Below are 72,089 nucleotides of genomic sequence, written 5' to 3'. Positions count from 1 at the left end.
CAAACAAATTTCACGCCTAACTCAAATCGGTTTATTCATATATAATCTCTTTACTTATTTGTCTCGGGTGTGGCAAGCACCTTCCCTCAGAAACAGGCAGAAAGGAATATAGATCTTCTGATATAATCGTTATTTAAAATTGTGTAGTAATTGAAAAACCGATTCAACTTTTACTACCAACAAAGTAATTTCACTAAACTAAGCAATGGAGAAAAACAACGAGAACCTTTAAGTGATAAAGCTACTGTTGTATATATTATATATAAATGAAAAACAGAAAAGAATTTACCTTCTTGTCAAGATAAGCACCCAAAGCTTGACAAAGTCCTACAGTAGTGGTAGACTTGCCCTCTCCAAGGGGTGTTGGAGTAATTCCCCCAACCACAACATAATACCCATCTTTAGACCCTTGAAGCTCATCAAGCGCAGAAAGCAAAACCTATAATGATCAAACAAAAAAATTATATGTAAATCAAGTCTCCACAGAGTACAAGAAAATATCAGCAGTTCACATTGTCTTATAGCCCCCCAAAAAAACACAATGGAAATGGGAAACACTAATTAAACATTCATAAGAAGGAAAAACTACACTAAAATGATCCTAAGTTCCTTCTATTTTCTCAGCAACCAAACAAAGCTCAAATCAAAGCCACTACCCATTGAAAATATACATATATAAACAAGACAAGACAAGACAAGATCAAATCAAAATGAATAACCTTGGCCTTGTATTTTCCATAAAGATCATAATGATCAGGACTGAGATTGAGCTCGTTGGCAATCTCAGAGATGTGAAAAGGGTCAACCGCGTTGGCAATGTCGATGTCAGCTGGGACCGGAGATGCCACCTCCAACTTCCTCAAAGTCTTGGAAGAACCCATTACGAATCTTTTTCTGGGTTATTCAAATCTCGGCCTGAAATTGATGGGCTCTGTAGATATGAAGCTCTTTTGGCTCGATCAATCAAGCTTTCATGGAGAGAAAAAGGAGTGAGCTTTTTTCTACAGAGTTGAATTTTGGAGAGCTTTGATTTGTGTGTGGTGTGATTTATTATTATAATTATTTTTCTTCTTATCCAGGTCCACGTGGCAACTGGGGTCAGAACCACGTGCGCTTTTGCAAATTTTTATATTAATTAAATACCACTAAATTAGGGTCATGATAATAGAGTGTTAAGACAACAAATATAAAGTATAATTGATAATTATTGTTGAAAATATTTTTAATAAAAGTTTTCACGTGAAAATTAATATATTTCATTTTTAAAAATAAATACATTTGCTTTTAAGGATCTACACCTTGGTTCTGTATTTTAGTTTAATTTTATAATGGACCATTTGTTTTTTAAAAAAATATATTTATAGGCTATGCGTTTGGTCAAATAATTAAATATGGTTCCTCAAACTCAAATTCAGTCAATATAATTTCAAGAATAAATAAAAAAAATTTCCTGAAATATACATGTTAGTGAAATATGTGGCTTATATTAAATTTTTTTTTAGGGACTAATAAATTGATGATGTGTCATTTTGTCTATTAGCACTATTATGTGTAGAATAATTAATAATTTTGCCTCATGAACTTTAACTTATACTAAATTGTACCATTTTTATTAAAATTAATTTAATTTTTTTTTAAGAAAATCTAATTTTTTTTCTTAAAAATAATAAGTAAATTTTTAAAAAAATTAAAAAAAATCATTTTTAAAGATTAAGAAGATAAACAATACTAAAAATTTCAAATTAATTAAATAAATTTTAAAATATTTAAAAATTAAAAATCTAATTAATAACAAATACTTTTTTTTCTTTTACTATATAAAATAAATATATCTTAAAATAAAAATTAAAATAAAGTCTAAAACAAAAAATATTCCCTTTGTCCTCCTCCTTTCAAATTATATTTTTCTAATTGTTTAAGCCCTTCGTTCTTCGCCTCTTCTTTAATTAAAAGTTTTTTCTTTGTTTAAATATTTATTTTAAATTTTCATTCTAAAATAGATTTATTTTATATAATAAAAAAATGAAAAAGTAAAAAATAGTTATTTGTTATTAATTAGACTTTTAATTTTTTTAAGGATTTAATTAATATTTTTAAGAAAAAAAATTAGTTTTTTTAATAAATAAAAATGGCACAATTTGGTAGTGTTGACGCCGTTTTTCGTCAACAGATAAAAGAAGAGAGCACGTAAACAATTAAAGACAATGGCCAAAAGAAACAAACGAATCAAACACACGATTTTTTACGTGGTTCAGCAGTTAAATCTGCCTAGTCCACGAGTCTCTGTTATTAATCTCAAGATTATCTCTGAATAATTCTTTAGCATGAATTCTACAGAGTTTTCTCTCGAAGATCAGAATTTCGGTCCTTTACAATAGTGTATGGCTTCTCTATTTATAGAGAAGGTTGCCGAATACTATCCCACATATTTTGGGTAGTTACTCTTTTGTGAATAAAACTAAATGACTTTAAATGCCTTTAATCAGATAAAAAAGGAAACGTCCCTGAAGATCAGGGAACGCATAACTGACTAAATAATATCCCACGATTCTTGGGGATTTATATCAATAAATGAGGATTACATCTCATGTTTACAATACTTGTAGATGTTCAAGGTGGTTATAGCGTATCTCCAAGGCTTTAGCATCTCAGGTTTCATGTCATTGTGCGAGCCACTGACATCTCCCGAGCTAACGTTGCTTTCGAGATGGGATATCGAGCTCAAGACCCATGCTCCGAAGTTCCTGAAGATGAGGGTGTTCTCGGAGCTACCTTTCGAGATCGAGACCGTTTCGAGATCACCGCATTCGAGATCATATATCATACTTTGCAGGCTCGACTTACAATCCTAGAGCACCCCCTAACCCTTACGAGACCATTTAATGCGAACTCAGCTTTCGAGGTCATATTTACTATGGCTCGAAACCTGGGTATAACATCTTGCCCCCTCAAAAGTATTTGTTCGAATCCTAAGAGAAGGAAACTTTTGAACTACTTTTTCTGGGAACCGTACCGTCACACTCTTGAAAATGGACACGCGTCAGCCGGGTATTGCTCACTTTAGGCACTTGAGTACCTTGGGAACACGCCCACGATCGTCCGTCTGACAACTTTTCGGCGCCTTCTTGTCATTAATCCCCATCCGTTCGATCTAGTGAGCATTTCACTCGACGCTCCCGATTAACTCCATTTTTCCACCTATATATACAAGACCTCCCCCTTCGTCTTCTTCTTCACGTTTGCTCATCATAAACAAGAAAAGAAAAAACAACCAGAAAACCAGACTCTCTTAAGAAGCTTCTGTCCTGCGCATGTTTTCTCGACCCAAGAAACAAAGAAATCCTGGTTTGTTCGAGTCAGTGAGTTCTTTCTTGCAACCTCTTCTTCAATCGACGATTTCGCTGCAATCACCATCACTGTGTAAGTACGCCATTTTTGTTGTTCTTTTTATACTGTATTTGCTGTGTATGCTAGTTTACGTTCTTAGCATGATGCGATAGGAGGTTTTGAACCGATAGGTTTTTATGCTTTCTGGATTTTCACTCTGGACGTTCGTCTCTGGTTTATACCCAGTTTTGACGTTTGAATGTGGTTTCTATTTTCTGGGTTTTGAAGTTCTTAGGCAACGTTTCTTGTACATTAAGCTTTTGGATAAAAACATGGGTTTTGACAAATGCACAAAACCCAAAAACGCTTTTCTTGGCTAACCGCCACTCTCCTTTCCCTTGAATTTCGGGATTTTCAAAAAATTACCCACACTCCTTTTCTTTTTTCGTGGAATACACGCCCCTGACACTTCAATAAAGGGTCTTAGTATTTAGTCTCGTTCCTAAATCTCCGAGCTCATTCCATCAAGCTCGTGACTCTTGCATGCATGGCCCTCACCATTTTTTCTTTCTCATTAGATGTCACAGAATCTGGAAAGACGGTGGGGGTCATTGTGAGCCATCCCTTACGAGCCTAAATTTCCGAGCCCAGAAACGCTGTTCGCCCGGAATCAGCGTCGGATAAAAGAATACGAGCTTGCTCGCGAGCAAGAAGACATTCGAGCCCACTATCGCCGTCAGATAGACGAGGTCATCGAAAAGAAGAGAAGAGTTCTTCGGGAGGCCATCTATCCGGAGCCCAACCCAGGACCTAGGCCGATCCCCCTCGACCCCGCGTTAAGAGTCACGGTTGCGTATCATCCGGGGGAACTCCAATTTTCGTTAATGGCGGAGCCTTCGTCTTCGCAGCCTAGGAGGGAGATGTTCGAAGCTGAGTTCTACCAGAGCTCGGTTACCACCACCGACCAAATAACTGACATCTTGGCCCTTCATGGCCTCAGTTCGTTAGACACCCTGAAGTGTCGAGCTCCGGCTAATCACGAACGGAGCTGCTTCGCCCCTGGTGGCCGCGATGCCAGTGTGAAATACGCGGCCTGGAGCCAGGAACATATAAGGGCGGGAGCTCTGCTGCCTTTGAAGTCCTTTTTCAGAGACTTCACTGATTTCATTGGGTTGGCTCCATTCCAACTCAACACCAATTCGTACAGGGTGCTGTCTGCCCTGAGATCCTTGTTCCACGAGCTGCAGTGGGAAGGACCCTCGCCTCAAGAGATTTTATATCTCTTTTGCTTGAAAAGTAACCCCTCCCGAGCTCGGGGAGGGGATGGGTTTTACTATCTCTCGAGCTACCCTAAGGAGACAAAGATTTTTGAAGATCTTCCAAACCACCCTCCTGACTCCAAGAAGGCTTTTTTCTGGACAGACGTTCTGTTCCCGTCTCGACATCGTTCTTTCAGGCGGATTCGTAAGTACTCTTGTTACTACTATTCTTTTGTGCTCGGAGTTTTAGCCCTTAAGACCATACTTAGCTTAAATGTGCTTCGCCTTTCAGCTAATTTTCAGCGTCCCTCCCCCTCCAAGACAATGAGGGAACACAGAGAGGCCTTGCTCGGACTTCCTTACGGCAGGAGGTCTCTCTCATATCTTCTTCATGAGGTCCAGCTCCGAGCCTGTGGGTTGTTGGGAGAAGGTCAGTCAACCTCTGACTGGTCTAATAAAAAATACGAACGTTGGGAGGAGGTGCCACAGCCCACAAACACCCTTCTTCCGAGGAGAGAAAAGAGGGCACCTCTCCCAGTTCGCTTGAGGAGTCCGCGATCTGGGAACAAAGCCAACGACGAAGCCTCGAGCTCGAACTCAGATGAAGGTAAAACCCTTCCTACTTCGAGAATGTGGTCCCCCACTTTGCTAAAACACAGGCCCAATAGACTAGTCTCGTGCCCACAGGATAGATACCACTTCTACATATGGAGTTGGGTAGATGACTGTGTCCATAGGTTTGATAGTGGGCTCGGGAAATATGATACCATGTACACCACGGACGAGGTGTGGAATGGGATAGCGGTGTAGTACGGGATCAATGACTATAGGGACCTCTCGAGGTTATCACCAACTTATAGGGAAGGCACCCCCCCCCCCCCCGCCTCTTCTGAAGACGGGGGAATTTCATGGTCCCCAAGCTCAAGCTCGGGGAAAAGTTCCATTTAGGTTTTTTCTACCACCACTCTATACGTGATACTGAAGTAACTTGTACACCTCTTTTACTGACTCACTGTGTTGACTTGTGCAGGCGATATGGACTCCGACCTCGACGCCCTTATCGACAATGCGGGAGCCAGGAGGAGAAAACGCCCCAGGGCAGGGGGACTGAAAACCAGCCAGCCTAGGAAAGGCTCCAAGAGATTTAGGAAAACGCCTCCTCCTCCCCCGCCGGCTTCGAGCTCTGCTACTGCGTCGACTGGCCAGACTAACGCCCCCATGACGATGCCATCCTCGCAGGCCGTCGTTTCTGCGGTGGCACCGGCCTCGCAGGCTGGTATCCCTGCCGTGGTCGAATCCCAACCAACTGTGGCGGGTCAAACATCTTCTGCTCAGATCGCCAAGAGACCTTCTGTTTCTCGAGCTCAGAAGCTAACCATTTCCACCCATATGGACTCGTATGTGGTGGATAACGCTGCCGGACCCCATGGAACTACGCTGATTTCGGACGTCATGTCCCGGATCGGCCAGAGCTACGACAGTTTCGAGGCTCCTCAGTGGCAGTGTCTAACTGGCACCCGAGATCGCACTGTCCTGTACGAGAAGAGTATCGAGCACACTGTCGCGGTAAGTATCCTTCTATATTCCTTTTGCTTACATTCATACTGTCTCGAGGCTAATGGTGGTTTCTTCCTTTTTCAGGCTCTTGCTTTCACTGCCCAGCTCAATTACGAGCTGAACAACGAGATCCATTCGAGCAGGACTCACGCCCAAGAGGAGAGGGACCTCCACCTTAAAGCGAATGATGATCTGAAGGCGGCGAATACTAAGCTCGAGGCAGTGGTTAAGGAGCGTGAGGAAATGGCCAAGGAGCTTGGAAAGCTGAAAAATGAGCTCGAGGAGCAAAAGAAAGATAACATCCAGCTTCGGGAGACCAATAAGAAGCTCGAGGAAGACAAGACCGCCACCTTCCACCTTATAGAGGATGTCAAAACTCGCCTTACTGTCGAATACAAAGAAAAGAAGGAAACGGTGGTCGACTCAGCCATGTACCGGATGTGGGCTTATAACGAAGAGCTGGACACCAACTTTGTGGGTCCCCACGAGGCGTCGTTCCTTGAACGATGGAATGCTCGGCTCGAGAAGGAAGAGGCTGAACGGCTTGAGAAAGAGAAGGCTAAGCAGCTCGAGAAGGGAAAGGCTGCTCCGGGTACCGTTTCGGAGGAAGCTCAGGGGGACAGTCATGCTATTCGTCCTGAGGGATCCGGTGCCACTGATGCTGAGAAGGCCAAGGAGACTCCTCTTTACTGAGTCTAACCTCGGGAAGATCAGTTATCGGGGCTGCGTCCCCTTATGTAATTATTGTAATTTATGCCCATGGGGCTGATACAATTTCTTTAACTAATTCTTTTACATGCTTTACATTTCTTGGCTCGAAATATTTTGCACATTTTTATAATTGATGAACCGGTTATGTTTATTTATGCATACAAACATAGTTTGGATTTAGGCTCGAAATTCGATGCATTCATGCATAGTTTATTCGAATTATCCGTTTCCGACCTTGTTACTTATCAAGGTCGGATATTACTTTAACCATGAACTCGAAAGTACTTATATGGTATGTAATATGAATGATTTGGTTATCTTTTTAGTCACTTTTCCTCTTCCTCAGTATTTTGGCTCCGAGGTTATGAGTTCGAAACTATTTTTCTTTAAGATATTCCAGCCTCGACCTCGACATATTTCGCAATAGGTTTAGGTTCCCATTTATCATCGATCGATAATTTGGCTGGTTTGTTCCAAACCTGTTAAGCTTGCACATCTGGTTAACCCAAACGTTTTAGGTTTTTGGTAGTTCGGTTATGTCCGAACTATCTAAGCCCGCGTATTTGGTTATATCCAAACACTTTGTATGTTTTTGATAACTCGGTTAAGTCTGAACTATCTAAGCTTGCTCGGTTAAGTCCGAACTATTTAAGCTCGCGTATTTGGTTATATCTAAATACTTTATGTTTTATTTATTATTTTTTATTTTTTAAGCTGGTGGTATGTATACCAATGATGCCCCCTTAATATCCTATGAGTGTGACCATAGGTTATTAAATTAAGAGAGATTGCAAAAATAAAAAATAAATTACATGCGAAACAAAGTAGACATGTTATTCAAAAACAAACTAACAGATAAAAAATCATGGTTACAGGCAACACTTTTCCTATACTATTGATAATAAGGTCTAAGGTGTTCGCCATTCCATGCTCGTGGTATGAGGCTCCCATCTAATCTCGCAAGTTTGTATACGCCAGGGCGGATGACTGATTCTATCTGGTATGGTCCTTCCCAGTTTGGCCCGAGTACTCCTGCTGCTGGATCTCGGGGTGCTAAGAATACGCGTCTCAATACCAGATCTCCTACTCCGAACTTTCGATCTCGAACCCTTTTATTGAAATATCTTGTGGTTCGTTGCTGGTAAGCAGCATTTCTCAGCTGAGCCTCCTCCCTTTTTTCTTCGATCAAGTCTAGGGTTTCTTCGAGCTGAGTATGATTGGAACTTTGGTCGTAAATCTGAGTTCGAATCGTTGGAATTTCGACCTCAATGGGCAACATTGCCTCGCAGCCGTATGCTAGAGAAAATGGGGTATGTCCAGTTGATGTCCGAGCTGTAGTTCTATATCCCCAAAGGACTTGAGGTAATTCCTCAGGCCATCGTCCCTTTGCTTCTTCCAACTTTTTCTTCAAAGAACTTTTGAGAGTTTTATTAACGGCTTCGACCTGACCATTCGCCTGAGGGTGGGCCACTGACGAAAAGCTCTTTATTATGCCGTTCTTGTTACAAAAGTTCGTAAATAAGTCGCAATCAAACTGGGTTCCATTGTCAGACACAATCTTTCTTGGCACTCCATATCGGCATATGATGTTCTTTACCACGAAATCTAGGATTTTCTTCGAAGTTATGGTCGCCAATGGTTCAGCCTCCGTCCATTTTGTGAAGTAATCAACCGCGACCACAGCATACTTTACTCCTCCTTTGCCGGTTGGGAGTGAGCCTATGAGGTCGATGCCCCATACTACAAAAGGCCATGGGGATGTCAACATGGTCAGTTCGGAAGGTGGAGCTCGGGGTATCGTGGCGAATCTCTGGCATTTGTCGCACTTTTTCACGTACTCGAAAGAGTCCGTTTTAATGGTTGGCCAGAAATATCCTTGGCGTATAATCTTCTTGGATAGGCTATGCCCCCCGGTATGGTCTCCGCAGAACCCTTCATGAATTTCTTCAATAATCTTCTTTGCCTCGGGAGGAGTCACACATCTGAGCAATGGCATGGAATACCCTCTTCTGTATAGCCTTCCGTCCAGAGTGGTGTAACGAGGAAGTTGATACATTAGTTTCCGAGCCTGATTTTGATCTTTTGGAAGAATTCCATTTTCGAGATACTCAACGATCGGGCTCATCCAGGTCGGCTCTGTCTCGATCATACACACATCTTCCTCGTCAGGCTCAGTAATACTGGGTGCTGACAGGTGTTCTACGGGTACAACATTCAGCTCCTCATTTTCGGCGGAGGTGGCGAGCCGAGCTAAGGCATCTGCATTTGAGTTTTGTTCTCGGGGAACCTGTTCGATTGCATAAAACTCAAAAAACTCTATTGCGGACTTTGCCTTCTCCAGATAAGCTGCCATTTTTGTGCCACGAGCCTGGTATTCTCCCAAGATTTGATTAACCACGAGCTGGGAGTCGCTGTAGCAATGTATAGCTTTGGCCTTGAGCTCTTTTGCTATTCGTAGTCCCGCAAGTAAAGCCTCGTACTCAGCTTCATTATTAGATGCTTTAAAGCCGAACCTTAACGCAGAGTGAAATTTGCTCCCTGCAGGAGTGATCAGAATAACTCCTGCCCCTGCTCCATTTTCATTTGACGAGCCATCGACGTAGAGTTTCCACAGCTCGTGGGCCGTGGTTATTACCTCGTCGTCGGCTATACCAGTGCACTCCACTATAAAGTCTGCCAAGGCTTGTGCCTTAATGGTCGTTCTCGGATGGTAGGTGATCTCGAACTGTCCGAGCTCAACAGCCCATTTAAGGAGTCGACCAGACGCCTCTGGTTTAGACAAGACTTGCCTTAGTGGTTGATCTGTTAGTACATGGATAGGATGTGCCTGAAAGTAAGGGCGGAGCTTGCGAGATGAGTGGATTAGACTGAGGGCGAGCTTCTCCATCAGTGGATATCTTGACTCTGCCCCCAGTAATCTTTTACTGATATAGTAGACGGGTTTCTGTACTTTCTCTTCTTCTCGAACGAGCACCGCGCTTATCGCGTGTTCGGTAGTTGAGAGGTATAGGAATAGTACTTCTCCTGTCTCAGGCTTCGATAGGATGGGCGGCTCGGCTAAGTGCTTTTTGAGCTCCTGAAAGGCTAGCTCGCACTCATCTGTCCATTCGAACTTCTTACTTCCTTTTAATAAGTTGAAGAATGGGAGACCGCGGTCCGTCGACTTCGAGATGAACCTGCTCAGAGCTGCCATCCTGCCAGTCAAGCTTTGAACATCTTTATGCTTCCGAGGTGAAGGCATATCGATCAGGGCCTTTATTTTGTCCGGATTAGCCTCGATCCCACGAGAATTGACAATGAAACCCAGAAATTTTCCTGAAGACACCCCAAAAGTGCACTTCTGAGGATTCAACTTCATGTTGTACTTTCTGAGCACGCCAAAGCACTCTTCGAGGTCTTCAACATGGTTCTTGTTAAGTTGAGACTTTACAAGCATGTCATCAACATAAACTTCCATGTTGTTTCCTATTTGCTCTGAGAACATCATGTTTACGAGCCGCTGGTACGTGGCTCCGGCATTCTTGAGTTCGAACGGCATGACATTGTAGTAGTAGAGCCCTTTATCTGTGATGAAGCTCGTATGCTCTTGGTCGGGGGCGTGCATGGGAATCTGGTTATATCCAGAATAGGCGTCCATGAATGACATCAGACCATGTCCCGCCGTGGCGTCTACGAGCTGGTCAATTCTCGGCAGGGGAAAACAGTCTTTTGGGCAGGCCTTGTTGAGGTCCGAGTAGTCAATGCACGTTCTCCACGTCCCATTGGGCTTTGGAACCAACACTGGATTGGCCACCCAGTCAGGGTAAAAAGCGTCCCTTATGAAATTATTTGCTTTCAGCCTGTCCACTTCCTCCTTTAGTGCTTTCTTTCTGTCTTCATCCAGCTGCCTTCGCCTTTGCTGTTTCGGGGGAAAGCTTTTGTCTATATTCAATGCGTGGCTCGCTACATTAGGGCTTATTCCCACCATGTCAGAGTGTGACCACGCGAAGACATCCTGGTTTTCTTTCAGAAAGCAAATTAATTGCCATTTTGATTCGTCTTGGAGGTGTTTCCCGACCTTCACCTTCTTTGAGGGATCAGCTTCCTCGAGCTGAACCTCTTCGAGTTCTTCCAAAGGTTGGAGGTCAACCTTTTCCTCAATCCTCGGATCGATCTCCTCATCAATTTCTAAAACTGTCCCATCTTTATTTTGTATGACAACGAGTGCTTGAGCGCTCGTTTGTTTCTTTCCCCTCAAGGAAATGCTGTAGCACTCCCTTCCTGCCAATTGATCTCCTTTCAATGTTTCGACCCCGCTCGGAGTTGGGAACTTAAGGGCTAGATGCCTTACAGATGAAACTGCCCCCAGCCCGACCAGGGCGAGTCTCCCGAGCAATACATTGTAGGCAGATGGTAACTCTACTACCACGAACTTCATCATCTTGGTCACCGAGACTGGATAGTCTCCCAAGGTTACAGGGAGTTCGATGGACCCCATACAGGCGGTTCCTTCTCCAGAAAAGCCGTACAACGTGGTTGCACAAGCCTTCAGGTCGCGAAGGGAGAGTCCCATTTTTTCTAGTGTTGCTTTATAAAGAATGTTAACTGAGCTCCCATTGTCTATGAGAACTCGGCACACTCTTTTGTTGGCAAGCTGCAGGGTGATGACAAGTGGATCATGATGAGGGAACTGGACATGGGAGGCGTCCTCCTCGGTGAAGGTTATAGGTTGAGTTTCAACCCTTTGGCTTTTCGGTGCCCTTGGTTCGGGTTCATAAGGAGACCCGTCCCCTGTCTTCAGCTCATTCACATATCGCTTTTGAGCATTTCTACCCCCTCCTGCGAGATGAGGACCTCCCGAGATGGTTATTACATCCTCTCCATCTATCGGCGGAGGCCTGTCTTCTTCCCGAGATCGGGAGTTATTATTCTGTGCTGCTGGAAGCGCGGCTACTCTCTGGCTGGCAGTAGTCTGTCCAGTATTCTGGTTTTTTACATACTGCCGGAAATAACCTCTCGAGATCAACCCTTCGATCTCGTCCTTCAGCTGTCGGCACTCATCAGTTGTGTGTCCGGTGTCCCTATGAAACCGGCAATACTTGCTGGAATCCCTCTTGGACTTTTGATTCCTCATAGGGTCCGGACGCCTGAAGGGGACCTGGTTTTCATTAGCCAGGTATATGTTTTCCCGAGACTCGTTGAGCTCGGTGTGCACTTTATATACGGAGAAATACCTTTCTCCTTTCTTCTTCTTTCCTCCATCAGCCTCGGGGTTATTTCCCTCGCTCTTTTTCCTCTTGGAGGGATTCTCCGAGGTAGGCTGTGGAGCTGCTGGGTCAGCCGAGGTTGAGACGGAGTTAATGTTTATCGTTGTAGTTTCGGTCTGCGAGGTCGCCTTGAGCGTTGACCTCGCCTCCTCTACATTGACAAATCTCTGCGCCCGTCTGTTAAACTCGGTTATCGACCTCACCGGTTTCCCTTGCATGTCATCCCAAAGGGCACTCCCGGGTAAAACACCAGCTTGGATAGCCATTAGGTGCCCACTGTCATCCACATCTCGAGCTCGGGCGACCTCAAGATTAAATCTTGTTAGATAGCTTTTCAGTGTTTCGCCTGGCTGTTGTCGGACGTTGGTCAAAGTGGATGCCTCTGGTCTGACTCCCATCATAGCCCGGAACTGCTTCTTGAAGTCCCTAGACAACTGATCCCATGAGGTTATCGAGTGTCTCTTGTACTTCTCGAACCAACTCTTGGCAGGTCCGGCCAATGATGTTGGAAACAACATGCATCTGAGCTCGTAACCCACGTTACTAGCTCTCATAATAGTGTTGAATGTACTCAGGTGGCTACATGGGTCAGTTTTTCCCTCAAACGCTGGGACGTGAGGAATCCGGAACCCTTGGGGAAACTGAGTGTTAGAAATATTGGGAGCAAACGGCTCGAGCTCCTCATCAGAGTCCTCATATCAACCGTTCCCTCGTTCATTCTTCAAAAGCCTAAAGGCTTTTTCGAGCTGATCAATCATTTCTTGGACTGAGTCCTTAGGCGGTGTCTGGAATTGCCAGTCATTGATTATGATCCCAGGCTCGCGTCTCCGTGAGGGATCTCTACACCCATTTAGGTGATTCCTTAGGTCCGGATTCGTCTGATCTCCCTTCCCCCTGCTCTGATTCAGATGATTCCGCAGGTCGGGACGGGTCTTGCGGCTTCCAGTATTTTTACGACCTCGGTCGCGTTTACTGACGGACCTGGTTTCTCCGGACTCGTCACTGGTGAAACTTATTGATCGGTCGTTTCGAGATGGGTCCTTCCCGTGTCGCCTTGTCTCTGCAGTGCGAGACCGGGACGTCTGACTTCTCTCAGATTGTGCGCCTATCCGCTCCTGGAAAGTCTCCCTGTGTCCTTGCCTATCCCCCGTACGCCCTTGATCCTGATTCTGAACAGGTTGAGCGTTTCTGCGGGGAGGTGAAGGATATCTTACGGGAGATGGAGGGAACCGTATAGGTGACGGTGGGTGCCTCCCTTGCTTCGGCCTAGAGGGTCTAGAATTTGCCCGAGATGGGCCAGTTGCGTTCGGTGCACTACCAGGAACCTGAGTCCGAGCCTCGGTAGGAGCTCGGTTATTCTCAGTTCCTGCAGGTGCTTCCGCAGGTGGATTAGGCGGGACCCGAGCTCGGGTACTCCTCTGAGGCCTAGAAGGAGCAGATGGCTCTGCTGGTGCTGGAGGTTGTGTCGGCCTCCTTGTGGCAGCATTTTTTCGTGGACGTCCACGGGGCCTCCGGGGAAGAACGTGCACGTCCCTTGGAGGAGGGACTTGGTCTTCGCGCGGAGGCGGGGGCTGAGCCACCTGCGCCTCTGCGGCTATCCTAGTCAACTCCTCGTTACGTTTGTTGGCTTCTGCCAACAACTGTTTCAACTGCCGATTCTCCAATTCTACAATAGGGACATAACGTTCAGGGTTATAGTACATGTCCTCATCCCTTGGTTGTGGAGGTGGTCCCCGGGAATCAGAGGACCCACTCCTTTCATCAGCGTCTGGGCTCTCCATTGGCTGTTTTCCAGGACGCCTTGGGTAATTTTCTTCAGGAGTGTTCTGATTGTTTGCAGCCATGAATCTCTCAGGGATGAATGCTTAAGGCTCTCAATGAAAGCACCAAACTGTTGACGCCGTTTTTCGTCAACAGATAAAAGAAGAGAGCACGTAAACAATTAAAGACAATGGCCAAAAGAAACAAACGAATCAAACACACGATTTTTTACGTGGTTCAGCAGTTAAATCTGCCTAGTCCACGAGTCTCTGTTATTAATCTCAAGATTATCTCTGAACAATTCTTTAGCATGAATTCTACAGAGTTTTCTCTCAAGGATCAGAATTTCGGTCCTTTACAATGGTGTATGGCTTCTCTATTTATAGAGAAGGTTGCCGAATACTATCCCACATATTTTGGGTAGTTACTCTTTTGTGAATAAAACTAAATGGCTTTAAATGCCTTTAATCAGATAAAAAAGGAAACGTCCCTGAAGACCAGGGAACGCATAATTGACTAAATAATATCCCACGATTCTTGGGGATTTATATCAATAAATGAGGATTACATCTCATGTTTACAATACTTGTAGATGTTCAAGGTGGTTATAGCGTATCTCCAAGGCTTTAGCATCTCAGGTTTCATGTCATTGTGCGAGCCACTGACATCTCCCGAGCTAACGTTGCTTTCGAGATGGGATATCGAGCTCAAGACCCATGCTCCGAAGTTCCTGAAGATGAGGGTGTTCTCGGAGCTACCTTTCGAGATCGAGACCGTTTCGAGATCACCGCATTCGAGATCATATATCATACTTTGCAGGCTCGACTTACAATCCTAGAGCACCCCCTAACCCTTACGAGACCATTTAATGCGAACTCAGCTTTCGAGGTCATATTTACTATGGCTCGAAACCTGGGTATAACAGGTAGTAGTCAAAGTTCGGGGACAAAATTACTAATTATTCTACACATGACACGACCACATCAATAAAAAAAATGTCACATTGTCAATCTGTTAACCACCTAGGATGAAATCTAACAAAAGTCTCATATTTTAGCAACGTGTATAGTTCGATGGGAATTTTTAATATCGGGAATCATTCGGGGGGCACGATCATATAGTGGTCATAGTTCGAGAGGGGGGGGGGGGGGGTAAATGTTATTTTTCATATATAACTCCATGAAGATATCCACGCATTTCCTACATCAATAACCTAGTAAGCAAAGCATGAAGACAAACAAATTTGTTCGAAATGAAATTCAAGGAACTATTTTCAACCATTTGACATCTAAAAAATATGTTTTAAAAGTAATGGTATGTGCTTCTAAAATATGCATCAAAACATTGCACACAATGGTAATTTTTTTTTCTAAATTTTCTCATAGCATATTTTTCTATTTACATTTTTATGGTAGTTTTTTCCCATATATTTGTAATATTGTATTTTTTATGCAGTTTTAGTAGCTAGTTGTAATATGTTTTGAGATTATTTTTATAATTTTAATCTATTTGTATTATTTTTTTATCATTCGTATTTTATAAAATGTTTTTTTACATTATTCTTTGTAAAAAATACTGAGAACTTCATCACTATATTTTTTATTCTCATTTCTTCTTCTTTTATTTTATTTTTTATCTTCTTCAATCAACATTTTGTCCGCAGTAAACAATTACTACTGTCAAAACAATTTTGATTTTTTTTTTGATAGTGATTGTATGCCATTGTCAATCTTTTTTTAGTGATGTGTGGTAATTGATTATAACTATAAAAATCAACTTTATTTTTTAAGTGGTGTTGTAGTAACTGGTAACAACTATAAAAATAGTTTTGATTTTTTTTAGTAATATACCATTATTAAAATACCAGCTGAATTGTAATTGGTTACTTAGTGAGATTTGGAAAAAAAATAAACTGATATGAAAAAATAAATTAAATTGGTCGTTAAGGTAACTGGTTACAACTAGGTCTGAAAAAAATACATATGAAAAATAAGAATCAGTTGCAATGGTAACCGATTACTTAGCCAACCTAGAAAAAATTAGGATCCAAAAAATATATATAAATTGATCATAATCGTAACTAGTTACTGCTAGGTTTGAAAAAGAAAATTCAGATCTAAAAAAAAAAGAACTAGAGGGTGTTTGACACCTTAACTAAAAAACTATTTTTTGTTTTTAAAAGCTAAAAATTGTTTTTTTTTAAAACAAGTTGGGGTGTTTGGCATTGTTTTCAGAAAAATAATTTTTAAAAACAAAGTTACAAAAACACAGAAAATTTTGAGAACAACAAAAAGTTGTTTTCTGTTGTTCTCAAATTTTCTTTCCTTACTTTCTCACTTCTTATTTTTCATCATTTTTTCTTTCAAATTATTTTATCTAATTATTTATTACAAAATTTTAAAATATTTTTCTCTTTGTAAATATATTTGTTAATTTTTTATTTAAGATTTCAAAAAATAAAACTAAAAAATTGTTTTTAGAAAACATTAACCAAACACTTATTGTTTTTTTAAAACTACAAAAACAGTTTTATGTTCTCATTTCTGATAACACAATTTTGAAAACAAAAAACAGAAAACAATGCCAAACAGGCCCCTAGTTGCCATGGTACTTGGTTACTTAATCAGATGTGAAAATAAAATCATATTTAAACAAAAGAATCTAAATTAATCATTATTATAACTACTTACACCTGAGTCTAAAAAAAATAGATATGGTTAAAAGAATCATGCGTCATGGTACCTAGTTACTTAGACAAATTTGGAAGGAAAAAAAAAGCCAAAATCATAATAGATAGTGATAGTAACCAGTTACAGTTAGGTTTGGAAGAAAAAAAATCAAATATGAAGTGCAAAATCAGATCTGAAAAAGAAGAAGAAGAAGAAGAACAAAAAGAATAAGAATAAAACTAGATTTGAAGAAAGAAGAAGAAGAAGAACCAGATGAGCGAAGATGAATCGCTGTCAGGGGCGGGGGCGAAGGTGCGTCGCCGTTGTCGAGGGCGGAGGCGGTATTGTCGTCGGAGGACTGAGATGAGGTAATCGAATGGGGGAGGAAGGAGGAATAAAGGAGAAAAAAGAGAGATATCGTGAGGGAGAGAGGAGAGAGTAATAAAGAGTTTTGTGTAATTAGATTTATGGTAATTTATATTTTATATTTTAAACTTTTTTTTCCATAATACAAAAGCTATGTTTATTTTTTTAATATTTATGTAAACTTATATTTTTTAAAACACTTTTTTTTTCATAATACAAAAGCTATGTTTATTTTTTTAATATTTATGTAAACTTATATTTTTTAAAACAGTAGGTCCTACTATTTTAAAATTGAGATCCACTATTTTAAAAAACATTGTCATGTAATATTTGAGTGCATATTTTAAGTGCACATATCTCACTCTTTTTTTTTTTACATGTATCATCACTCTTTTTTAAAATAGAGAGTCTATCATAAAATTAAATTAGAAATAATACATATGGTATAAACCATTGGTTTAAAGAAATAATAAATTAAAAAAATCACTGCCTAGATGTAGTAATTTTCTCGTAATTATTTAATAAAATTAGTATCTATTTTATAGAGATTTGTATAAAATTAGTAAGAAACTAAAGCGTGTATTCTATTCATATATTTTGATTTCTTGTCTAATGTATGATTTGCTTTTTATTAATATGATTTGATTTGTTGTTTTTTTTTTGTTTTAAAATTTGAATCTTAATTTGTAGAGAAAAATTAAAAGAAAATGTAAAGAGATATCTTTTTTTTTTAATGAACTTTAAAGTAATCTTTTATTTTGAAAAAAAAAAATCATAAATTTTAGATTTCGGGACCAAAGTGCAAAAAGTATGTTAGGAAGGAGATTTTTGCTACAAAAGTTTAGTTTAACAAAAAGTTGGATTAAAAAATGGGTAACAAGTAATAATTTGGTACCCTGTATTTTTGCAAAATATTATTTTAGTATCATATGTTTACAATAATGCTTATTTGGTACCTTGTATTTTGAGATCGTACATATTTAGTATCATGTATTTTAAAATCGTACATTTTTTGTACCCTAAACTATTTATAAAATTTTACTAATTTAATCAAACTGCTCTTAATTATATGAATTCCAAATTTAAATTCTATTACTTAATTACATATAACTGATGGCAGCTTGGTCACAGTGACAAAATTTTATCTATCAAATTTGAGTGTAGGATATCAAATATATATGATTTTAAAATACAGGTTACCATATGAGTATTATTGAAAATAGAGAGTACAAAAATGACACTTTACAAAAATACAGGATACCAAATAAATAAATTTCCTAAAAAAATTACAAATTCAAACTATTTGACAGGTTGAGATTTAAATGCCAAAATTTTGAGATTAAGGACACTAGGGCAACAAAAAAAAACAAATTAGATTGTGGATTTTTACCACAATTAAACCCCACAACTTTCAAATATTACCACTCTTAGCAACAGCTTGCCGCCACTTTAACCATTCCTCAAACTTAAAGGCGCAAAATTATAGTTGTTTAGACCTTTCATATCTTGCCATCTTAGCAATATATGTGAAATCAAATGTAAAAATAATGAAGAAAAATATTAAATTCAATGAGTGCGTTGTAGTTGGATTCTTGACCTGATGCTACTAGCCTTCTTAAAAAAAAAAAAAAGAAATTCACAAAAATACCTAAGGGTCTAAAAGAATACTAAAAATATAAAATTTGTAAAAAATTACAAAAATAGGGAGGTGCATATAATTACAAATGCAGAGTTTTGCAACTACACAGTTTTTTTTAACCAAAATTTACAAATTTGTAACTAAAGTTTACAAGTTTGTAACCATATGTTACAATTTTATAAACAACATTTATAAACTAAATGGAAAATTGTAACAAGCAATTACAAAACTATAACAAACTGATGTATTTTTGTAAAATTCCGTATTTTTTATTTTTTTTAAATATAATATTCTATGTATAATTTTTCCAAAAAAAAAAATCCTATTATTGAACATTGTAGACTCTCTTCAGGCATCATATTTGGAAGGAATAAAGGTAATGGGCCCTAGGGTAACCAAACATGCCAACCATGCAAAATTTAATGAAACATAAAACAACAAACACATTATATCATAACTACATTGCAAAACCCAAGATAGAACACTAAAAAAAATTGAATCTTACCTTCATTATAGAGAAAGCTAGCTGGAGATATAGGTACCTTGAGTACCTATTACCACCCACCACAAACAAATTAGGTAGAACATCTTAAGAGGTTTGCCGTTAGAAGAAGATTTTCTCACAAGTAATCAGAATCTTCTTCAAAGAACCTATGATTGCTGCTTTGTTCAAAGCTTGAATGATATTTTGGGCCAGCTGATAGAGGAAATCTCAGCATTTTAATTTTCTGGGAAAATATAACTATTTAATTCCTATTGATCTGATCACATCCTTGTATCTCCATTTTTGTAACTCTTTCTCAACAAGAGTGTAATCCTTAAAAATTCTTAAACAAGAAAGTGAGGAGGGAGAAAATTTCAGAAGTAGTTAAAAATTCACCTTTTATATTAAATTCAAAAACACACTTTAACATATCTTAGAATTAATTGTTTAACCAATAACAGAATCTGTTAAACACTATTTTGTTTGGTTAAGTTGGTTCATTAAGTTATCTTTGGTTTCTCCAATTTTACCCTTGTATTCCAACAACTTATATAAGCTGAATTGTAATTTTCATTCTATGTATAGAATACAATTTCTTCTATATAGATAGGTTTTTACTTCTCTGTTATAGTATCAGAGACAAGTTTCTGAGGTACCAAAGCATCATCAACACCCATGTAGAAAGAGTACTGGTGATTGCACAATTAATGGTAATAATAAGTGAATTAATAAGAAGTACAGGCAGTAAAAATACTGAATTAAAATACAATCTCACAATACAAATATTTAGTTTATCTTAATTTATGTTATATTCTATCAAATTGAACCAACTCATCATTAGTGAAATAAGCTGATATTTTCTTTGAGAATTTATCTATTGGCATTTAGCAGTAATGCTATTACACATATCAGCTTCTGACTATCACTAGCACAACCTTTCAAAAAGGAATGCAGTTATACAGTTAACTTAAACCTTTCAAAAATGTTCATGATTAAGATTATAAGCATTCAAGACTCAAATTTAACATGCTTCTTTTATTTGAAGAAAAAAAAACTATGTTTAGTTATACAAGACAGATGGAATATAGCATGATAAGATTTCAGCAAAACCATCAAACCATGGTAGTGAAAAGTCTGCCCTTGATCCAAACTTTGGCCGAAGTATAGAGGCCTTGTTCAAGAGAGACCAATAACCTTTCCAGTAGTGGTGTCGAGATCGATTTCGTAGAAGCGTGGCCTTGTAGGAAGTCCTGGCATTGTACTCATTGTTCCCACCAAAGGGTATATGAATCCAGCCCCAATACTAGCCCTCACATCCCTTATCGGTAGGACAAAGCCGCTGGGGGCTCCCTTCTCAGCTGCATTGTGTGAAAATGAATACTGAGTCTTGGCCATGCAGATGGGAAGACCTGAAAACCCTTGCCTGCTGTACATCTCAATCTGTTTCTCTGCCTATTTAGGCAAAAGAAAATTTTATTTCATGAGTTAAACATGTAAACTTTGCCATGAACTTCATCTACAATCACAGTATATTATATCACTAGGAGAATTTGTAGAATAACACAAAATCACAAACCTTCTCTTTAATTCAGAAGTTTTGTTCTTAACAAAACATTGTTTCATTCTTAAAGAGAACCTTCCTTTAGTCTGAAATCATGTTTGTTTGGGTTCTCACATCCGTTATTAATTAATCTTTGAACAGAAATTCTTAAATCAAAAAGATTTACATGATATGAAAATGTTGTAGAAGCTTACCTGTTTTGAGTATACAACACCACTGGCACCATATGATCTTGCTATAGCCTCAATCTTGTCTTTGATACTGATATCCAAAGGATATAAAAACTTGAATGGTTGTGTAAGGTTCTCACAGGCCTTTTGAACAGCAATGCCTAGGTCTACCTGAACATCATAAATAAGTTTATTAGTTATAGAAATCATTTATACACACACACATATCATCTGTTACGTCAAGAAGATGAACATATAAAGCAGATTAAACATCGCAAAATCAGTTAACAAAAATTGAATTATTGGATTCACTGGCTAATCCATTGCTTTCCTATACATGATCTTGCTCAGCCAAAGGACAGAATCTGGGATTAAACCCCAAGTTGTCAGAATCTACTACTAGGTTCAGCATCAATTCAATCAAGAGGGACATTATTGTTAGCCAAGAAAAGCAGAAAAGTTCCAAAATTATAAATATTTCAAGTTAGGACAATATTTTGTGCCCGGAACAAAAGACCAAGCTTCTGAACATGACAAGGACCTACCTATCCATAGAAAGGGTGCATATATTCTGAATAACAAGATAATCAACTAATCACATATGAATTTTGAGGAGAAAACCAGTGAGTTAATAGAAATATTAATAGTACTACTCTGTTAATGCTTATAGTAACTTACAGCTCCTCTGCCACCATGGGCATGGTGTGTACAAATGACAGCATCATATGCCCCAGCTGCTAATGCAACATTTCTGACTGCGTTTAACTCAGATTTAGCATCAGTTGAGAACTTGTTCACAGCAACAACAACATTTACACCATAAGATTTTGTGTTTGCTATATGCCTGGCCAAATTCACACAACCTGCTTCAACTAGACCAACATTCTCTGTCAAGTAGGCATGGTCCAGGGGCATCCCAGCAACAACTGCTGGACCACCACCATGCATTTTCAAAGCCCTTATTGTTGCCACAATAACTGCACACTGAGGTGTTAAACCACTATATCTGCACTTTATGTTCATGAACTTCTCGGCACCAATATCAGCTCCAAAACCTACTTCAGTAACTACAAACCCACCTGGTCCCACCAATTTCAGTGCAATCTTATCAGCCACAATAGAGGAATTCCCATGAGCAATATTTGCATAAGGGCCAGCATGAACAAGAACTGGTGTTCCTTCAAGCGTCTGCATCAAAGTAGGGTTGATTGTGTCCTTCATGAGGACAGTCAATGCACCTCCCACACCAAGATCATCAGCAGTTACAGGATCACCAGCCTTGCTGTTACCAATCACCATTCTTCCAAGCCTCTCTCTCATATCAGCTAAAGATGTTGTAAGGGCCAAAACTGCCATTATTTCACTGGCAACGGAAATATCAAATCCTGTTTCTCTCACCATTCCTTTCTCTTCGGACCCCTGGCCAATAGAAATCTTCCTCATGAAGCGGTCATTTATATTCATTGCTCTTCTCCATGTTATAGTTTCTGGATCAATATCTAACCTAACAAACATTTTAACTTCTTCTGGTGTGAGATCCTCGGGCTTGGTCTTTGTGATTCCAAGCTTTGTCAGACGTCTAAACATGATGTTACTAAAGCTGCGTTGTCCTTCCTTGTTTAGGGGGCATAACCTGTTGAAGAGAGCCTTATCTGATTGGCTTGCCTCATGAAAAATCCGAGCATCAATGGCAGCAGCCAGAAGATTGTTTGCAGCTGTTATTGCATGAATATCTCCAGTGAGATGAAGATTGAACTCATCCATTGGGATCACTTGACAGTAACCACCTCCTCCTGCACCTCCTCTGACTCCAAATGTTGGTCCTTGTGATGGTTGACGGAGGCATGTAACGACCTGAAATAGATTATCCATGTTTGGTGATTTCTGTGTCAGAACAATTATTTGAAATCATATGAAACAAATCCCACAGGCTATGCACCGAACATCAAATGAAAACTCATTTCCTATTGCCTTTGATAGAATCCCATGTTAGGCATAGGAATGAAAGTGCCATAAAACCACATGTGGTCTAAAACAGAATATGGATTACAATACATAACTCAATACTCAGAGACCATTCAACAGAGTTTCACACAACCCAAATCATGTTCTCTCCTCTTCAAAAGATTAAAAAGTTAGCCTTTTAATGTCAATATTCATCATACGTTAATAAAAGTGAGGATACTACTACATGACTGTAAGCTGGCTAATTTCAACAGTTGCTCAAGCCCAATTCCAAGAGTAACTAAGATAAGTTTACTTAAATAAGGAAAAAAATAGATGAGTTTTTATATTTATGGGCAAAAAAGAAATGCTACAAAATATGGTGAATTAAAAAAAATGTTTAAAACATGGGAATCGCACAAAATATAAAAAATAACATAACATACTTTTATACAAAACTCTCTCACACTTTCTCATCCTCTCATTTCTCTCTCATGTTTATCTCTCTTCATTTTTTGTTTTCTCTCTCACGTTTATCTCTATTCATGTTCTCCTTTCTCAATCTTTCCTTCCCCAGTTCTTTTTTCTCAGCCCTCTGCCGAAGACACCACCTCCGCCCTCCATCGGAGACGCAACCCCTCAACCCCCGTGATGATGCATCTCCACCACCCTTTGCTTCTTCTTCTTCTTCTTCTAGTTTTAATGTTATTCTTTTGGTTATTCTTGTTGCTCTTAATCTTCTTCACATTTGATTTTGCATTTGAAATATGATTTTGCACTTTAGATATGATTTTTTTTTCTTTCAGTCCTAACTGTAACCCGGTTACCATCACGATTTGTTTATGTTTTTTTGTTCAAATATGTTTTTTTCCCAAACCTATTTAAGTAACCAGGTACTATGGCCACTAAGTATTTTTATTCATATTTGATTTTTTTTTTCTGACTTAGCTGTAACTAGCTACAATAACGATCAATTTAGATTTTTTTTTTGTTTAGATCTGATTTTCTTTCCAAGTCTAGATACGTAACCAGTTACCATCGTAATTATTTTTTTTCAAGTCTGATTTTTTTTCAAACCTAGTTGTAACCAATTACGATTATGATCATTTTAGATTTTTTTGTGTTTGAATCCTATTTGTTTTCAGGTTTGGCTAGGTAACTAGTTACCATCGCAACTGGTTACTACAACACCACTTACAAAATAAAAATGATTTTTATAGATATAACCAGTTACCACATGTAACGCCCCACGTCACAAGACTCGTGTTGGTTTGTAGGGTCATTCCAGGAAGCAGCCATAGTGACGTGGGGCGTTACACCGCACATCACTAAAAAAATTGACAATGACAAATGATCACTACCACAAAAAAAATCAAAATTGTTCTGATAATGGTAACCAGTTACAGTAGAGAAAATGTTGATTGAAGAAGATAAATAATAGAAGAAAACAAAACGTTTTTCAATATTTGAACACAAAAATAAATTAAAAATAATACCTGTAATTACTGAAATACCCTCACAAAAATTCAAAATTAGCCAAAATAATCTTATATTTACCAAATTATCACACAAATATGGTAAAACAAATTCCATAAAAAAGTAAGAAAACGTAAAACACCATATAAAATGCACACCAAAAAAATGTCATATTTATCAAAGTTTAGAAAATTTTCCCTTATATATTTCATGTAAATTCCTCAATAAGTAATACCTAGTTCAAACAAATTTCACCCCAAACTCAAATTGGTTTATTCATACATAATCTTTTTACTTATCTATCTAGAATTGTGTAGTGATTGAAAAACCAATTCAAGTTTTACTACCAACAAACTAATTTCACTAAGCAATGGAGAAAAGCAACGAGAACCTTATAGTGAAAGAGGTGTATTTATTATATATTGTATATATAAATGAAGAACAGAAGAATTTACCTTCTTGTCAAGAAAAGCACCCAAAGCTTGACAAAGTCCAATAGTAGTGGCAGACTTGTCTTTTCCAAGGGGTGTTGGACTAATTCGCCCAACCACAACATAATACCCATCTTTAGATCCTTGAAGCTCATCAAGCGCAGAAAGCAAAACCTATATATATTGATTAAAGAGAAAAACAAAAACATAAATCTCAAATAAGCTCAAATCAAATAAACAAGACAATATGAAATGAAAATGAATAACCTTGGCCTTGTATTTTCCATAAAGATCATAGTGATGAGGACTGAGATTGAGCTCCTTGGCAATCTCAGAGATGTGAAAAGGGTCAACCGCGTTGGCTATGTCGATGTCATCTGGGACAGGAGATGCCACCTCCAACTTCCTCAAAGTCTTGGAATAACCCATCACTAATCTTTTTCTGGGTTATTCAAATATATATATATATATATATGAAGCTCTTTTGGCTCGATCAATTAATCAAGCTCTCATGGAGAGAAGAGAAGAAGTCAACTTTTCGTTCACTGTTCCTCCTCCATGAGTGAGTGAGTGAGTCGGTGAGTGAATGAGTGAGTGAGTGACCTTTGTCTCTTCGATTTTTTTATATTTTTTTGGAGAGCTTTGATTCGAGTGTGGGATGTGCTTCGTTATTATTATAATCTTTTTTCTTCTTATGCATGTCGACCTGGTAACTCGAATCAGAAACACATGTGCTTTTACAGATTTTATAGTGATTAAAGACCATTTACTTATTTGGTATCTTGTGATTTTGTAAAGTATCATTTTGGTATTCTCTGTTTTTAATAATATTTATATGATATTTTATATTTTAAAATTATACATATTTGATACCCTAAATTCAAATTTAATTGATAAAATTTTGTCAATATGATCAAACTGTTATCAGTTATATGTAATTAGGTAATTAAATTTAAATTTGGAACTTACATAATTGACAGCAGTTTGATTAAATTGATAAAATTTTATTAATTAAATTTGAGTTTAGGGTACCAAATATGTACGATTTTAAAATATAGGATAACATATGAGTATTATTAGAAACAAAGGATACCAAAATAATATTTTATAAAGACACAAGATACCAAATGGTTAACTACCCTTGATTAAATACATTATTATGACATAATTTAGTATTATTGTTATTCTCATCAAAGATAACACGAGTATTATTGTTAATGATTTGTATCTTTGTCTGCTCGTCATCTATTTTAAATCTAATAATTGGTATTAAGATCTTTTCATCTAATAAAAACATAATTGTTATTTAGTGCCAATTCATGAGGGTTATCTAAAAGATAACATGAGTTTTTAATTTTTAAGCACATTTTCGGATTTTTAATGATATTATGGATTTGATTAATCCAAATTTCGAAATACACAATTTTGGTTCAAATAAATATTAGATTGAGCTTGTTTATTATTGTTAGTCCTGGTATCGAGATAAGTGGGCATAGCTCGAATGAGATGAGTGATATGTTCGAAAATAAGAGTTGTCATTAAACATTAATATAATAGTGTATTAGCTCGAAATAATTTTGAGATCTTTCGAGCAAAAGTAAGAGGATTGACTCGAAAATCAGTTATTATATCAGCTCGAAGAGTCAATAAGATCGGCTTGAAAGTGCGTCAAAAGACATCAAAAAGGATGGATAATAAATATTTAAATAATGGTTCCATTTTTGTAGGAAACTATTTAGATATTTACAGATATAACTATTTTTTGTATTTTGAACCTAAATTAGATATTTTGTAACTTCTCTTTTAAAATTATAGGAGAAGAAGTCTGATACCAATCCTATATATAGACTGTGTTATATTCATTTAGGGGACACATAATTATTGTATAAAATAAATTATGGAGAACTGTTTTCTAAGCTTTTACTCAAAACTTGTTGGGGGAGGTGAGATTACACCATCACAATATTTAGAATCTATACAAAATTAAGCTTGACAGAAACCAAATTTTTTTTTGAATAATAACAAGATTGTAGTCACAATAACGAATTTAGAAATTATCTGATATTCATATAATATTATTCAAAATAATAATAATAACAAACAATCAATAAATGCAAAAAAAAAAATTAATTCTTTATTTCATAAATCATTGTCCAATATATATGCTTTCAAGGGCACCACTCCTAACATCTTCTTAGAAGATTGAATAATTTTTTTCTTAAGGGTTAATTCTGAAACTGAATATTTGAGGCCTATAATATTATAAAATGTTTATAAATTAATTTTTTACTAGTGAATTAATGATATCTAATAGTATCAAATTTGTCTATTTTTAATTCATTATTCTTTTATGATTATGCACTTGATTATTTATTTGTATATGTTTAATTAGTTTATTCTGTGTTTTTAGGATTTTCAAGACAGTTGGATGAAAAAGAATGAATTTGAGATGTTTTACAAACAATGGTTATGCTTGGAATTACAAGTCTGAAACTTCACACTTGATTTTGATAATTTTTCAATACTCTTTTGGAAATCTTTATACAATTACAAGTTTTAGATATTTTTATTAATTTTCCATAGCTTTTTGAATTGTTTAATTTTGAGCTATATCGAAGAAGTTATGGTTAAAATACCGTTAGTGGCTACAGTTGAAGAAAAACAAAAAAACAAAAAAAAACCTATGGCCGCGGCCACACCAATAGAGACCAGCGATTGCGGCTAGCAATGTTTCAGGCCGCGACCGACGCCCGATTTTCTAGGAAATTCAGCATTAAATTTTAAATTTCAAATGTACACTACTACAAAACAATGGTTTTTTAGCGAGCTCTGAAAAAGTTTTTAGGACTCGCGGGGCGCGAGTCCTCTATTTGAGAGCCTTAACTGTGATTTTTTAGTACTCGCATGTCCGCGAGTCTTAAAAGAATGTCTGTGTGTCCTAAAAGATCCTACTGAGTGCCTTTAAGTAAGGTTTTTAGGGCTCTTTTTGGGTGCCCTTAAAAGTTATATTTTTTATTTTCAAAAAATTATTTATTGTTATTTTAAATTAAAAATTATGATTTAAATGAAACATTTACATAAAATTAATCTAAAATATTATAGATTAAAATAACAAAATTTATACAAAGTATTTACAAATCTAATCAAATAAATTTTGGAACAAATATAACACTACTACTTAACTCAAAAATCATATAGCCTTGTCTATAAACATAATCGTCTTGACCTTGAAAAATATATAACTAGATTTACAAAGTAAATAATTAACCACTCAAACAAGAATCATTTACTCTAATAAAAATTACAAATAAAATAAAACACTAAATTCATTGTCAAACAACATATCTTTGTTCTTCTTGTCCTTGTACTCACCCTCGTCACCATCTTTCCAAAGTAAGGATTGACTGCCATGAATTTCTTTCTAAAATCATCCCTCAAACATGAAAAATCACATTATAATACACCACCACATGAAAAATTATAATTAGGTTTTTATTGTAGTGTAAATAAATAAGTTTACTCACAATTGTTATACAACTCTCTTGCTACCAATGTCTCAGTCCAAGTGTGACAACATATTCATTGCGATATCATTTATAGGAGTATTGTCATTAAATTTTTTAAAAGAAAACATTGAAGTATAAAAGTAAATCAAACAGAAAATCGGACAACACTTCCCATAATTTACTAGCCTAGTCATCTGTCACAATCAACACAAACAATACACATGTTTTCATCCATATATCACTGCAGCACACAAAATTATCAAAACCTACTTCACTAATACATGCAAGTTTTCAACCTTTCGTTATCACCGCAGCACACGGAATTCTCATAACCTACTTCATTACGGATGAATATCTAAGATATCCAAACTCCACTAAAGTTATACAATTTATATTAAAAAAAAAAAAAAAAATCAAATACAACATACCTCTCGCAAGCCAACTACTAATCCAATACTTTAAGACCAATCAAAATATTAACTTATATATTTATATCAACATTATATTTAATTTTGTAAAATTTCACATGAATATAATTTAAATAATAAATCATGTATTTACTTTTTGACACCTTCTCATCAATCCAACAATAAAATATCTACAAATATTGTTATGATGGCAACTTTTCAAAACCTAAATGATACTTTTATTTTTTTGTTAATTAGTGTCATATATATGTTTAAGGAATGTGTTACATATATATATATATATATACAATTACTATAATTTTCAGATTTTTAGAAATAAAAATTCAAAAATTATCCCCACATAATATTTCAAAACGATGAAATATTTAATCTGAAATTGGTAATCTATATCCTAAAAACATAAAACATAATATACCCAAAATAAAATTCAATACGATATACATAATTTAAATATAAAATAATTATTAATAAAAAAATGTTTAATGAAAAAAAAAATACATGCCCGATGTCACGGGCTGACATTTTGACAGCGGAAATGCCCGTGCGGCACCTTGACTCCTCTGAGCCAATGTCAGCCTTCCAACCATTCGAATAACAATGAGCACATTTTTCGCGCGGCCGTGTGCCTTTGCACACTTCCGTCTCTCGAACAACTCTCACTGAGTCATGCTCTCAAGCATCTATGAGCGCAACACATGCATCAAGGCTATCTAGCCAAGACACTCACACTATCCATAGGTTCTCACTATGGCAAGGCAAATCCCAACACCGATGCTCACCCAGACATTCGCAAGTCAAGATAGCATGTGTGGCCAAGAGCCAACACCAAGCTGACGTGCCAACACCTCCCATAATGTCCCATTCGATACTATCCGATTAGCTCACGTCACAGACCAAGGACTCCCATACGTCCATGGTCCAATCCTCAAGGCACCATACCATCGTGCATGTTGGCAGGCCCTCGAGACTGGCTACCAGACTAGTAGCACACACTGGACCTCTGTCCTGCTCAAGCATAGTGCACCCTCCAATGCTTGCATGCTAACAAGTCCCACGAATGACTTCCCGTGCCATTTCGTGTAGAGATTCATGGCCATGGCGCGCCATGACATCTCTCGAAGGTTTGGGCCACGTTCCATGCAAGCGACATCCCGGCAAGCCAAGGGAACCGTACCCTTAAACCTCTGGCAGCACACTTCGACGCACTACCGGGGCGGCCCGGTAATGTCCATGAGTACTCCTACTCATGGAGACATATGAGTCCCCTCGTGGTCCTCATATGCCCGCCCTACTAGTCCTCCCAACTAGTAGTAGCTCACTTGACGCACCTGCGCCAGGGGGTGGTGGAGAGCTGACACCAGGTGCTCCCCCTACAAAGAGGCTTCTGAGCTTTTAGCCTTCTACCAGGAACATATATGATTTTCGCTTGGGAGACATATTTGGCTTCCAGCTCACCAATTCTCCGAATCTCCCAAATCTGATCATACCATTGAGCTCATTGACCCTTCAATATGGAACCTACCAAGTCCCGTCCATTTCCGGGCAATATTGAAGATATTTACGAAAATGCCACTGCCTTACAAACTAGGCATTAGCATGCTCACCAGCCTGCACCCTTGCGTGCGCATCTGACCGAACGCCATCCTAGCTTGTAACATGCCATCAAGGCCGGCATGTTACACCCGACGCCCCTGCCGCCATCACCCACCACCTAAGTCGCCGTCCTTACTACCGTCCTTGCTGTCGTTGCCCACCACCCGACCCCCAGCCAACCCCGAGCCCAGCCCAGCTGCTGTCGACCCCCACCCGAACCCACATCCTGCGCCATCGACCACCACCCGACCCCCAGCCTAGCCTAGTCCCGAGCCCCCTAGCCGTCGACCCAGCCTCCGAGCCACGCCCCTACACCGTCGACCACCACCCGACTCCCGAGCTGCGCCCCTCCCTGCCCGAGCCCCTCCTTGCATCGTCGACCCAGACCCAACCCAGCCCAGCCTCGAACCCCTCCTTGCGTCGTCGACTGAGCACCCTAGCCAATCCCGAGCCCAGCCCCCTAGCCACCCCCATCGCCCACCACCCGACCCCCGAACCCTTCTCTTCTTTTTCTTTGTAGTTGTTAGATCTGAAAAAATAAACCCTAAACTACTTAATTCTAACTTAAAGCTCCAATCAATTAAGTGTGTATATTATGATAGAAATATTTATCTATAAGATGTGTTGGTGAAATGGTAAAGACTTAACTTATAGGGCGAAGGTTTGAAACTTGGTAACTCCATATATATTGTTTTTTTTAAAAAAAATCAAAATTGTAAAGATGAGATTGGAACCCTAAACCTACTTAAATGGGTAGCAAACCACCACACCAAACTATATTTCATGATATATATAAGTACTATTCAAAATTTTATTATTACAAAAAATTCTTTAAGGACTCGCAACCCCAGCCCTAAAAAGTCAAATAGGTGTTTATTAAAAAAACAAATAAAACTTTTAGGACATACATCAGTTTTTAGGGCTCGCGTAAGGACTCGCAATGTGAGCCCTAAAAAGTCCAAGAGGTGTATATTAAAAAAACAAATCAAATTTTTAGGACACACATCAGTTTTTAGGACTCACTCCGCAAGCCCTCAAAGAATTCTTTAAGGATTCGCAACGCGAGCCCTAAAAAGTCCAGGAGATGTTTTTAAGACTTGCATCTAGGTAAGTGCCTTAAAAAAGTGTCCTAAATACATTTTTTTATAGTAGTGGTATTTTTAAGGGCCTATAAAATGGGTTAGGGTTAACTTTTAGAATAACTTTGGATTGCAAATTTTAGAGTCTATAGCGGCAAATGAGAAAAAAAGACATCATCATCTACATTGTTCAATCTACTTTTTCTGTCTTCTCTAAAACTTATTTATTTTCATTAAATATGTATGTTTGTGACCATGAATTTGATTATGGAGTAGTTTCTTTTTAGGTTAAAGAATTATTTCAAAACCTTAGACATGAGATCTTGAATGCATTAATTATTTTATTACTTCTATTCCCTTATATTAAATTGTTTCTATTTTTTTATTTGAATTATATGATTCTTGCAAAATCTTGTTTAGATGACCACTAATATTTGTTGCACAACTTCAATAATGTTTCATTATTTTTTGTAAAAATATGTTAATAGTGTCGCTCATTCATTTGCTAGAGCTTCCTATTATTTTCCTAATCGTATTGTTAAGGAGAGTCATCTTTCTCCTGATATATCTTCTCTGTTATTGAGGGACATTTGTTCTTAATTAATGAAGTTTTAATTTTCTCAAAAAAAAAGTTGTATATTTATTATTGTCAAATTAAATTTCTCTTAGGAATTTATTTTCTGGCCAAGCAATTAAAACTTTCTACACTCTTTAGTTTTCGATTTTTTTTTAATGTAGTTTATTGGGTCCAAACTATAATTTTAATTTTATAACACACTTTATGTTTTCTCTCAAGATAATATTTCTTCAAATTCTACTATTTTAATCATTACCACAGTTAATGAAAGTATATATATTTAAAAATTGATTTCATTTATTAATTAATAATAGAATTGTTTTTTTATTATTTACTTTACATTTTGTTGAATACGATTAATAATTATTTACATAAAAGAAGACAAAAGAGAAAGTGATGAGGAAAAATAATTCTTTGCGCTATAATTTATGAAATAACTTTTATTTTAGTGTGGCGGGAAGAATACTTGTACAAAAAAATGAGATAAATGAACATAAAGAATGGTCACACAGATAATAATAACTTTGATATAATAAGTGCACTCACTTTTGTAAACTTTTTTTTTAATTAAATTTTTAGGAGATAGACTCACTTTTGTTGCTTTAAGTATATAGTAATTACATACAATCTTAGTTAATATTATTTAGGATTTAAGTTTTTCCATAAGTGCAATTTAGAATCCATTCTTAAAATATTACTGTGATATCTGTATGAGAATTGTTCTATTAGTCTATACATATTTAAAAAAAGATTTTTATAGGAAAATACAAGCTTTAAAAGGGAAATTCACATATTTACCTAAGATTTAAAAAAAAATAGAGAAATTATAGGAAATGTCTCAAAATAAAGCGATCAAGAAGCTAATGTTCTTATTTTTAAAATTGTAGATAAATGACTATTTTACATTGTTGATTACCTAAATTACGTTTTTTATAATTTATTTATGACTGTATGACTTTAATATAGTGGTATATGTATATTAGTTTTTATTTTAAAGTTATATTGATTTTTTAAGATTTTTATAGGTTGTTGGTATATTATTTTCCAATTAGTGTATATGTTTGTTGTGGTATAGTATATAATTTTTTTTGGGTGATACTTAATTTCTATTTTATTATACATAGTGGTAGTATATAATTTTGTATCATGGTATATACATTTTAATGGTAGTATATAATTTTGTTAGCATAGTATATATATTTTTTTGAGTAATAATTTTGTAAGTTTTGATGGTATATTATTTTTCAACTCAGTATATATATTTTGTAGTATGTTATATCATTCAACAACTCATAAAAAACAAAAAAAATCAAAATAACTTTAAAATAAAAACTAATTAAACAAAACTAATATACATATACCATAATATTAAAATATTTAGAATAAAATAGTAATTTGTTAAATGGTATATTTGGTAATATGTGATATTAAATAGATGATTAGGCTATTTTACTGCAAAATTAAAAATAGGACATTTACTTACTTTCACACAATATTAAGAGTCATTTCGCTCCATGTCCCAAAAAAATACTAAAAATAACGAATTTGAAAAAAATTACAAAAATATGGAGTGATATAATCGTAAATACGAAACTTTTTTTTGTAAACAATGTTTACAAATTTGTAACAATATAGTTTTTTTGTAACCAAAGTCTACAAATTTGTAACTGAAATTTACAAGTTTGTAACCATATGTTACAATTTTGTAAACAACATTTACAGACTAAATAGATAATTGTAACATGCGATTACAAAACTGTTACAAATTGTAACATGGCCATTATTACTTAGGGTCCCATAGACTAAACAAGTCATATGCCCATTAGATTAGTGGAGTCCTACTAGCTAAGCAGGTCATATGCCCATAATCTATTTTGGGCTTGTTAGTCATATGAGTCATATGCCCAAACCTACAAACATACATGTCATAACATATTTCATAACATAAAAACCATAAGATAACATGTAAAACATATAGCACAAAAATCATATCCTATTTTCCTTACCAAAATAACCGGGATATGAGAACTGATTTGGGACCTTGGAACACTCCTAAAAACCATTTATAATAAGGTGAGTATATTGAAGAAAATGGAAATGAAAGGAATGGGAGGACTATACCATTGGGAAAAATACTTACCAAAAACTTATGTGCAAGTTCTTAGATTTCCTAACCAAAATAAAGAATAGGTTAGAAGGCTGAGTAGAAGACTATGAGAACTTTAAAGAAAATAATACTGAAATGGACTAGAGTTTGGGATACCTTGAGTACTTCTATGATCAATCTAAACCTTGAACCGAAATGTATTATAAACCTTACTTCTCAAGTGTTTGGTAAGCTTAAAAATGATTAAGCTTATAATCCCCCAAAGGCTTAGGAATTGTTCAAATTTTTCAGAGATTTAAGGATTCAAAGCTTGATTTTTAAAATAATAAAAACAAATAGAATCCTAACTTCTAACTCCCTAAATCTCGTAACTCTAAACTCCCCTTCAGTAAAATCAACATATCTGGAGCTGTAAAACTCCGATTTGGACTTTCTTTATACCGTTAGAAAGCTCATTAAATTATCTACAACGTTTAAGAAATACTATTTTTCGAAATTCCTAATATAACTAGGTCAAAAACAGGTCTGAAGTTACAGTACCCTAAAGTTACGAAAAATCTATTTAATTATCTAAATATCAACATAATCCACAAATAAATAAAATTGTGATAAATGTCATGCTCCTATCAGATTTTGGTGAAGACTAAGTCTTATATTTATCTTATTTTATCATTAAAATAATAATTTCTTAATAATCATACATATGATAAGTGTTACTATCTTATTGGGTCTATCTAAACCTTATAATATAATAAATATCACCATCAATATCAGTCATATTAATCAAACCTTAGGTTAAAATTAATATTCTTAAACTATAGGTTAAACTTAGAAAATCTACAAGTGTTACTATGAGTGTCCAAATAAATCCCGGTCTGAACCAAAAATCCACAATCATAAAGATAATACTACTACTATTACTAGCTATTACTACTACTACTACTACTATCTAACTAGCTAAGTAAATTCTGGGACTATATATTTTAATGATAAAGTTTGTTGTGACAAAAAATACATTTAGTGATAATAAATTGTGATTTTTGTGACTAATATTTTTGTGATTAATACTTTTAGTCACATATATTTTAGTGATGACATAAATAAGATGAATTTTCTTTAGTAACAAAATTTATTGCAACTAAAATTAAGATTTTTCGTAATTTTTAATCATAGTGGATATCGGTTAACTGGCAACGATTGGTGCTGTTTCACGACAAGTGGCTTGTATTACAATGGACGTTTGGAGTTAAATGAGTCCTAAATAACATCCCAAATGCGTCAAACATGGCTTACAATTACAACCAATATTTGAACATCCCTACATACAATTTTTGTAATAGTGACGAAATACACATTTAAATACATAAATAAATTTGATCACATATTGATGTAATGATTTATATATATATAAATAATCCAACATTAATTAATATGTATATTTAACTTTGAGTGTAAAAAGTTATATATATCGCTATCGGTAATTACTTTTGTTTTATATGATCAAATTACATACATTGCAAGTGTAACACTAGATTACTATTGAAACGCCCAAGTAATAATAAATATTGGCTCTCTAAATTAAAGGATCTTTAATATCATATAAAGATTGCTACTATAGTAGTGTTATTCCTTTTCTTAATTTACTCTTCGCTTTGTAACTAGAGCTGTAAATATGAGCCAGACTTTCTAGCATGATACGAAATCGGCATGAGTCCGGGAGGTACGAGTATGACACGACACAAAAAAATATAGGCTTGTGCCAAGCACGACATGAATTAAAAATTGACAAGGTACGACACGATATGGGTCTGAGGACGACAAGCCCAAAGGCACGACACGAAAGCACGAATAAACTAGTCCGAAAGCACGACACGATAAAAAGTCTGATATTTTGACATTAATAATGATAATAAATTTTTATTGATCAATTATCTATAAATTAAAATAATAATAAAAGTCTATTATTTTTCTCAATAATTATAATTTTATAATTACAATTATTTATTTTAAGATTTGTGAGTACAAATTTTTAGCATTTATTTGTAATGCCCCAAATTTCCTAATAAGGTTTAAGGACCTTGATTAGGAGGCCGGGAGGACCATAATTGCTTTATTGTGTTATTAAATGATAATATGCATGTTTAGGTGTATTAAATATGCATGTGAACCCATTTCTGGGTAATTGGGTGATTTTCATATTTTGGCCATTTCGGGCATTCTTTGCATATATGTGAAATGGGCGTGGTGCTTTGTTATTATTTGGTTATGCCAGGGTTACCCAGCACAAGACGATCCTAGGAGGTAAGCTAGTGGGAAAGTCACAACGGGATTTAAGCTTGACTTGGAGTAAGTCAAGGGGTATTTAGAGCATTACCGGGTTATTGGGTAATGAGAATAAATATTTGGTGATAAATTGGGAGTTAGTAAGATCAGGGGGAAATTCTGGAAGTTTTGACTATAATATTCCCGGGGGTGTTTTCGGGACCCCGAGCACTAGGTTTTATTGGAAGCTACTTAAGCTTGAAGTAACCTTTTTAAGAAATAAAAAGAACGTTTTGTACGTTCTCTCTCTCAAAAAGTTCCCTTTTCGTCTCCCGATCGCATTTTCGAAGGTAACTTGAGTTCTAGGACTCGGATTCAAGCGAGGATCGAGGCATAGCGATCCTAGGAAAGATTAGAAGCTTATTAGCCGGAGGATTTAGTTGGAAACAACTCAATCGGAGGTAATTCAAGTTTTAAGTTTTTAAAAGTTTTTAAGCTTGAATTGGATTTTGTGTTTTGATGTGTTTTTGGGTGATTTGAGACTTGGGTTTTATGGGTTTTGGATCATGGGGATGTTTGGGAACTTTGATTTTGGGATTTGGTGATGTTTGGATAGGTCTTTGGAAGGTTTTAAAAGTGGAAAACGAAGAAAAAATGGCTGGTTCGAGGTTGGGTCGCGGCCCTGTTCTTGTGCGCCGCGGCCCTAGCTTGAAGAAGGTGGAGGAGGCTCTGCCAGGGGGGCGGGCCGCGGCATGGTCCATGTAGGGCCGTGGCCCTTAAGGGAAAAAAAATACTAAATGGTGGTTTTTGTGATGGGAACTTAACTCTAAGGGCCTAGGATCGATCCTACTACCTAGTTGAGTGGGATTCGACGTCCCGGAGGCTTGGGTTGGGTTTGGAAGTATTTAATTACTCATTTTGATGAGGTTTTATATTATGGTTGTGACTAGGTCATCACTAGAGGCTTGGAATCGGGATCGTTCTTGTGGCTCGTTTGTTGGTAACCTGTGCTTGGACCAAAGGTAAGAAAACTGCACCCTGTGTATATGAGACATGCATGGCTATTACTGGTGTATGTCAGTTGATTATTATGCATGACATGCATGGCTATTATGATGCATGTTGGTTGATTATTGAGTATGACATGCGGGGTTATTATTGATGCATGTCGGTTGATTATTATGTATGACATGCATGGCTATACTTGATGCATGTTGGTTGACTATAAACGTGACATGCATGGCTGTTATTGGTGCATGTTGGATTGCTGGATATATTGCATATGATGCATGAGAAACATGTAATTGGGACATGCTTTATATACTGAGTATGATATTGTCCAGAGCTTGAGCTTATGTGTTTATGCATGGCCCTAATAGCACTAATACCTGTTTAGTAAGCATGCTAAATGCCTCGTTTATGGATATGAAACATGAAATATGTGATTGGTGGCATGACTTACTTGTGATCGACACTGACTAGTCAGGGACCGACTCTAAAGTCGAGAATTACGCATTGAATGGCTCTATGGCATTAATGCTAGACCGACCCTAAGGTCGATGATTACGCATTGAATGGCTCTATGACATTAATGCTAGACCGACCCTAGGGTCGAAGAACTTATAAGCGCTTGCCTGGTCTATGACCAGATGTTTATAGCCAAGGTATATGACCCCGGTGACCGTTTGTCACATGGCTAAGGGACGTTGTCCATAGTTTCGACTCTAGAGTCGTGAGGAAGGTTATGTTGGTGACTAATCACCTTGCACCTGTCCTAATCAAACTTATGAAAGGATCATGTATCAGTTAAGCCCTGGTGACCCTATCGTCACATGGCTAGAAGGAGCGATGCTCATTATTGTGACTTTTGGCTATTGTCACCTATTTGCTTGGACTGATAGTCCTGAATGGTTATTATGATCGTTGTTGATATTATATCATGCTTTATTCTGTTTTCTTGCTGGGCTTCGGCTCACGGGTGCTATGTGGTGCAGGTAAAGGCAAGAGGAAGCTGGACCATCCTTGAGTTGAAGAGCTTAGGTGGTGATGTGTACATATGCAGCTGCTCGTCCTCCACGGCCGAGGTTTAAAGTGGAACTAAGGTTGAACCCTGTTTTGCCGCTTAGTACGGCATGTTGTAAATATTTTCTGTAATAAACTTTGAAATTATATTTTTGGGATCCCAATGTATAGGTTAAACGTTCTAGTGAAACGTTACATCTTAACCAAAATGTTTAAACCCTAAACTGCTAATCATACTTAGTTACACGATTTGGCCAAACGACTCGATTAGCGAGTTTTGCACTGTTTACAAGGCACACCGTAACGGTCCCAAGAATTGGGGCGTTACATTATTAGTAGGTATTCAAATTCTAATAATAATCTTTGATATAATTTTGTATAAAATATTGTTGAAAAGTATATAAAAATATCTCAAACAATAAGGTTCAATTTTCAATCCTCACATTTTCTGACAATAATATAATAGGCCTAAAAGTATGCCTGAATTTGGGCCCAAATAAAAAAAGTGGGCCGGCTAGATTTGGGCCCGGCATGGCACGTGTATGGCACGACATGGATCGTGCCTATGAGCCGTGTTGAGCTTACTCTTTTAAATTTGGACCGAACCAACCCGACCCAAATTATTTTGAGGTACGAAAATATGGGTCGTGCAACTCTATTTGTAAACTATATATTTGAAGCAAATAATTTTCTTTGTGTTTTTCTTTTCCTATTAGATTTCTTTTTTTCTTTGTCCATATTTAAAGATTTATTAATATGCAAGTAAGGAATTTTCTAAATTATTTTTTAAAAAATTTATTTTTGTTTGATTTATCTTGTGATATATTTCACTTTTCTTTGTCCTTGTGCAAAGAATCATTGACTTCTTGTGTCAAATGCGAAACAAAAAAAACAAGTATGATTTAAAGTTGGTTTAAAACTCATAAAGTGTAGATATATCACTAATATATTTTAGTTATATTATTTATGCAATTCACAAAGAATCATCATACATGATTAATTATTACAAACAAAAAAAAAATTATTTATGCGAGGAAAGAGTTTATTAATTTACTTGCTTTTTGGATATTTGTGGCATAAGTACTCAATGTTTGAGAAAAATACTCAGCATGAACCCAATAATTTTTTTTAGCAGGTAAAGTCCCAAAGTCCATAAAATAGTAATTTTGTCTAGTTATGTCAGTGTATTTGTTGGTATACGTGTAAGGGTCAAATTAATCTATTTTTAATTTTTTTAAAATCATTTTAAAAAACCATTTAATAATTTGGTTTTTAAAACTAATTTCATAAATTAATTTTATTTATTTTTAAAATCCTAAAATCTGATTTAATAATCAAAATAATAATAAAAAAACTTAATTAAAATAAACAAAAATATAATTAAAGCAAAATAAAATCTTTTACTTTTGAAATGTTTTAAAACTAAATAATAAAGTAAACTAAACTAAAACTAAATTTAAAATCCAAACCCAAAACTAAATCATTCCGTCTTTTTCTTCTTCTTCACTATTGTCTTCTTCCATTTCTTTCTGTGTGTGGTTGTTGTCCTATTGAAGCTTGGAGGTCGGTGTGGGGCTTGGGCGATGGCTGGAGACGACATAAGCTAGGCAACCAAGCAGCTTCGACGGGATCTCATCTTCTTCTTCACTTGACAGATCGATGGCGAGACTCGAAGTTGGTGCCTAAGTTCTGCAACACCGACAAGGGTGCAACTACAAGTTGGGCTCATGGATATGTTATATTATTTTAAATAATATAATGTTAGATTAAATAATGTGACATAATATAATTTGTCACACAAATGTCATTTGTCACGCCTTGTAACATATTATTGAGAGTCACAAAATTGGACACATGTATGTGCCAAAATATGACATATTTTGGAGTTACAAAAACAGTTACAAATTTGTAACTCTCAAATATTACTCAATAATGTGTAGATTTGATATTACATATTTTGATTTGAATTTCTCAAAGTCATAAGAGATATGACTGTTAGAAATGTGATTTTAACTCTCGTAATGTGTATGGAAGTTACAAAATCAAATGGGAATAAATTTCAAATGTTTTGGAAAAGATTGGACAATAATAAAATGGGCCTAAAAGTGGGCTCGACACGGCATGACATAGGCCGTGCCTATGAGCTGGCCTGGCTCGACTCGAATTATTTGGAGGCATGAAAATATGAAGAATTATTTAGAGGCTCTATTTGTAACTATATATTTGAAGCAAATAATTTTCTTTTTGTGTTTTTCTTTTCCTATTAGATTTCTCTTTTTCTCTGTCCTTATTTAAACATTTATTAATATGCAAGCAAGGAATTTTTTAAATAAATTTTTTCAAAAAAAATTGTTGTTGTCAGAGTTCCCTTTTTCTTTTATATATTCTTTCACTTTTAAACTATTGCAAGCAAATACATTTATTTTTGTTTGATTTATCTTGTGATATATTTCACTTTTCTTTGTCCTTGTGCAAAGAATCATTATCCTCTGTGTCAAATGTGAAAAAAAAAAACAAGTATGATTTAAAGTTTGTTTAAAAATAATAAAGTAGACATATCACTAATATATTTTAGTAATATTGTTTATGCACAAAGAATCTTCAGACATTATAAATTATTACAAAAAAGAATAATTTATAGAGTTTATTAATTTATTTTATTTACTTTTTGGATATTTGTGGCATAAGTACTTAATATTTGGAAAAAATATCCAATATGGATTCAATATTTTTTTTTAACAGGTAAACTCCCAAAGTTCATAAAATAATAATTTTGTCCAATTCCGTCCGTGTATTTCTAGGTATACGTATAAGAGTCAAATTAATCCATTTTTATTTGTTTTTAAAATCATTTTAAAAAACCATTTAATAATTTGGTTTTTAAAACTAATTTCATAAATTAATTTTATTTATTTTTAAAATCCTAAAAACTGATTTAATAATCAAAATAATAATAAAAAAAACTTAATTAAAATAAAATAAATTTTTTTACTTCTGAAATGTTTTAAAACTACAAAAGTATGTGTTACAATTACAATTTATTTTTTTGAAAGAAAACTTCAACGCACTTCTATTTATTTAAATTTTATTTGCATCTTTATGATATTTTTTATATTATAATTCATATGATATATGATTTTTTAAATTTTACATTAAATATTTTATGTTATATTAAAAAATTATTATATATTTCAATTAAATAAATATTCAAAATATATAGAATTGTAAACCTAATATTTTGAGTTAAGTATATTTTAATTATTTTCTCTAGATATTTTAAATCTAAAAACAAATTATACATATATACATAATCAATAAAATAAAAAATTTAATTTAAATAAAATAATTTTTTCAAATAATCAATTAATTATTGTAATAGTGTTAGTTTTAACTTTTAATTTTAACAACAACCAAAAAATAACAATATCTCGTAAACCAAGAAAATTTGGTTTAATTTAATACACCCTTTTTAATTATAGCAGTTATTCACTCTTGCAAAGCTCAACATTTTATAATAATTATTTTAATCAGTTGAAGCTTTAGCATATTTGATTTAATTGTTACATGATTAGAGGAGATTAACTACACATTATAGTACTTAATTTTTGTATGCAATTTGGAGATTAACTAAATATAAGGCATTTTCTTTCCAAAACTGAAAACAGAGCCTCAATATAATAGCACCTCTTCCACTTTTGACTGTTGCACCTTATTTGATCCTCCACTTTAACTAAGAAAATCATATTGTTATTATTATTATTATTATTATTATTATTAATGTATATGTATATGTAGTAATGATGATATTTAATCATTATAAAAACTTGATGAAATAAATTCTATAGTCCAAACATAAACATAAACACAAACATGAGATATAGTCCAAATATATTAAGATTATTTGGTGGGTACTGCTCTTTAATTAATACTCAGTAGAACAAGTTGAGAGAGGTCGAGGTAAAAGAAGAAAAAAATCATTATACAAACTTCATCAAATAATAAATATTATATATCACTTGCTAACTTCCAGTTGACTTTCATTGCGTTTTCCAAGCCCTGTTTCATGGATTCCTCTTTTCTAGAAGACTCACGGAGTTTCTTGCACTTCTCAAGTTCACCATTGTACTCTTCAATCTTCTTCTGTAGTTCACCCATCTTCTTCTGCAGGTCATCTTTCTTCTTCTCTATTTTCATTGGGAAGTGCATGTCAACTACTTTACTTACTTGTTGATAGTAGAAATTTCTTGTGATCTTCCTTAGAGATGACTCCAGAAAATCCACCTGGAAGCCAGCCCAATATTTTACAAATGTTATGTAGTGATACCATTGTTGAAGAAGATGTTTAGTGATGTCTATCACCAAAGTGGTATGCATCTCTTTCATCACTTTACATACAAAGAAGAAGCAGATGCTCTTCAATTCTTGGGAATAATAGTTTGGACTAATATCTCCATATCTGTGAAGCAAATTATTCATAGCAGATGACAAATGTAAAGGTATGGAATAACCTTTAATATCAACAAGTGTCAACGCTAGATCACTAGATTTTATTCTCAACTTCCTTTTGTTAAAGGTGGAATAAAACTGATTGAAGATAAATGACTTGAAATCAGCTTCTGTTAAATTAGAAAATTTTAGAACCTCATCAATGTTATCATCTTCAGGCTCAACTTCAGTAGCGTTGTACTCACTTCTTCTCCCTCATCCCAGTAAAAACGACCCTTCAACTAGCCTAGCTCACGATCACTTAATTTATGTATCAAATCCCTTAAAGTCAAATGAGACACAGCATAATCAATCTCTTTAGGAAATTCCCAAAGATCTTCTCCCAACACTTTCAGTTTCACATCTCTAAGGTCTCCTTTTAATACATTTATAACCTATATTATATAGATATATATATATATACAACTCATCAATATAAAACTTCATATTATAATAATGCTAGTTTTATAAGAAAAAATAATTTTTAAACAGATCCACAAGGAAATAGAAAATTAACCACCTATACGAGTTTTGACTTTATGTTTTGATATAAAAAAAAACGATGGACTAATTTGGACAAATTAAAATAGTAATTATTTCCAAGTTTCATTCATTTAATTTTTATTTATTTATTCAATTTTTCTTTTAATATACTAGATTTGATGGATTATTGATTTTTTTTGTTGTTGTAAATTGTGCCCATTTCTCTTTTTAAAAACAAAATACATTTTAGGATATAGCTCAAACTAGAGGAAAAAGAATAAACAGTACTTTAGTGATGAGGCAAACATTATATTAGAAAGATTTCAACAATGGTTATACAAATTAATTAAAAATATATAAAAGTTAAGAGAAAATTTCAATCAACTAAAAAAATATTGGTTTTTATTAATTCATATCCGTGTCGGTAATATGAAAAGTAAAAAATAATTTGGCTAATCAGTGTGACCTGAATCATCATTTAGTTATAAAATTATTACTTTATTATAAATGTTAACTACAACAAGTAAATACTTTCAAATAAAAGATTAATTTAAAATTGTTCTTTTTGGGCTGAAAATTTCCAACAGGCTATAGCATTTTTTTTAAAAAAAATTGTAAAATACTTAGTTTTAGTAAGACCCAGTCAATTTAAGCTTTATAAGGTCAACAAAAGAATTTCATGGAGCTACACAGTATTTTAAATTTAAAAATGACGTGACAACATCAAAGTTTATGTGTGCCAATGCCAATCAATTTGACAATAACATAATTTTTTTTAAATAATAAATAAAAATAAAATCAATAGTAAAACAAGAGAAATAAGTATATTTAAAATGATGATAGTTTGTTTGGCTTTTCACCAAATCTATTAAAATGATTACGAAAATATATTTATTTTATATTTAAATTTTTATGCTTATTTTTAAGTAATTTTAGTGTAATATAAAAGTTAACTTTGATTTATCCAGTTTTTTTCCCTTATTTTCTTTGGTGGTAATTAAATATTTTGAACTTTAAAGAAAAATTGAATATATTAAAGCAAATTAAATTTATACTGTTATTTTAAAAGAAAAATTATAAAGATTATATATTAAATATTGAAATTTACTTGTTAAATTATGTAATGCTTTAGTTTTGTTAGGTGGGTTTAATATTTCATTCTCTTAAATTTCAGCATCCCAGACTACCATTTTTCCTTTGTAATAAGCTCACTGAGATATGCTATATCTAAATCTAATGTTAAGTTTCCATAATATTGATGTAAAGTTTCTACTTTTAATTCAGAATATATCATAATATCAATTATTTATTGGAGCTAATAAATTTAATTAGCAAAGCTTCTTAAAGAATTAATAAGATATATTATACTAAATATAAAAATGAATGTCAATTAGTACATACCTCAGAGATAACACAGTGTACGTGAGCGATATATTTGCACTTCCGACAACAATAAACACGGATTCGTGGATTTCTTTCTTCTTCACAAACATCGCAGCAATATTCACCAGAGTTATCCTCAATGAATGAATCAACAAGTTCTAAGTAGTGCATATGGCTGTCATGTTTTATGATCAAAGGCAATGGACCACATAATAAATGAAGTTTGAAATCACAATCCAAACATTGAAATTTGAAGGAATTTGTTTTGTGGAATTCCTTAGTATTGCACATGATTGATTGTTTCAAACAGGTGTCGTAGACGTTGCATTGTTCAACTGCATTTTTTATTTTCTTCATAAAGCAAAGAAGATGTGGATGATCTTCATACTTAATGCATGGTCTTCTCACACCACATTCTAAACACAACCAAAAATCGCATTGAGGACATTCGAAATATAAGGCATGGTAGTTTGTATTTTCACAAGTGCTACATTTACGATTGTTGTATCTTTTCATCAGAAGGAAGAGACGGTTGTGATTAGGATGGTGAGAGGTTTGGATTTCTTGTGGTAATTGGTCAATGCATTGTTTATGAAGAAAATAGTTACATCTATTGCAGCCATAATAAACTCCACCATCTGATAATTCTGATGGTGAGCTCTTAGATCGGCATGCAAAGCATCTAACATTAACACCTTTATAAATAGTATCTGTTGTGTCAACAAGTAGTAGCAAGTGAGGATGGCTTGAATGTTGAATGCAATGTTGGCCCAAAGGGCATGTTTTTATGGAGTTTGACATTTTAAAGCATTCAACATCCAAGTCAAAATCACAGCCAACACAATTGAACACGAGCAACTTTTTTGAGGCTCGACCACAACAATTGCAATAGGCATTTCGTGTTGTAAGAGAAAGAGGGTGGCGAGGATGTAAAGGGTATTTGTTGATCTGCTTTGGTAGTTCTTCACATGACTTGTGGACATAATATTTGCACGAATCACAAACATAATAAGGGGCTGCCATAGAAGACTTACATATTTTACAAATAATTTGGTCACCACATATCTTATTATCCTTTAGGAGCAAAATATGTTGTTGAGGACAGAAGTGTTGAATCTCCTCCATTTTTGATCTATTATTATAATTTAATAAAGCTGAAACAAAAATGAAACACACATTAATAGCTCAACAATATATCTATATCAATATAAATATAAATTAGAGGGCTACACGAACTCGTTATATTACATGTTAGGAAAATTAAATATCATAAGCGAATAAGAAATCAAATGGGCGTACCAATGAATCAAAATTCACCACGGAACCAAAGCACTCCTCTGTTTTGATTTTTATAGAAAAGAGAATGTACACTATTGATTATGCTCTGTTTTGAAATGTATCATATTTATGTTTTATAGGTAATAAAGGGCGAATAAAGTATATATATCTCTCCTTGCTGCAATAACTTTTATTTTTTATAATCTATCTTCTATGATAATTCCATGAGGATATCTCTGCATTATTATCAATTTCAAACAAATTTAAAATCAATTTCAGTTTTTAAGTATTACTAAGATGCTTGTTTTTTTTTTTCTTTTCGCATGTGATAAACATATTAATTAATTAATGTTTTATAGAATATTATTTACTTGTGTATCAATAATTCTTTGGATATAAGGACAAAGAAAAGAGAAATCTAACACAAAAAACAACAAAAGAAAATTATATGCTTGCAATGGTTACAAAGTGAAGAATAAAAGGAAAAGAAAAGCACTTCTTAAATGATAAAATATTTGTATTGAAGATCCTAGAGATGAGTCAAAGAGTAACAAAGAAGATCAAGGAGTAACAAACACTTGTTACTTTGTAATTTGATCATCATATCAAGTTACTTGTTATGCATAGTAAAAAAAAAGTAATTTGATTATCATATTGTTTGGAAGAAAGGAAAAGTATCAGAGAAAACAAAAAGAAGCTTTGAATACATGACTTTGAGTAATGAACTGAGAGCATAATCATAATCATAATCATAATCTTAATCTTAATTATAATCTTAACAGTTACAATAACTAACTTGTTAAAAAAAACAAAGAATCAAATATAAAAAGAAACCAAACAACAAAAGAAAATTCTTTGCTTGCAGTAGTTACAAAGTGAAAAGTAAAAGGAAAAGTAGTCAAACCATGAAATGTTTGGTTTTGTAATTTTGATATATTATTGAAGATTTATAAAAGTAAAGAGGATCAAGCCTTTACCTATTATCTAGGCCTAGTTTGCGGTGTTTGTAATTTGATCATATCAAGTTACTTTTCATGGATACTAAAAAAGAAAGTGATTGTGGATACATAATTTTGTACACTTAAAATTAATTAATTTTAGTCATTACTAATGGTAAAATAAAATTATACACAGCCGTACATGGAACCCAAATTATAAGTCAAGTGCCCCTTATTATTAAAACAAATTTTTTTAAATACTTAATACATAGAAAATAGAAAAAATAATTATATCTTTTTATATATATAGTAGAAAAACAAAAAGATGTTAAATTCCTATTACGATAAAGTGAGCCATTGGCTCCCAATTACAATCATACTTTACAAAAAGATATTATCCCATTTAATTAAGTCTCATTTGTTGATGTAAAGCGTCGGAATACCATTAAACCCTTCCAACCAATATAGATTAAAGATCTTGACAGAACTGAAAACCCAACTAAGAAGGTATTATAAATAATACAAACATAAACATATCGTGGGCAGTGACCAAATCTCTTATAAAAATAACTATTTCCACATGCCATAATATATAATTTTTATTACACTCCAAAAGCAATAATTAAGTTAAGAAAAATATTAACAAAATTATTATTATATTTTAATATAATGTTTGATTGATTAAATAAGTGTTACAAAAAATGATTATTTAATCTAAGTGGGGGAATGTAATATTATTTTAAATAATATAATGTTAGATTAAATAATGTGACAAATGTGATTTTGTCATACAAATGTGATTTGTCACACTTTGTAACATATTATTAAGAGTCACAAAATTAGCCACATGTGTGTACTCAAATGTGACATATTTTAGAGATACAAAATCAGTTACAAATTTGTAACTCCTAAATATTACTCAATTATGTATAGATTGTATGTTACACATTTGAGTTTGAATTTCACAAAATCATTATGAAATATGGTTGTTAGAAACATGTTTTTAACTATCACACATGTTAAGAAATTTAAATATACCAAAATTGAATAAGAAACTAAATGGACTTACCAATGATTTCAGAATTCACCACGAAACTCCTTGAAAAACAAGAGAAAATCAAACAGCTCTGTTTTGTAGAGAAAGGAGAAAGTTGAGTTATTATTTTTTAACTTTAGATTCAGAAATCTGTATAGCTAGAGTCCGTTTGTGTTAGGTTTTATAGGGAAGAAAAAAAGATACTAAAGTAAATAAATTCTTTGCTTGCTGCAATAATTTATATTATTTTTTATATTGGAATAATAATCTTCAATGATAAATACTTGAAAATTTTGTTATATAACTTTAAGATGACTGATATTCCTTGTGAATTTGCTAGTAATTTTAATTATTTGGCTAAAATTTTAATTTTCAAAAATCGATTTCAAAGTTAAGTTGGAGTAGTACACACTTGTTTTTTCTCTTATCTTTTTCGATTTTTTTTTACATTTAAAAGAAAATCCCTTGCTTGTACTGTAATAATTCTTTGGATAAGTACAGAAAAAAGTGGGGAAAAGAAAAAAATAATTCTTTGCTTGCAAGAGTAAAAGGGAAAGGAGTGACCTTTTTATTGAAAAAAAAACATTTAATTTCTTTTTAAATAAATAAGGATATTTTGCTTTTGGGTGCTTCTGTATAAACTCTTTTCTCTCCATTCCCTTAAATAAATACTTTATAATTTTTATTTAAAAACAAAATCACACATTGTTGATCTAGTTTTTTGTCAAACTAAAATAAGATCAATTAAGTAGAAGAAAGATTCAAATTAATAAAATGAAAGACATGGGATTTTATATGATTTAGTAGTTAATTCTATCTAGTCAATGAGTCACTTTTATTAATATCTTTGCGTTAAAGCTTGAAAAAAATTTCACAGAACTTCAGTGTAAAATTTTACCAACACCAGGTTCTCTCAAGCTAAATGTGGATGTTGCACTCAATCTTGAGAATGGACTTGTTGGTTTTGGTGCGATTGTTCGTTGTTCAGAATGCTTTCCTTCAAGTTATTTTGCCAAATGACTTTCTAGATTCTTGTCATCAAAAGATATTGAGGCTTTGGCCATTTTGTTTGTTTTGTCTTTGTGTTTTGAGCTTGATTTTTCATTTCGACTATTGAGAGTGATTAAGAGGTTGTTGTTCACTCTGTTCTTTTTTTTTAATGATTTTTTTTCTTCAGTAAAGTTGTCTTATTAGGAACATTAGATCCTTGTTATCTGTCTTTCTATGTGTATTTCTAACTCATATAGTACGTAATAGTAACACTGCTGCTCATGGTTTAGCCAGATATGAATTTCATATAGAAAAATTACTTGGTTGGAAGAAATAACACCTTTTATTATGACTTATGACTCCATGATTTTCATCAAATGAGCATTTGGTGAATTTGTTAAAAATAAAATTGGGATAAAGTAGTAAAAAAATAAAGAAAGAAAAAGGAAAAAAAAAAGTGTAATTGTAATTTTATTGTTTATTAATTAAAAAAAAGTGCTTGTGTTGAAAATTCAAAATCCGATTCGAATTGGGGGTTGGAAACGGTTTCCCTCTCATTCTAGTTTTTCTTCTTCATGGCTCTCAAACTTGAAATCACCAAAGGTCCTCGAGCCGGAGAAACCCTAGAATACCGGCCCGGATCCACCATTCGAATCGGTCGTGTTGTCCGGGGTAATAACCTCACCATCAAAGACTCCGGCATCTCCACCAAGCACCTCTCCCTCGAATCCGACGAATCTGGCAAATGGCTACTTCAAGACCTCGGCTCCTCCAACGGCTCTTTCCTCAACGACCAACTGATCGACCCCGACGTCCCCGTCGATCTCAGTGACGGAGACTGCATCAAGATTGGAGAATCCACTTCCATCTCCGTGAAGATTGAAGTCCACGATGGGAGCTACTTGGGGCGGAGCTCTAGGCGTGGAGTTCAGGAGAAGGATGGCGGAGCTTCTGGTGCGACTAATCGGGGTAGGAGAGGTAAGGTTGCGAAGGAAAAGGAGAAGGAAGTGGAATGTGCTTTGGGGGTGGAGAATGCAGAGGCGGTGGATGTAGTTGAGGTGGTTGAGAAACCAAGGCGGGGGAGGAAAGCTAGGGTTTTGAAGAGTGTGGTTGAGGAGAAGGAGGAGCAAGAGCATGAAGAGAAAATGGGGCAGCTGCGGCAAGTGGGAACGAGGCGAACTCGGAGCTCCAAAAAGGAGGAAAATGCAGTGTCTTGTTCAGTTCTTGAGAAAATTCCAGAGAATTCTGATGTAGATGGTGGACAAGTTAAGGTTGGCAATAAGAAGACTACTCGTACTCGTGCCGGCGGTGGCACAAGGAGGAGGAAGAATTCACCACAGAAGTCGCCTGATTGTGTTGAAGTTATTGATCTTAAGGACGAGTTGATTATGAGGGAACATGAGTGTGAAAAGGCCGTCGGGGATGAGCATCGTGTTGAAGAAGTTGGCGCTGGTGAGCTTTGTGTTGAAGAAATTGGTGAAAAGGAGGATCATGGCAGAGATGCTTGTGGCATCAGTGGAGAGGCAAAAAAGGATAGTGCTTCTGGTTCTAAAGAGAAGTTGGGTGAATCTGGAAAGGAGCTGGATTTGGAGAAGACGACACTTGGAGAGTGGTTTGATTATTTGGAGATTGCTTTGCCGAAACAGATAATTGAAGCAAGTGAGGAGATGATCAAGGGTATGAGACTGAAAGCTGAAAGGGTTCACAATTACATGGTAGAGTTAGAAGCACCTATTGTGTAAGATGCTTAGAGTTCTTCATTTAGTTCGTGCTGTAAATATAAATATTAAATGTCTTATTCCTTAAGAAATTATTAGAAAATTTTATTCTATATATTTGAGTTTCAATTATTCATTTCTTTAATATTCCTGTTGATATGTATATATGTTCATACATGTGTTTTAATAGGTTAATTCTGTTGCAATAAATTTATTGCAGTATTGCATATTTTTATACTTGAAATAAATATCTAATATTGATAATTAAAAAAAAAAATACTTGGGTGGCAAGGCTATATTTTTCCAAATGCGAGCAGAGATTGAAACGTGCTTGACTAGTCTTCTAGTCCTATTGATGTATTCCCTTTCATTCAATGAACTGATAAAGGTCATGTGTCAACTCTTTGACTCTTCTTTGTCGATATTAGGAAGGTCCCTTGGCAACTTCTTGATAAAATATCTAGTATATATAAATTTCATTCTTGCTATATTGTAGTGTTAGAGGCTATACGAAACTGATCAGTACTGACCACTAGCTAGACTCCATCAATGGAGGACTCTGATCAACCTCTTCATGTCTGCCGTGTCCATAAATCTTCCATCATCTTTAGCAGATTTCACTCTTTCCTTCATGTATTAGCAGTATTATTCTTGATCTATTACAGGGCCTCTTTCTTTCTCCAAAATGATATCGAGACCAGAGGAGGAATTATACCATCTCTACCATGGCTTCTTCTCTTTCTCTCTGAGCTGTGTCTCTTCCTTATATGGCTTCTAGCCCAAGCCTTAAGGTGGCATCCCGTTTCTCGTTCTGTATTTCCAGAGAGATTGCCAGAAAATGATAAACTTCCAGCTATCGATGTCTTTGTTTTCACAGCAGATGCAGATAGAGAGCCAACTTTGCATGTGATGAACACTGTCATATCAGCCATGGCGCTGGACTACCCTCCTGACAAGCTTCATGTGTATCTTTCCGACGATGGTGGTTCTGCGGTGACTTTGAATGGAATGAGAGAGGCTTGGAGATTTGCCAAGTGGTGGATTCCATTTTGTAGGAGGTTTAAAATCCAGAAGAGGTGTCCAGATGCTTATTTCTCATCATTAGTGAATGATGATGATGATGGCCATTCGGAAAGTTTTGATGAGTTCACGACAGAACAAGAGAAGCTTAAAGTATGCTTTTTCATTTCTTTCGTTATCTACTTGTAAAATTTTACTATAAAAAACAGAAAATGTGTTTGTTCGAAATAGCTATGCTGATATTTGTTACAGGAAGGATACCAAGTGTTCAAAGAAAGCATTAAAGGAATAAAAGAGAGCTTTGTAGATACTAGTGGCTTCACTGGTAAAAATCACCCATCTGTCATTGAGGTACTTACTTTCCTCTTGCCACACCCACATGTAAACAAAATTAGACATTCTGTTCTTACTATTTATGATCTTTTATCAGGTGATCCAAGGAAATCCCAGTGACCCTAACACAGAACAAGAAGAGATAGCTATGTTGCCTCAACTTGTTTATGTTTCTAGGGAGAAAAGACCTTCTCATCCTCACCATTTTAAGGCTGGAGCATTTAATGTTCTTGTATGTTTTATTTATTTCCTATTTCCTTTTTCCTTTACATAAACAACAACATATACATATTCGGTATCATAATTTGTTTTTCTTCCGTAAATCATAAATCATTGAGCTTCACTGATCGATCAACCTGTTGCCACAGCTTCGAGTCTCCGGTGTGATAAGCAATTCTCCATACATACTTGCTCTTGACTGTGACATGTATTGCAATGATCCAACATCAGCAAGACAAGCTATGTGCTTTCATCTTGATCCAAAAATATCTTCCTCTCTAGCTTTTGTGCAGTTCCCTCAGAGATTCCACAACATTTCTAGAAATGATATCTATGACAGTCAGATAAGGTCAACATATTCGGTAAGCAAAGCAAAATCTTGTCATTATATATTATTAGCGCAATTAGATATGTTGAAACATCATGGACTTTTTTGTTATTAATTGGTCTGAATTCTTTTGCATCTCTTAGTTGCTCTGGCAAGGTATGGATGGACTGGATGGACCTGTATTGTCTGGTACAGGCTTTTTCCTGAAAAGGGTGTCCTTATATGGCAGATATGTGGAAGAAGAAGGTAAGGCCGTTGTTAAATTACATCTTTATTTATTTATATGACAGGATAATCATTTGTTAGCAATATGTGTATGTCTTACCTAAAAATAAAAATAGTATCTTGAACTGGTTATCTGTGTTTTATAAACAGGTGCTGATCCAATGGAACTGAAAAAGTATTTTGGGCCATCCAATGAGTTCATCAAATCTCTTGTTAATCACAAGAAGCCTAATGTAGCAAATATTAGAGACTCTTCTAATTCTAATGCATTGTTACAAGAGGCCAAATTTTTGGCTTCTTGCACCTATGGAAGTGAAACAAAATGGGGTCAAGATGTAAGTAAGCTAGCCTTGGTTGGTTTATGGACTTGATTTCTTCATTTCTCAACCTTTTCATTGATTATAATTTATAATGACTTGTTGATTTCTTCTCCTTGCAATGCAATGCAATGGGAACCAACCACAGGTTGGTTTTCTGTATTATTCAGTAGCAGAAGATTACTTGACCGGCTTCACCTTACAATCCAAAGCCTGGACTTCAGTGTATCTGAGCTCATCAAGGCCGCAGTTTTTGGGCTCTGGTGTCACAAATTTGAATGATCTGTTGACTCAAGGAATAAGATGGAGTTCAGGGTTGGTCGAAGTCGGCATCTCAAAGTTTTTCCCTTTTGTTTATGGTCCCTCCAAAATGTCCTTTCTTGAGAAAATGAGCTATGGATATCTCTCATTTTTTCCCCTCTACTTCTTACCTTTGTGGTGTTTCGCTACTGTTCCTCAACTCTGCTTGCTGAGTGGTATTCCTATGTATCCTGAGGTAAATTACTAAATATCACATACATACATACATACACCACTCGTTTTGTTATCAAAATAGTAATATCAAAATCACTAACAATAATAAATAAATCTACCTTCTCTAACCTACAGGTTTCAAACTCATTTTTCATTGTATTTCTGTTCATCTTTGCCTCCTCACTTGTTCAACATTCTTTTGAGGTCTTCATCACTGGTGGGTCGCCTCGGTCAGTGATAAATGAGGTAAGGTTATGGATGATACAATCAATCACATCTCATCTCTATGGGAGCTTGGATGCTTTCATGAAGAGGATTGGTATGAGGGAAGCCAGTTTCTTGCTCACCAACAAAGTTGATGATGACGAAACAGTTGAACTATACCGAAATGGAAAATTCGATTTCAGAACACCAGCTATGTTTCTTGTTCCGCTGGTTGTTCTAGTTATCCTGAACGTGGTTTCTCTTCTTGTGGGAATCACTAGAGCTATCCTCGTTGGAAATTTGGACAAGATGTTTCTACAAGTTTTCTTGTGTCTCTATATCTTGGTCATAAGCTACCCCATAATAGAAGGGATGGTAATAAGGAAGGATAAGGGACGAATTCCAGCATCCATCACAGTAGTATCATCTGCTACATTTTCTATCATCATTTTCTTCCTAATGGGGCTTACATTTTTCATCTACTAGTGCTTCTTTTTTTTTTACCCTTTTTTTTAGTTTAGTTTACTTTTAATAAAGAGAAGCTTTTCCTTGCCTTCTCCCTGTCTCGTCTCAACGAGATAAAGATTATAAATTAGGACAATATTTAAATACTGCTACTACTATTACTTGCGGGACTGTTTTATGTATTTAGTTATTTTAAAAGGAAATTTATTGAGGATGTCTTGACAATAGTTTTTTAATATTGATATTTATTGTATAGCAAATCTTCTGTAGGTTTTTGAAAAATTATGAATACTAATTTGAATATAACTATTAAGAATTTGAATAAGTCGGTTATGACTCTATTAATTACTTTTATATTTTATTATTATTTATTATTAAGGGCATAAAACCCAATAAATGGTACTTAAGGAAACAATAAATAATTAAGGAGGTAAAACGATGATTTTATCCATGCTTTAATTATGAAACATTAATAGAGGATTGAATTATATATAATGATTAAATCGATGCACGCTTTTTATCTTTAAAAAGTACTATGTAAATAAATGTTTATAATTGCAATAGTGCGGTCTCATATTTTTAGTGGAAAAATATTGAAATTAATAAATGAAGGTTATTATATTAAAGAGATTTAATTAATAATATAATCAAATACCTTATCTATTGTATTCTTGCTTAATTAGAGTTGTATTTTGGTTTCTCTATTTTCATCGAATATAATATATTATCTAACGATAAAGTATATTTGATATATACATGTGAATTATCATGATTTTATGGTGTGCCAAATAATATAATTATTGATGTGATTAGTAACCATTTAATTGGTAAATAAAAGAATAATTTGAGAAATTAAAATTTCTCATTTAAATGTTGAACATCTTAACTTATGAGAAAAGAAAAGATGAACCAAAGGAGGTTACATCTTTTATTGGAAGTGTCTTGCCATTGCAAGAAAAATGGATCAATGTGGATTAAAAAATTGTGGGAAGATATATTGACTCTTAAGGCTTGGAGTCTAAAGTATGGGCAATTGGAAAATATTTTAGAATTATCTAGTGACAATAATTCTTAAATATTCAATATCTCAATGAGTAAACATTACAAAATTGGATAAGCAATTTTGAAGCTTAAAACCAAAAATAGTGAATGAATTGATGAGAATTTTGTTCATTTTGGTTAAAGATAATAAAATGGCGATATGATTAATTTAATCTCAAGGAGGGGATAATTTTAATAATAAAACCAATTTTAAAGTATAAGAAATCAAAGTATTTAAATAAACCATTGGTTTATTTTCTTTGATTTAAATGTTTTTGGCATCTTCAAATTGATCTTAGTGAGGAAAATCAATGAATGTCAAAGTGGTGTTTTCAAAAGAATCGTAAAGAAACTCTTAGAAAATGCACAAAAATTGCTTTAGTAATTTTTAGATTATTTAGACAACTAAAAGTAAAAATTAATGATTATTTGTTTGAAAAATTTTCACATGACATTTGTGTTCACATATTTATTTTGTGAAAAGCAATCAAGTGAAAGTTACTTTCAAATAAGTGTGTCTTGATTTAGCAAGTAAATAAATCAAAATAAACAAACATTGAGGTTTTGTTTATCTTGTTCTACTGAGAAATTAACCATGTGGCTTAAAGGGCTCATAATGAACTTTGAGAATTATAAGTCTAGATTTATCTTGGAGGATAAATGACTTAATAGAAACAAAGATAATTCTATTTAAAAGTGAGATTTTCATTTTATGTGAGAAATGTGGGGGTGATGCTCCAAAGTTAATCAATTTATTTTCATAATGGTTGATTAATTTGGTCATCCTATTAAATAGTTGACTTGGAATTCCACATTCTAATTGATTTTGGCTATATGTGTATAGAATTGATAAATCAAGACATTTTTGGTATCTAAAGTTATTGTTTTAATATTTTGATTCAAGAGAAAATAAATTTAAAGGATATTTGCAGTAAAACCTCTTAATCTTTTCGAGATGACACACCAATAACCCCATTAAAAAATTTTGATGACAATACCCCAACTGTTACATTTTATTTGCAGTCGTTCATTTTTGGACGTCAAGTGCCAACGAGGATCAACGAGGGTCCATGTGGCGTGAATTCATTTGTCCACGAGTGTCATGACATGTCTAAATTTAATGAGGTGTCCAAATTTTTTTCACCAAAAAGCATATAAATTAAAAATATTTAAAATAATAACAAATACTTTTAATTAAAAACTAACTTAGATTTCTTTAACTAAATCAAATAAAAACAAAAGGAAAAAGTAAGAGAGAAGCTTTAATACCTAGTAACCAGGAGCCTGAATCGAATCTTCCTTGGTAGCTAGGAAATGAAAGAATCGAATATCAACACAACTATGAGTTCATTACCAAAATCAATACCCATTACAAATCCAAAAATTTAGATAATCATTACAAACCCATAAAGTTTAATACCCATTACATACCCAGAAAGTTTAATCAATACCAAAATATTTTAAGAGCAATACTCAGAACAACACCAACAAAACCACTCAAATTCCAAAAACCATTAATGTTTAATGCTCTGTACAAACGAACATCAACAAAGCCATCAGTTCAATACCAAAAACAATATCCATTACAAACCCAGAAATTTGAACATTTCAAACCCAGAAAGTTTAATACCCTGTACAATCCATACTCAATACAAACTAACCCCTAAATTTAAAGAAGAAAATATCATTAATGTCTAATCAATACCCAAAAATTTTCAGAGCAATACTTAGAATAACACCAACAAAACCACTCAAATACCCAAAAATTTGACTAGGAAATTAGCTAAACAATAAACAAGAACAAAGGAAAACAAGAGAAAAAAAAATTAACCAAAGAACTAATGAAAAGAAGAAAAAATGCCAGATTCTTACTGGGTTTCGCCCAACCCCTCTGCTACCTTCGACGACCACTACGAACGTGAAGGGAACCTACCCAGATCTATCTTCTTCATTGTAGACACAATGAGTTCTCCATCTCTTTCGGCGGTCAGCACAGATCTACACAGATCCTCGTCACCCATGTCGATCCCCTCTGATTTTCTCAGTCGTTGTCTGCCCAATGCCCCCACCGTGAGCTCTCCATCTCTCTCTTCTCAGAATTGTCTCCATCTCTCTCTTACGTTTTTTCTTTTTCTTTTTTATTTAATTTAATTTAAGAAAAACTCAGTTAGTTAATTAAAAGTATTTGTTATTATTTTAAATATTTATAATTTTAATTTATATGAATTTTGGAGAAAAATAAAAATAATACTGGACACATCATTAAATTTAGACATGCCAGCACACACGTGGACAAATAAATTCAAGCTACATGGACCCTCGTTGGCACTTAAAGTCCAAAAGTGAACAGCTGCAAATAAAATGTAACAGTCAAGGGTATTGTCGTCAACATTCTTTTATTGGAGTTATTGATGCGTCAACTCAAAAAGATTAGGGGGTTTTGCTACAAATATTCTTAAATTTAAAACATAAAGGAGAATTTAGAAATAATGAGGTTTAAAGAATAAATTTATCTTGGATATTGAAGTATAAAATAGTGGTGGTGTTGAATATGGCCAAAATCACTATTTTGATAGTGCAACTATTTTAATCAAACTATAGCTAGCAACAAAGTTTAAATAAAATAATGAGAGTGTTAAGTATATGCATACATGAGAAAAGAAATGACTAAAATAGAATCATTTCTACATCTCAATAGATGAGACTTATACTTCCTAAAGAAATTCACGATTGAACGAAATTACATTACAAATAATAATATCAACTTAATTAAAGAACGAAAGAAACATTACAATATATGATTAATTAGTTTATTTTGTGAAAATAACGAATTTTGGATGTTTTACAAGTAATGGTTATGCTCGAAATTACAAGTCTGAAACTTCACACTTGATTTTGATAATTTTCCAATACTCTTTTGGAAATCTTTATAGAATTACAAGTTTTAGATATTTTTCTTAATTTTCCATAGTTTTTTGAATCGTCTAATTTTGAGTTATATCGAGGAAATTATGGTAAAAATACCGTCATCGGCTTCAATTGAAGAAAAACGGAAAAAATGCTACGTCCGCGGCCAACCACATCCCAGGTCACGGCCACACCAACAGAGACCAGCAGCTGAGGCTAGCAATGTCCCAGGCCGTGGGCAACGCCCAATTTTCTAGAAAATTAAGCTTTAAATTTTAAATTTCAAATGTATTCTCAAGTGGCTATAAAATGGGTTAGGGTTAACTTTTAGAATAACTTTGGATTATGAATTTTAGAGTCTATAGCGGCAGAGGAGAAGAAAATACATCATCATCTACATTTATTCTCAAACTATGCTAACATGAATCTTTATTTTTGTCGATTCCTCAAAATATTTATTCTCAAACTATTCATGATTTCTTTCATTTTATTGATCCCTCACATTTTAGGAACGAGATGATATTTTTGAGTTTTTTTTTCTCTCATTTTCAGCAAGTATTTTCTGAGAGTATATTTTCAATTCTTTATAACATCCTCCATTATTAATATTCCCTATATTTTCTTCACTTTTCTTCATATCCCTCATAGTTCCATATAACTATATATAATAATGGATTTTGTTTTATGTTATTTCTCAATTTTTAACCATTATTTTTCATGGGTTAGTTATTATTATTCTTATGATTAGTTTATGAATTGAAGCTTATTCATTAACGCTGTTGTACTTGATTTTCAGGTCTAAATATTTTTTTAGTTACCAATATTACTAGTTTAGTAACTTGTTATTATTTGTTTGCTAGATTTTAGTTTTATTGGATGTTGTTTGGGTTTGTTTAAAAAATTTAGTATTTAGCTATAGATTTATTTTATTTTCTAAGTGGTTATGAGTTACCAATCTGTCTTTCTTTTTTTTTTCCTTTTTTTTTTTACACTATTGTACACCTTTTGATTTTGTTTTTAGAAATATTAGTAAATGGAACCTGAAAATAATATTTTTTGTTGTAGTGAGCATTGTTTGTGTTTAAGAAATATTAGGATTTTGTTACTATTTCTCCTTAATTTTGAATATACTGGTACTTTTGCAAGTTTTTCAAGCTTAGTAACTGATTATTAATGTTTTCAGTTAATAAGTAATAACAGGTTACTAGTTGAAATATAGTTGTTAATTTAGTAACCAACGATGAGCAAATTTTTAAAAATGATAGTTACTGATTATGATTATGTTATTGATTTAATGTTCCATTATTGTCATGTTTATGATTTATTTTATATATCTCTTAGTTTAGCAACTGGTTATTAATGTTTCAATTCTTAGCTAGTTTTGAATTACTATTTGAAATCTAAATATTGATTTGGTAACTAGTTACTGTCATATTTATATAAACATTATTATTAAGTTTTTGATAAAGTATTTAGGTATTTTCATGCTCTGGTTAGTGACTAATTATTGCCATGTTATTGTTTTAGAATCAAATTTAGTTTGATTTAAACAAATAATGACTTATTTTCCTGATCTATTTTTTTAATTATTGAATTAAACAAATTGATATTCTGTCTCCCTAAAGGATTATTACCTTTTTTTTATTACTCGGCAAGTTTCATTCTTTTTTATTTTTAATATGTATAATTTTGTTATAATTTTAACTTCATTTCATTTTGTTGTCCCCGCCATTTTTCTTAATTAATAGAAAACTCAAAAGAATCACATCTCAAGTCTGAACTATATTATAGTTATATAATGAATTCATCTCTATTTAAAATAAGGAAACATGAATACAATAGTAACATCTACACTTCATACAAATAAAAATATCAACTTAATTAAAGAACGAAAGAAACATTACAATATATGATTAATTAGTTTATTTTGTGTTTTAAGGATTTTCAAGACATTTGGATGAAAAATAATTAATTTTGGATGTTTTACAAGCAATGGTTATGCTCGAAATTACAAGTCTGAAACTTCACACTTGATTTTGAAAATTTTCCAATACTCTTTTGGAAATCTTTATAGAATTACAAGTATTAGATATTTTTCTTAATTTTCCATAGCTTTTTGAATCGTCTAATTTTGAGCTATATCGATGAAGTTATGGTAAAAATACCATTAGTGGCTGCAATTGAAGAAAAATGAAAAAACGGAAAAAATGCTATGTCCGCAGCCAACCACATCCCAGGTTGTAGCCACACCAACAGAGACCAGCAGCTGCGGCTAGCAATGTCCCAGCCCGCGGGCGGCGCCCGATTTTCTAAAAAATTCTGCTTTAAATTTTAAATTTCAAATGTATTTTCAAGTGGCTATAAAATGAGTTAGGGTTAACTTTTAGAATAACTTTGGATTGTGAATTTTAGAGTTTATAGCGGCAGAGGAGAAGAAAAAACATCATCATCTACATTGTCCAATCTAGTTTTTCTGTCTGCTCTAAAACTTTTTTATTTTCATTGAATATTTATGTTCGTGATCATGAATTTAATTATGGAGTAGTTTCTTTTTAGGTTAATGGTTATTTCAAAACCCTAGACATGAGATCTTGAATGCATTGATTATTTTATTCCTTCTATTCCATTGTATTAAATTGCTTCTATTTTTCTATTTGAATGCTATGAATCTTGCAAAATCTTTAGATGGCCACTAATTATTAGGAATGTGCATTGTTCTATTATCATCTTAGGATTTCTATTCACCTAATATAGTTTAGGATTCTAAGTAGAGTGATAAATTGCAATTATGGTATATTGTGACGAGTATTTAAATTGTGATGAAGAATAGAACCTATGTTAAATGAATCGCATGCTTGATGAATTTGTTGCATAGATTAACTTGTTTCCATTTAATGTAATATTTTTCCTGAGTTAAATAGATCGCATGTTTAATGGATTTATTACTTGGTAAAAAGGATTAATTAAGAGCGCTTAATTTTAATTAATTATAATAGGAAAACTGAGATAATTGATTGTTTAAGTGTTATCTGGGGGATTAATAGTTTAATTAGGAATGTAAAATATTATTCGTCATTGTTAATAGATTGATTGTTGAAGGTGTAAAATAATTCTTAACTGTTTCTTTAAATTCGTATTATCCATTGTTATTTGTTTATTACTTTATTTTATGTTATTAAATCTTGAAATAAAATCTCCTATTTAATTCTTGTTTGAATGATAAATTAAATAATAGCCTTTGTGGGTTCGACCCTTACTACCACTTTACTAATAATTTAGTGAGTAATAAGGAATAAATATATTTAAATGTGGTACGATATACGACACACATCAGCTTAAGGATAAATAGGTAATTAGAGGGGTAAAATGATAATCTAAACTAACTCTAATTACGAACCAATTATTTGAGGATTGGATTGCATGAAATGATTATAATAATTGACACTTAATAAAGTACTCTGTAAATAAAATGTTTATAATTCCAAAAGTGCAATCCATATTTTTAGTGGAATAATATTGAGATTAATAAATAAAATTATTATATTAAAGAACAATATTCTAAATTTATTGGAGCTTCAATTTATAGGTCTATAGGTCATGAGATCGACTCTATAAACACTGTACAGAGTAAGAGTAGCAATATAACAAGTATCATGAGTATATTTATAAGATAATTATGGAAAATGTATTTATTATAATTTTCGTAATTATTAATTAATTAAATTAAATAATTAGTTTTGAATTAATTATGTCATTTTATTTTGAATTAAAAAATTACTTTAATATTTAAATTTAGATAACTAATTTAAAATAAATCAGATATATCTTATTTGGGATTGATTTTAAATCAATTTAAATTTAATTAATATATTTTAAATATAATAATAAATAATATCTATTTTAATTGAATTAATTAAATAAAATAAAATAAAAAATAGGTCTTGTTACTATGATATATTTTAATTGAATTAATTAAATAAAATAAAATAAATACTATCTATTGTAGCTAGAAATCAAGATTCGTGGAAGCCATTGTTGGCTGTCGTGATGGAGCTGCTTCTCCTGCTTTGGCTGAGATTATTGGCTTGAAAAAGGCTCTAAGTTGGTTGAAATCTATAATTTTATTTTTATAATATACTTTATGTTTTCTCTCAAGATAATATTTCTTCAAATTCTACTTTTTTTAATAATTACCACAGTTAATGAAAGTATATATATTTAAAAATTGATTTCATTTATTAATTAATAATAGAATTGTTTTTTTATTATTATTTACTTTACATTTTGTGGAATATGTTTAATAATTAACTTTGATATATTAATAAGTGCACTCACTTTTGTAAACTTTTTTTTTATTAATTCTTTAGGAGATAGACTCACTTTTGTTGCTTTAAGTATATAGTAATTACATTCAGTCTTAGTTAATATTATTTAGGATTTAATATTTTCCATAAGTGCAATTTAGAATCCATTCTTAAAATATTACTTTGATAGAGAATTGTTCTATTATCTATATATAAAAAAATAAGATTTTTTATAGGAAAATACAATTTTTAAAAGGGAAATTCACATATTTACATAAGATTAAAAAAAATACTAAAAATATGGAATTTGAAAAAAATTACAAAAATATGAAGTGATATAATCGTAAATACGGAACTTTTTTTTGTAAATAAAATTTACAAATTTGTAACAATATAGTTTTTTGTAACTAAAATTTATAAATTTGTAACTAAAATTTACAAGTTTGTAACCATATGTTACAATTTTATAAACAACATTTACAGACTAAGTAGAAAATTGTAACAGGCAATTACAAAACTGTTACAAATTGTTATTCATATTTTTGTAATTTTTGTAAAATTTCGTATTTTTCAATTTTTTTTTTAAATTTACAGTGTTATGTGTAATTTTTCATTTTTAAAAAGGAAAGGGAAATACATGGTCGTCCCTAGGCATAGGCAGGCCAGGCTTGTGCCTAGGGCCCCCAAATAAAAAGACCCTATTTTTTTTAAAATGTTATTTTTTTCTATACAAAAAGGCATCATAATTTTACAAAAATACAATTTTATATATAAATATTGTAAAAATACTAAAAAAATTCTTGGGCCCCCAATGCTCACAGCCCAGCTCTGAGGAAATATAACAACTTTTCACTACAAATAAATGTACCATTTAATGATAACTTTTTAGTCACAACATATATTTTGTATTACTAAATGTCACTTTTAGTCCCAACAAAAAATTACGACTAAAAAATCATACTTAATCACAAGTTGCTACTAATGTAGTTTTTGTCACAGCTTATTATTTTTAGTAATAAAATTTGTTGTGATTAAAATTTGTTGCGACAAAAAATACATTTAATAACAACAAATTGTGATTTTTGTAACTAATACTTATAGCCACATATATTTTAGTGATGACATTGATAAGATGAATTTTCTTTAGTCATAACAGACATCGGTTAACTGGCAACCACCGTTTGGTGTTGCTTCACGACAAGTGGCTTGTATTACAATTGACGTTTGGTGTTAAATGAGTCCAAAATAACATCCCAAATGCGTCAAACATGGCTTACAACCAATATCTGAACATCCCTACATACAATTTTTGTAATAGTGACGAAATACACATTTAAATATATAAATAAATTTGATCACATATTGATGTAATGATTTATATATATAAATAATTCAAAATTAATTAATATGTATATTTAACTTTGAGTGTAAAAAGTTATATATATCGCTATCGATAATTACTTTTGTTTTATATGATCAAATTACATACATTGCAAGTGTAACACTAGATTACTATTGAAACGCCTAAGTAATAATAAATATTGGCTCTCTAAATTAAAGGATCTTTAATATCATATAAAGATTGCTACTTTAGTAGTGTTATTCCTTTTCTTAATTTACTCTTCGCTTTGTAACCAGAGCTGTGTAAATATGAGCCAGACTTTCTAGCATGATATGAAATCGGCATGAGTTCGGGAGGTACGAGCATGACACGACACGAAAAAATATAGGCTTGTGCCAAGCACGACATGAATTAAAAATTGACACGGTACGACACGATATGGGTCTGAGCACGACAAGCCCGAAGGCACGACACGAAAGCACGAACAAACTAGTCCGAAAGCACGACACGATAAAAAGTCTGATATTTTGACATTAATAATGATAATAAATTTTTATTTGTCAATTATCTATAAATTAAAATAATAATAAAAGTCTATTATTTTTCTCAATAATTATAATTTTATAATTATATTTATTTATTTTAAGATTTGTGAGTAAATTTTTTTAGCATTTATTAGTAGGTATTCAAATTCTAATAATTATCTTTGATATAATTTTGTGCAAAATATTGTTGAAAAGTATATAAAAATATCTCAAACTATAAGGTTCAATTTCTCATCCTCACATTTTCTGGCAATAATAAAATGAGCCTAAAAGTATGCCCGAATTTGGACCCAAATAAAAAAAGTGGGCCGGCTTGATTTGGGCCCGACATGACATGAGTATGGCACAATATGGATCGTGCCTATGGGCCGTGCTGGGCATACTATTTTAAATATGGACTGGGCCGGCCCGACCCGAATTATTTGGAGGTACGAAAATATGGATCGTGGAATTCTATTTGTAACTATATATTTGAACCAAATAATTTTCTTTATGTTTTTCTTTTCCTATTAGATTTCTCTTTTTCTCTGTCCTCATTTAAGGATTTATTAATATGCAAGCAAGGAATTTTCTAAATAATTTTTTAAACAAATTTGTTGTTGTTGTCAGAGTTCCCTTTTCCTTTTATATATTCTTCACTTTTAAACTATTGCTAGCAAATACATTTATTTTTGTTTGATTTATCTTGTGATATATTTCACTTTTCTTTGTCCTTGTGCAAAGAATCATTAACCTCTGTGTCAAATGCGAAAAAAAACAAGTATGATTTAAAGTTTGTTTAAAACTAATAAAGTAGATATATCACTAATATATTTTTGTTATTTTATTTCTGCAATTCACAAAGAATCATCATACATGATAAATTATTACAAAATAGAATAATTTATTGCAGCGAGAAAAAAGTTTATTAATTTACTTTATTTGCTTTTTAGATATTTGCGCCATAAGTACCCAATGTTTGAGAAAAATATCCGGCATGGACCAAATATTTTTTAACGGGTAAAGTCCCAAAGTCCATAAAATAGTAATTTTGTCCACTTACGTCAGTGTATTTCTGGGTATACGTGTAATGGTCAGATTAATCCATTTTTATTTGTTTATAAAAAAACCATTTAATAATTTGGTTTTTAAAACAAATTTCATAAATTAATTTTATTTATTTTTAAAATCCTAAAAACTGATTTAATAATCAAAATAATTAAAAAAAAACTTAATTAAAATAAACAAAAATATAATTAAAGCAAAATAAAATCTTTTACTTCCGAAATGTTTTAAAACTAAAAAATAAACTAAACTAAAACTAAATTTAAAATTCAATCCTTAAACTAAATCATTCTGTCTTTTTCTTCTTCTTCACCATTGTCTTCTTCCATTTCTTTCTACGTGTGATTGTTGTCCTGTCGAAGCTTGGAGGTCGGCGTGGGGCTTGGCCGATGGTCGGAGACAATGTAACCTGAGCAACCAAGCAGCTTCGACGGGATCTCATCTTCTTCTTCACTTGACAGATCGATGGCGAGACTCGAAGTTGGTGCCTAAGTTCTGCAACACTGACAAGGGTGCGGCTACAAGTAGGGCTCATGGATCTGTTATATTATTTTAAATAATATAATGTTAGATTAAATAATGTGACATAATGTGATTTGTCACACATTGTAACATATTATTGAGAGTCACAAAATTGGACACATGTATGTGCTCAAATGTGACATATTATGGAGTTACAAAAACAGTTACAAATTTGTAACTCCCAAATATTACCCTGTAGATTTGATATTATACATTTTGATTTGAATTTCTCAAAACCATAAAAGATATTACTGATAGAGATGTGATTTTAAATCCCACAATGTGTATGGAAGTTACAAAATTAAGTGGGAATAAATTTGAAACTTTTTCTTGTTTTCTTTCTTCTCTTGGCAGATTTTATTGAGGAGCAAGAGTCAATCATCATCTTCATGGTTAAAAAGTTGGTATCTCTCCTATGTACTAGATTGGTATGTTTCAAGTTCTAACGAGGCTAAAGTTAAGATGATAGATGAGTTATTAATGGTTATTATGCTCATAATTATGTTGCAAATCTAACATTCCCATCACTCGGTAATGGCTTGAGCTTCCTGAGATTCCCATAAATTCAATAGAACTGGATTTTCTACCATTTAGAGGAACGAGAAAGATAGTTTTCTTTTGGAAGTTTGGGGAAATCAATTATGATCGTGACAATAATGGTGATGCAGATGAATTTGATGAAAAGTTTGGTGCATGAAGTTAGATTGAAGTGGTTTAGAGCAGAAAATTTGAGTGTGGTTGCTTTGCATCCAGACAATGACAATGTGATATTTCTGCTGCTTGATTTTCATATTGTTTACCAAATATATGTTGGGCATTGTTTATTGCCAACACCACTTCCTGTACTTCAAGCTTAGAATTTTTATTTTCTTTCTATTATATGTATTATATATTTAAGATAATAAATTCTTTTCTTTCTTTTGCCTCCCACGTTTATCGTATAAATGGTTTTTCAATGTAAATTGAATCTTATCGTCTTTATATATCTGCTTTATTCTTTCTTTCATTTTTTTAAGCGAGATAACCTCTATTAAATAATTTGTCCAAGATTAAAATTTAGAGTATATTAAATAAATTGAGTATTGAATTTATTAAAAAAAACTTTTAGATCTTTTATTTTTTTCCATCCCTAAAGAAAATTATGGAAAAATTGTGATAACGAACAGGTAATGAACTACATGATATCATTGATGTTAAAGATGATATTTCATAGCAAAAACAATGCTATTCTCCAAAGTAAGGTTTCCAAGACTAGTTTTCCTTCCATGGTGGAATGGGAGTTGTCTTAAGTTTCTTCCATGGAATGTGGTTTTACTTATCATGATAGAAATCATTTCATCATTTGTAATCCACTCATTCAGGAACTCTAATCTTCACTTGGAAGAACTGGTGGATTCGTTGTCACCCAATAAGAATAAGAGTATTGTCCGGTTTTGTGTGATATGGTTATGATGAACAAGAAATATGGTGTTCTTTGAAAGTTTGGAAGTTCATCAATTATAATTTCTATGTTTATCAATTATGATAAGGCAATGGAGACAATGGCGATATACATTTCTACCACACGATTGTCATGGTGATTCTCATTTTTATAAGACCTTAATTACTCTTAATTACTTATATTTTTTCGTTTACTCTACGTGGTTCTCATTTTTATAATACCTTAATTACTTAGGGCATCTCCAATCTTGCCTTTCAACTCACTTTTACTTTATTTTGAAGCCAAAATCCTTCTTGTATTTTTCAACTTCATTAACAAGATGACACTATTCATTTAAAATCAAACTAAATTATTATTTTATAAAAGAATTATTGTTTAAATATTTTTATTAATATTAATATTTATTGATTAATTAAATTGATTATTGATGATTATTAAGAATAAAATAAGAATATTCTTTTGTAAAGTAAAATTTGAAGTAATGGATTGGAGATAAAATAATAATTTAATGTAATAAAAAATGGTAAAATGAAGTTGATTTAAAATAGAATTTGAGTTGGAGATGGAGATGGTCTTACATCCTTTACGTTTATTATTCTAAAATTAACTAGATTGAAAACAATGGTTGTGTTTCGTAAAATTTTTGTTTTTGAATTTTTTAAACACAAAAATAGAAATATTATTTTTGTTTTTGTTTATTTATTTTTAAAAAATAAGAAATGTGTTTGATAATTTTTATTTTTGTTTAATGATAACTCTACAAAATAGAGTTATTTTACCACTTTTTATGTGCTAATTGTTGCTTAATTCTTGAGTTTTTAAATAATTTATTAAGTTTTTAAGTAATTTTGAATTTATTAGTCTTATCATGATTTTATATACTTTTGTGTGTTTTTATAATTATTTTGTTGTAAAATATTGTAGTTAGTTATTTGAATTATGGTGGTTTAGTTTGAGGTAAAAATATTGTATTATTGAAATTAAATGTTAAATATAAATTAAGTTATAATTAATATTTTCAAAGAATTAAATTGATTTATTTATAGTTGAAAATATTTTATTATGATATATTTTATGCTTATTTTGTAGGGAATTTATGGTATTTTTGGGCTTTGAAAAGAGAAGAAAAGAAAAGATATAAAGCTGAAAAAGAGAAGAAAAAGTGACATTTTTGTAACCCATTTGGCCCACTACCGAAGCCCAAGTCAGGCCCAATCCGCCTGGCCCAGTCCTTCCCAGCCGTTGGGCCTGCATCCAAAGCCAAGGCCCACAAAGTCACCAACCCATCTTCAATTCCCTCTTCAGCCACATAGCAAATCACCCACGTTCAACTCCACCTCCAGCATCAATGAGGCTCCTGCCACCTCACGCCCCAAGCTGCTCTCCTCACGCCTGGCATCACAAGATCACCCAACAGCCAACTTTCGGCCGAGCAAGCAGCCCCAAGGCCAGTCCGAAGACCCCAGCCTGCTTCCCTGCCACAAAGCAGCCCCCATGCATGCCATTTTGTGTCTTGAGCCCAACAATGTCCCATTGTCCATTTTATTCAAAAATACCACTTTTTACCCCATTTTCTACACTTTTTACCCCAAAACATAATTATTACACCCTATAATTTATCCCTATTTGCCATATTATAATTAATTCAATTAATTTAATCAATTTAATTAATTTGAATTGATTATTTTATTCATCATTTTTTACTATAAATAAGGGATTTGATGTCATATTTTTAGGAGAGGTTACTCTACACAAAGTTTCTACACATTCAAAACCTCTCAATTCTCTTCATCTTCTTCTTCTTTTTATTTTTTTCTATGTATTTTTAGAGGAAAAATTTGGGGGTTTCTCCTCCAAATTTTCCTATTTATGTTTGTAACTTTTATTTTGTAATTTCTACTCTAGTTATGTGCTTCTAATCTTTTTCATAAGATTATTAAGATCATGATGAAGCAACTTGTAACTAGGTAATATTTATGTTGTATGTTGATTTCCCTTGTAATACAACAAAGTTTATGGATTTTTCTTCTATTTCTTTCATCTTAAATATCTTGTATTTTAGATTGTTAGAACATATTTACACTTTGTTCTTCATTAGTGCATAAACATAATATTCTTTGTTTAAGATGTGTCATTAAATTGTACACATCCATGCTTAGAACAAAAATATTATGTTTTGCCTTATAAATAATGTTCATTGATTTATTTGTTATTTCATTATATTGATTTACACTAAATGCTTTGAAATTATAATTTTGAAAAGTGAAGAAAAATCCTATCTTTTTATAAGAAATTTGTGTTTAAAATTATAAATATTTTTGGAAAATGATAGTTTAAATTATTTTAACTATCACTAAAACTTGGGAATCAATATACTAATAAATATTATTAAACTTACATTTTGTGGATTCTAGTATTGTACGCCCTGGCTTTCCCACGGGCTGTTTAGCAGGACGATCCTCGGACTAAACATGATTTAGCCCGAGGCTCCCACAGGCCAGAGGCTTTATCTTTAGGACGGGCCCTTTCTAGCTCGAGGGGATGGAGTTTCCTGCTCCCTCTTGTTGTTCCAGGAGCTGGGAACAACATCCGGCGACCACTGACGGATCAGCTCGGGTTATGGATTGTTCCGGCAGCGAGCTTCTCAGGAAGCTCTGACCCTATGGGAAGTCAACACGCAAGATAAACGTGCATAATCCTGCCATCACGTGTCCGATATCCCCCTGACTTCTCGGACACGCAGCAGGAACGTGCGTATTCAGACACCCACGGACGGGTTGGGCCGTGCGGCCCATTGTTTCCTTCCATACTGATTAGACCACACTTGTGTGTCAGGTTTAGGAATTAATCATGAATATCACAGACTTGATATGACAAATGGAAAGGTCACGGGATGACCTCCCTACCAATTTCCAGGTGCCTTCTCCTATAAATATGGAGACCCTGGGAATTGATAGGGGTTGGAAAGAATAGTCTTGTAGGAACTATATATTTTGTAAACCAATTACCCAGAAAAGATCAATAATATTGACTAGTGGAGTAGAAGGATTTTAACCTTCGAACCACTTAAAAACGTGTTTAAGGTCACCTAGTTCTTTTCACAAAGATTTCATATCTGCGGCGGTTCTACTTTTAAGTACTAATCTCTTTCTCTTCTTCTCTTAATTACCTGTTGCCGAAGAACCGCGTCAACAATTTGGTGCTTTCATTGAGAGCAAGTCCAATTAGTACAACCACAAACATACAACTATGGTGACCACTCGATCCAAACATGGCAACGAGACAGAACAGCATGATGGGCAGGAGGCCCGCCATGTTGCCCTCCCCGAGGAGCAAGTTCCTGAAGTCCAGCAAAGGCCAGGAAAGCAGCCGGCCGGCCAAGACGACACTGGTAGTTCGGCGCCCCGGCCGCCTAATCCGAATCCATGTTATTATACTGCGGTGGAGATGGAGAATGCTCAGCTGAGGAGCCAGCTAGCAGCAGCTGGTCAGCAAATCCAGGATATTCTGAGTCGACTACCCCCTCTCACAACCAACGGTAACGTTGGAGAGAGGCAAGGCGAGGCTCCTAAGTCTCGCCGGAGTAATCGATCTAGGCATAGCCGTTCGGGTAGACTCCCTGCAGCCAACGCCACCCCTTCATCACGCCATCAAGAGGCGAACTTCAGGGAAATGCCTCAGACCGAACCGCAGCAGTACAGCCGTTCGGTTAGGACATCAACCCCTAGTTCTCAGCCTTCCTCAAGGACGCCCAGAAGAGATAGGGGAAATTCCCAAAGGAGGGCCGAGGAGATCCGGAGACATCAGCCCGTCCCCGAAGAACGTCCAGTTCCTCGTCCAGATCGCCCAGCGCGAAACCATCAAGCTGGCAGGGCCGAGAGGCCCCCACCAAATTTAGTCCGTCCAGACGGCACTAGGATCGCCTCTCCGGTCAGGCATCCTCCTTCTCCCATCAGATATCTGTCTCCTCAGACCGTCCGAGACATCCCGACCTACGGAAATAGTAGGAGATACCCGCCATCGGCCGGGCCTTCCCGCCGCAGCAGGGCGCCAGGAGGAGGAGCAGGTCGGAGCCGCCAAAGACGCACATCGAGCCTGTCCAGCAGGAGTCACTGGACCGGTAGTGCACGGAGTGATCTTTCGGGAGGGGACCTGCGACAGCGACTAAGTTCAGCACAAAGTCACCATAATTCCCATGGAGGCGACCTTTGAGATCGCCTCAACTCTCACAGGGAGGGTCCAGTTAGGGATGGTAGCCAGGCCCGCTCAGTTGGGGTCCGATCCGAAGTACGTAATGGCGGGAATGCCCCAAATGACCTATCTCCAGATAGGAGGGGCAATAACCCGCCTAATATGTACAACGGGTCCGGAGCTGTTGAACAGCCCCGGAATAACCCAGGATCTCAGGACAAAACCCTAGAGCGCTTAACTCAAATGGAGGAGCTGATGAAGAAGCTCCTGTCGGAGAAAGAAAAAGACGAATATGATTCAGGGGATGAGATGGAGCTCTTCGCCCCCAACATAGCAGCAACGGCATACCCTTCTGGCTTTCGTATGCCACACTTGTCAAAGTTCAACAGGGATGGAGACCCATCTGACCACTTAGGGATGTTCAACACCCTAATGATGGCTCATAACATCGGGCCAGAGCTTCGTTGCTTGATCTTTCCTTCCACCCTAACTGGACCTGCCAGGCAGTGGTTCAAACAAAGTAAAAGGCAGTCAATCAGCTCCTGGAAGACCTTTTCGGCTGACTTCAAGAGGGCATTCCGCGCCTCTCAGGCCGCCAGGGTCCAGGCCGACTCCCTAGCTAACGTGAGACAGCAACCTGGAGAAACGCTAAAAGCCTACTTGAGCAGATTTGCAAATGTC

At 34.0% G+C, this 72,089-nt stretch overlaps 5 protein-coding genes across 8 annotated transcripts in view; 2 read left to right on the top strand and 3 right to left on the bottom strand.

Annotated features, from left to right (window-relative positions):
• LOC133781719 (formate--tetrahydrofolate ligase) overlaps positions 1 to 1,024 on the bottom strand; it is a 4,158-nt gene extending 3,134 nt beyond the window's left edge. The window contains exons 1-2 of the mRNA XM_062220791.1: positions 720 to 1,024; positions 290 to 439 (exon numbers count right to left, since the gene is read on the bottom strand). Of these exons, the coding sequence (XP_062076775.1) occupies positions 290 to 439; positions 720 to 881 (312 nt within the window). The 5' untranslated portion in view covers positions 882 to 1,024. The remainder of the gene's footprint in view (positions 1 to 289; positions 440 to 719) is intronic.
• A 19,010-nt stretch (positions 1,025 to 20,034) lies between these two features.
• On the bottom strand, positions 20,035 to 57,344 carry LOC133781718 (formate--tetrahydrofolate ligase-like). 2 transcript variants are annotated; one of them, XM_062220790.1, is made up of 5 exons: positions 56,985 to 57,344; positions 56,382 to 56,419; positions 21,429 to 21,734; positions 20,775 to 20,921; positions 20,035 to 20,471 (listed from the first exon to the last, which is right to left on the bottom strand). In XM_062220790.1, exons 3-5 carry the CDS (start codon positions 21,696 to 21,698, stop codon positions 20,196 to 20,198), a joined length of 693 nt encoding a protein of 230 aa, XP_062076774.1. In that variant the 5' UTR covers positions 21,699 to 21,734; positions 56,382 to 56,419; positions 56,985 to 57,344; the 3' UTR covers positions 20,035 to 20,195. The 2 variants fall into 2 exon arrangements, with proteins under 2 accessions (XP_062076774.1, XP_062076773.1); XM_062220789.1 differs by lacking the exons at positions 56,382 to 56,419; positions 56,985 to 57,344 and adding exons at positions 24,626 to 24,775; positions 24,869 to 25,221 and having other exon boundaries at positions 21,429 to 22,604.
• Positions 42,052 to 47,918, bottom strand: LOC133781717 (uncharacterized). Of its 3 annotated transcripts, none has more exons than XM_062220787.1 (3): positions 47,812 to 47,918; positions 44,545 to 45,680; positions 42,052 to 43,055 (listed from the first exon to the last, which is right to left on the bottom strand). In XM_062220787.1, the coding sequence occupies exons 2-3, from the start codon at positions 45,649 to 45,651 to the stop codon at positions 42,903 to 42,905; spliced, it is 1,260 nt and encodes a 419-aa protein (XP_062076771.1). In that variant the 5' UTR covers positions 45,652 to 45,680; positions 47,812 to 47,918; the 3' UTR covers positions 42,052 to 42,902. The 3 variants fall into 3 exon arrangements, with proteins under 3 accessions (XP_062076771.1, XP_062076769.1, XP_062076772.1); XM_062220785.1 differs by lacking the exon at positions 47,812 to 47,918 and adding an exon at positions 45,826 to 46,567; XM_062220788.1 differs by lacking the exon at positions 47,812 to 47,918 and adding an exon at positions 45,826 to 46,567 and having other exon boundaries at positions 42,052 to 42,942.
• On the top strand, positions 49,212 to 50,601 carry LOC133781716 (FHA domain-containing protein At4g14490-like). Its single transcript, XM_062220784.1, has one exon. It carries the CDS (start codon positions 49,344 to 49,346, stop codon positions 50,508 to 50,510), a length of 1,167 nt encoding a protein of 388 aa, XP_062076768.1. The 5' UTR covers positions 49,212 to 49,343; the 3' UTR covers positions 50,511 to 50,601.
• On the top strand, positions 50,977 to 54,307 carry LOC133781715 (cellulose synthase-like protein G2). The gene is made up of 8 exons (XM_062220783.1): positions 50,977 to 51,659; positions 51,759 to 51,857; positions 51,937 to 52,071; positions 52,208 to 52,420; positions 52,530 to 52,632; positions 52,762 to 52,946; positions 53,077 to 53,424; positions 53,538 to 54,307. Exons 1-8 carry the CDS (start codon positions 51,036 to 51,038, stop codon positions 54,090 to 54,092), a joined length of 2,262 nt encoding a protein of 753 aa, XP_062076767.1. The 5' UTR covers positions 50,977 to 51,035; the 3' UTR covers positions 54,093 to 54,307.
• Positions 57,345 to 72,089: the final 14,745 nt, after the last annotated feature.

The sequence above is a fragment of the Humulus lupulus genome, chromosome 6 (assembly GCF_963169125.1).
Source record: "Humulus lupulus chromosome 6, drHumLupu1.1, whole genome shotgun sequence".
Lineage (NCBI taxonomy): Eukaryota > Viridiplantae > Streptophyta > Magnoliopsida > Rosales > Cannabaceae > Humulus > Humulus lupulus.
Note: the sequence above shows the minus strand (reverse complement) of the source record. Positions and strands in the feature narration are given on the sequence as shown.

Bases quoted from the DNA above. Each gene is read 5' to 3' on its own strand.
- LOC133781718 (XM_062220789.1), bottom strand. From the start codon at position 25,030: ATGGGTTATTCCAAGACTTTGAGGAAGTTGGAGGTGGCATCTCCTGTC. The intron at 24,776-24,868 runs GTTATTCATTTT...CAATATATATAG, and splicing joins ATGGAAAATACAAGGCCAAG to GTTTTGCTTTCTGCGCTTGA. The intron at 22,605-24,625 runs GTAAATTCTTCT...AATCTATTTCAG, and splicing joins GTGCTTTTCTTGACAAGAAG to GTCGTTACATGCCTCCGTCA.
- LOC133781717 (XM_062220787.1), bottom strand. From the start codon at position 45,651: ATGGAGGAGATTCAACACTTCTGTCCTCAACAACATATTTTGCTCCTA. The intron at 43,056-44,544 runs GTATGTACTAAT...TATATAATATAG, and splicing joins TACACTGTGTTATCTCTGAG to GTTATAAATGTATTAAAAGG.
- LOC133781716 (XM_062220784.1), top strand. From the start codon at position 49,344: ATGGCTCTCAAACTTGAAATCACCAAAGGTCCTCGAGCCGGAGAAACC.
- LOC133781715 (XM_062220783.1), top strand. From the start codon at position 51,036: ATGGAGGACTCTGATCAACCTCTTCATGTCTGCCGTGTCCATAAATCT. The intron at 51,858-51,936 runs GTACTTACTTTC...ATCTTTTATCAG, and splicing joins ATCACCCATCTGTCATTGAG to GTGATCCAAGGAAATCCCAG. The intron at 52,947-53,076 runs GTAAGTAAGCTA...AACCAACCACAG, and splicing joins AAACAAAATGGGGTCAAGAT to GTTGGTTTTCTGTATTATTC.